The 72,089-nt window shown below is 40.3% G+C and overlaps 1 protein-coding gene across 1 annotated transcript; it reads left to right on the top strand.

Moving 5' to 3' along the window:
• Window positions 1-14,742: 14,742 nt before the first annotated feature.
• Window positions 14,743-35,000, top strand: slc6a11b (solute carrier family 6 member 11b). Its single transcript, XM_034082230.2, has 15 exons — window positions 14,743-15,028; window positions 15,736-15,963; window positions 16,506-16,640; window positions 16,900-17,040; window positions 17,214-17,295; window positions 18,840-18,972; window positions 21,394-21,528; window positions 27,456-27,559; window positions 27,849-27,973; window positions 28,964-29,076; window positions 29,480-29,617; window positions 30,277-30,379; window positions 31,078-31,178; window positions 31,603-31,773; window positions 32,929-35,000. The coding sequence occupies exons 2-15, from the start codon at window positions 15,753-15,755 to the stop codon at window positions 33,070-33,072; spliced, it is 1,836 nt and encodes a 611-aa protein (XP_033938121.1). The 5' UTR covers window positions 14,743-15,028; window positions 15,736-15,752; the 3' UTR covers window positions 33,073-35,000.
• Window positions 35,001-72,089: the final 37,089 nt, after the last annotated feature.

A 72,089-nucleotide genomic window follows, 5' to 3' on the forward strand; every position in this document is an offset into this window, starting at 1 on the left:
ATGGTGTATGTTAGAGAAGTTCTAACCTGATTCACCTAATATTATATGTTATCATTTATCATAGGTCATTTTTGCAAAACTGCAACCAGCAAATATCTTTTAATTGTAACTGAACGATGAATTCAATATCAGGATTATCTACCATTTGTTACACATCTATCACCTTATTGATAAATTAACTAATTAGTTAAGAATCACTAGTTGTGTCACACTTATGACTATAAATAATTAATGAAAAATAAGTAAGACTGTGGATTGAAATTATAACCTCTTGGGCTTCGATGACACATGATTTAAACAGTGTAAATGAAATATTCAGTTTTTAGTGAGAAGATGCACACTTAACACATGTACACAAAGTGATACACCATAGACTAACACACACATGTTGGCTTGCATGCATTTACGCCCAGAGACACAGACCACCCTCCATCCTCTGGTGACAGCAGATGGACAGTTTGTGATTACTATCCCACCTATAAACCTCACAGGTATGATCGCCCCCATTCACCCGCTCATCGTGTCGATACTGAGATGTCAGCCAGCGATAAGTGAAATGACAAATTCAGAGGGAGACGTTGGGGTGTCATACAGTATATCTCAGACATTTGATGATCTGAGGAGGGAGAGTTGGATGGAAGACAGAGAGAGAGTCAGAGAGAGGCCAGCAGCAGTCATTATTTGTATGACATATCCAGTTTGTTTTCAACACCCATGATCCATTGCACTCCAGGATGTACTAATAGCTCTTGCATCCAAAGGCTGTCTGTCAGGTGAGCACGGAGACAGATAGGACTAAGAATAGCTGAATGTACAATTGCACATCAGGTTTAATATTATCAGTCTCCTATGAGAAGTCTGCGGGGTTTGAATGAAATTAAATGATTACCTTGGTGCTCGTCGAGCCAGTTACCACGAGAGAAAAATGAGAGCAATCAGTTCTCACACTTTTGAGGGATAAACAGATGTAACCAACATGTCCACCCCTCAACCGACAAAATTAAAATGTTTACCTTACTGAATGAAAGTTTAGGGATACAGTATGTTATAACAATTCATCCTGTGGTATACTGTAAATGCAGTCAACAGATTTCATGGCAACCCATCCAAAACGTGTTGATACATTTGACTTAAAATCACAATGAGACATTAGAGAAAACATTGGGATCAACAACTTAATGAGATATATCCCCTGAGGACGATGAATGCTCATGACAATTCATTGGATCTTTGAGATATTTCAGTCTGGAACAATGTTGTGGACCCAATGACCACCATCCCAATGGTCTTGGTTCTGCTTAATCAATCCATTCAATCTATCAATTGTCCTGATGTCAGTCTGTCAGAGAAACACTATACCCAAAAAATCTCAAGACAAACCACCACTCACAAACACAACGGCATCAACGGTAGTTTGGCTTTGCCCACATTTGACCCTGAACAGAAGTCAGACAGAAGTGTGGGAGCACCTCTGGGATCTGCAGTGCTTTTACATTTTTAATGTGCAGCGGTATGATTTTTGTTTGCTGTGCTTTCACCGTCTGCCACATCCAGAAGGAATGTTCAATCATTGTGAACTTTCAATTATTGGAGTCAGATACGTAACACTTTGTCAACTGAACAGAACAACAGAGCAATCTGGTTAAGTTAACTGCTTGACTCACTCTTGAGCAAATAACAATCTCCCACCAGCATTTATTAAGGACTTCAGGGTTTGTTCAGTATTGAGTACTCAGTGATGTGACACAATATTGTGATACAATACAATACAATTGTGAAGATGGATGTTGCCCCTCGTTTCTGTTATGTGATTGTGATGTGCTATATGTGACATGTACTGTATATAGTAACGTGTGTTGTTTATTGTTCTCTTTTATCCTCACACCGGTATCTACTTGTCTTTCCTCCTTTTTATTTTATTTTATATATTTTCTTATAAGTAATGTTGTTGATATATTGTTATTTTAAGGGTGTCTATTACCATCTGGCTGGGGACAACAGCTGGAAATTAGCCGGCTAAAGCTGCACCATTTACTGTTTTTGTGACAGTTCATCGATGGGGACTGTCCACAACACTATAAATAAATAAACTAAACTAAACTAAATATGCGGACGATACCGTTATGTACTGTGCAGGTCCCTCCATTAAGGAGGCTGTTGTTAAATTACAGGCTGTTTTTAACATTATTCAGACTCAGCTCTCTGAGCTTAAGCTTCTTTTAAATGTTGATAAAACCAAGGTAATGCTCTTTTCTAAAGCTAAAAAGACTACAGAAACTGCTTTGGATATTGTTACTATGCAAGGACAAGTACTCGGAGTGGTTACCTGTTATAAATACCTAGGTATCTGGCTTGATGATTGTCTTACTTTTAAACTTCAGGTCATTAATCTGCTTAAAAAGCTGAAGGTTAGGCTAGGTTTCTTCTACAGGAACAAGTCCTGTTTCTCATTTGAAGCCAGGAAAAGGCTCGTCGCTGTGACCTTTTTACCTGTGCTGGACTATGGTGATTTGATATATATGAATGCACCTGCCCATTGCCTGGAAAAGTTAGATGCCGCGTATCACAGTGCTCTGAGATTTGTTACTAACTGTAAAGCACTTACTCATCACTGTACCCTGTATGCCAAGGCAGGTCTGCCTTCACTAACTGTACGGAGGCTCAGTCATTGGTACATGTTCATTTATAAAGCCATGTTGGGTAAACTACCTTTTTATATCTGCTCTCTGATCTCTCGACGAATTGAAAGTACGTATTGCCTGAGATCTCATGATGTTGTTTTATTAAATGTGCCAAGTGCTAGGACTGTCTTAGGGAAGAAAGCTTTTAGTTGTACAGCTCCACTAAATTGGAACAGTCTGCAAACATGTTTAAAACTGAGCACTTTGGTTCCCCTGCATCACTTTAAAACTCGGCTGGGTGACATGCTGTTTGATACTCATGGTACCTGTCACTGTAAATAGAGTTTTGTAAACTGTACCCTGTACATTATGTTGTATGTCATCCTTATTGTTGTTCTGTTGTTTTTATGTTACATGTGTAACTAATGTCCTGCAGGTCACCCTTGAAAAAGAGATCTTTTGATCTCAAGGGGCTTTCACCTGGTTAAATAAAGGCTACAAACAAACAACATGTTTTTCAATACATTAACAAAATTGTCATTATTAGAGAAAATTCACAGCAGGAGATGTAGCATCAAAAATAAATGTTATACATTTCTATGTAGTTAATATTAAACCCCTATAAAATATTTCAAACTGGTATTACCTCTAGTACCTTCGCAAAGGAAGTTAGGTGTGTTTATGTTTTTCTGTAATTAAGTAACGGCCCACTATTCATAACAACTGGTGTGCAGATTAGGCCAAGGAACAAATGTTTTGGGTGATTAACACCGTACACAATTGAACAATTTCCAAACTCTGAACACTGGGGACATCTGAGGAGCACACAAATGCAGCATTGCATTTATTTGCGATTCATGTGCATTATGTCCATTTATTTGCATTATTCATTCTCAATTCTCCTTCCCTTCTCCAGCTGCTTTTAATCAGGCGTCAAATTATGATTATGGGCGTTCAATCTTTGAGTCAACCAATTAGATTTTGCCACAATCTTCATCAGCCAATCATAGTGCTGCTGTCACACTTTAAATCTGTTACCATCTCTCCGCTGTCATTTTGGGCACAATCATTGTTGCCCTCTTCCACCCACCCCATTCACCTCCAATAGTTACACTTGTTACAACCTTCCAAAGGCTGGAACAAACAGGGAGGCCACACAGAGTTAAATGAAAATATATGTTTATTTAACAGATTGTTGAAGAACACCTCTGATGTATAATGTGGTAAGAATCAGACTGTCAGTAGTGTGAGCAGTGTGTGGGTGTGTGGGTGTGTGGAAGGGTGTTGTAGCATGTTGGAGGGTGCATCAAACCTAGCACAGGCTGTAGGCTGAGGTTGCTGCAGCATGCCAGGATCTGAATCAGAGCGTGATCCTTGCAGCTGGGCAACCTTTATACCCTCTTGTGGCTCCGCCTCTAGATGGGCAGGCACAAACCAGACGACACTCCCAGTACCTGCCAGAGGACAGCAAGGCAGGGAGCCCAGCCAGGCAGAAGGGGGGAGGGGTCGTCACACCCCCTCCCTTAAAATGGAGGACCCACTAGGATCCTCCAACCTGAGGCACAAAAACACAACCACCAAACACAATAGACACCACCAAAGTTAACCTTGAAATGTTCGTACAACCTGCAAGCACATCTGTAGCCTCTTGCTCAACCCCTCAGCAACTTTGGTACCTAAGAAGCATTTTAAGAGAGGGCAAAACAGAAAAAACAGACACTCCTGCAGGGAGAAAAACACTAGTTAACCTAGGAGGTTATAGCCCTGGACATGGCATCAGCCACTGTATTATCCACACCTTTGACATGCCTAATGTCCAGATGAAAAGGCTGGAGGAAGAGACACCAACGCATAAGGCGTTGATTTGGATTCTGGAGCGAGTGCAGAAAGGTTAGGGGGTTATGATCTGTATAGACCACCAAGGGCCCAACTCCACTCCCAACATACACCTCAAAATGTTTTAACGCCCAGATGAGTGCCAGTGCCTCCTTTTCAATGATCGAATAGTTTAATTGATGAGAGTTACATTTCTTAGAGAAGAAACTTACCGGGCATTCGGAGCCGCTCTCATCAACCTGCGCGAGTACTGCCCCAGCTCCAACCTTACTAGCATCCACATGAAGAGTGAAGGGCTGGTCCGTCTGGGGAGCTGCTAGGACAGGAGCCGAGCACAACACAGTTTTTGCAGCCTCAAAAGCCTGTTGACATCGAGGAGACCATTCAAACTTGACCTTAGGGCTGAGAAGAGAGGTGAGGGGTGCAACCACCGTAGAGAAATTCTGACAGAACCCACGATAGTACCCCACCATGCCCAGAAAACGAGAGAGTTCTTTTCTGGTTGTGGGAACAGGGAACCGGTCAATTGCTAGCACCTTTGCCCTCACTGGCTTAACCTGTCCTTGGCCAACTACTTTACCCAGGTAGGTGACCGTTGCCTTAGCAAACTCACACTTTGCCAAGTTAACGGTCAGACAAGCCCAGGCAAGACGTTCAAACAGCGCATTAATGTGTTGGAGATGTTCCTCCCAAGTGTCACTGTATACCACAACATCATCCAGATACACAGCACAGCCAGCAAGACCTGACACCACCTGGTTCATCAGGCGTTGAAACGTGGCTGGGGCATTTCGTAACCCAAATGGCATTACGGTGTATGAGTACAACCCACTGGACGTGATAAATGAGGCGATCTCCCTAGCTCTTGCCGTTAACGGGACCTGCCAGTAACCCTTTAGCAGCTCAAATTTACTGACAAACTTAGCAGAACCGACCTGATCCACACAGTCCTCCATGCGAGGGAGTGGAAACGAGTCAGGTTTGGTCACTAAATTCACCTTGCGGAGATCAGTACATGGTCTAAATGTACCATCTGGTTTCGTAACCAGCAAACAAGGAGAAGACCAACTAGAAGCACACGGCTCAGCAATGTTATTCTCCAGCATATACTTAACTTCTGCCTCTAAATGCTCTCGTTTGTCCGGAGACATGCGGTTAAAACGCTGTCGTACCGGTTTAGCATCACCCACCTCAATATCGTGTTCTATAAGGTGGGTGCGAGATGGAGTGTCTCCAAACAGGCAGGGGTAGTTTTTAACTAGATCGACCAACTCTGTACGCCGCGGTTCGGTTAAATGGAACTCCCTCCCACCTGACATCCGCAACACTGACTCTCTCCCCATTTTCAAATCACGCCTCAAAACATATCTCTTCACACTCGCATATCCACCCTGATCATTATCCATCACACATCCTCTGTTTTATTTATTTGATATGTTATATACTGCATTGTCTTGTTTATGTTTCTTATGCTGGTGTTAGGTATTGTGTATCTTGTTTTTATGTGTTTGTACGGCGACCTTGAGAGCCTTGAAAGGCGCCTATATAAAATAAATGAATTATTATTATTTATTATTAATAGATATCCAATGCCCAGGTTGAGCTCATCAGAAGTCAAATCCAGGTTTTCATCATTCTCGTCTTCTCCTCATCACCAGTGTGTAGACCCCATGGGGGGTTCCCTATTCTACCTACAGCGCCCTAGAATATATGATATGAACATTGAGTGTAATCACTTAGATTATGCACATTTACCATCATCTTTTGCAGATCTCACTAAATATTATTACCCTAAAAAATAAGTCTGTCCTGAACTATAGTGTTGTGCAGAATCCACTCCTAAACTGCAGTTGTGTCTGTGTTGCTGCTTTGCATGCTGGTACGCTAGCATAGTCTCTAATAGTTTTAATATTCAGCATACTGATATTAGTCTTCTCAGCTCTGTTGGCATGTGTTGGTGTTGCTGGCAGGTCTCACTCACTACTGGGTGGCCTGGTTGGTAACTATTCAACGCTCCGCTCTTGCCAAGCAGAGAAGCTATTGGACTCAGAAAGGTGAGGTCAATGTGTGTGTGAGTGTGTGTTTATCTGTGTCAGTGCGTGGCCACGTGTGTTTGTGACTCAAGCTTAATTATCACAGATCATACTATTATCTGATACTTTCACATCATTGTTGTGAATGTATATACTATCTTTTATTTGACACCAGACTAAAAAGAAACGCTGAATTCAATGGACTGAATGGAGGAAGTTGATTGGCTGCAGCTAGTGTGTTGAACCTGTGTTTGGGATCTGTTGCGCTGGGCTCTTTTGTCTTGCATTTCCCCTAACCTCTTTTCTCTTCACTTTCCCTCGCAGTTTCTTTTTGTTGTTGGTGAAAATTGTGCATCAATGCAGTCTCAGGCTTTCACAGTGAAGTGACCCGTGTTTAAATGTTCGAGGGGCATTTTGTTGAATTGCTCAAACAAATTGCTGTTGATATGAAGATGTGGGGGTGGTGTCTCTATTGGGGTGCAGGTTTATACGCACGGGAAAGCATGAGCATTGCATGGCAATGAATATGGCTGAAGTCATAGCTTTTGTCAGTCCATTTTTTTGTTCTTCCTATGGATGGGCTTGGTTCCAAACATGTCAAACATATCAAAAGCAGATCAGGAAATTACTTCCATTCAAAAATCCTCCTATTGAATAACATTTAGAGCTCAATCCAGAAGACAGGGTTACTCAATGAGCTGACTGAGGGTGTTTGGCCAAGTTCTCTGTCAACCAATCACTTTAACTGAGTGACTTTCAGTTTCTGCACACATACACATACACTTAATACAATTGAACAGACCTTTTAACAGTGCTTACTGCTAATTACGAAAGTGCATAGGGCCCCCACAAATCCTTTAAAAATAAATAAATAAAGTTGTTGGACACAGATGGACGACTTTAACTGAATTAAAAACAAACTAACTAACGTCCACACGGTTCTGTTGCGTGCTTCAACGGAGACGCTTCCCATTCACTTTGAATGGAGTGACGTCAAGCTTTGCCGAACTGAATTGTGGTTCCGCCGTGTCGCTTTGCCTCCGTTGCTCACGCTGAAAGTTGAGAAAAGTTCAACTTTTCAAGCGCCGACGGAAGATCCAGACAATCAAATCATATGCCAGTACAAGCGCTAGCCAATCAAACCGTGTGCTTGTGTGTCCGGGGCAGGAGATTAATGTGATTGGTTGTTGGTTGCGCACTAGACACACCCACCGGCAAGCTTCAACGCGACGGAACCGTGTGGACGTACCATAACGTAACGTCCACGGTTCCGTCGCGTGCTTCAACGGAAACGCTTCCCATTCACTTTGAATGGGGTGACGTCACGCTTTGCCAAACTGCAGTGTGGTTCCGTCATGTCGCTCCGTTGCTCGCTTCGAAAGTTGAGAAAAGTTCAATTTTTCAAGTGTCGACGGAAGCGCCATCCAATCAAATCATATGCCAGTACAAGCGCTAGCCAATCAAACCGTGTGCTTGTGTGTCCGGGGCGGGAGATTAATGTGATTGCTTGTTAGTCGCGCGCCAGACACGCCCACCGGCAAGCTTCAATGCGACGGAACCGTGTGGACATAGTGGCGAAGTCCCTCCCCTTCCGGTGGACTTCCATGGGACCTTATTTCGAAAAAATTATGTATTGAAGTCAATGGAGAGAGAAAGATTATCTTTCGATCCCGTTTGAATTGTGCCACGAATTACACATATGATGTTTGTCAATTTAAAAGATCATTTTGCAAGTAAAAAGTGTCGTAAAACTGTGAAGTAACACATTTATTCGTGTGAAACGCTCAATGAACTATACATCTCTGGTCTCGCAGAACAACACACGTCACCAAGATGGCCGTCACTACTGTCTTGTCAACAAAACGATTGACTACCCTCACTATCACCACAATGAAACACGTCCAGAAGAATGTCATGCAAAGCTGCCTGCCTGCCTTCCTTTGATTCTCTCTGAACGGCCTGGTCTTTTTAATGTTTAATGTCAACCATTTGTGCAGATAGCATGAAGTTGAAAAGATCGGCGATCGCCGATGCTAGTGTTAGCATTTCTCCCCTGGGCTTAAATTATGTATTATAGAATGATCACACCGGTGACAGTACTCTTCAAAGGGTTCACAAAATATGACTACTACTTTTACTGTTTAACATTTTGGGTTACTTACTATTACTTCATATTAAGGCTAATAAAAATGACAAGGCTGTAATGCTAACTAACGTGCTAGCTACTAGCGAGGTAGCTAACTTGATCCAACCACTCCTGGTCCTTTCATCAGACGGGAAGCGAAGGAACGAGCAAGACCCATTGCTGGTATAATAACAACCTGGTACTAAGCACACAGGCATCTTGTTAAAGTTATCCTATCTTAGCCAGCGCCATATAGATAGATGATATCTATATGGCGCTGATCTTAGCTATCTCTTAGTGGAGGAAAACAATTGTGACATCTGGGATTTGTAGTCTTTCTAGTTGCGTATTTTTCATAGTCTTATATTTCAACAGTTTTACGACAAACTGTGACTTTTTTGACATGGAAATAATTGTTTAAGATTGACAAACATCATGTGTAATTCATGGCACAATTCAAACGGGATCGAAAGATAAGTTTTCTCTCTCCATTGACTTCAATACATTATTTTTCCGAAATAAGGTCCCATGGACCGGAAGTAGATGGGCGTGACTTCGCCACTCTATACCGTGGCCGTTTCTCAATCGCGAGGATGCTGGCTTGGTAGTCGCGTACTTCCAAGTCACTTCCTTCAGAAACGAAGCAAGTATACTTCCAAGCCACGGCTTCGGAAAACGAAAAAAAATGGAACAGGCTAACAAGTGTGCCACTCTCTCTAACGGTTTCAACATAGACTGTACCGAAAATAAATACCTCACGATGTCTATCTAATTATGAACTTGCTTTACTTTCACGGAACACATTTTTGGTGATAACAAACAAATGTAACAAAGTAACATATTTACCAACACATGTTCTACGCCACTATATATATATATATATACTATTGTATATGAATGCACCTGCCAATTACCTGAGCAAATTGGATGCTGCGTATCACAGTGCTCTGAGATTTGTAAGCGCTTACACATCACTGTACACTGTATACCAAGGCAGGTTTACCATCACTCTCTGTACGGAGGCTCAGTCATTGGTACACGTTTATTTATAAAGCTTTGTTGGGTAAACTCCCGTATTATATCTGCTCTCTGATAACACAGAGAGTTGCAAGCAGCTATTGTCTGAGATCACATGATGTAGTCTTGTTAGATGTGCCAAGAGCAAGGACTGTCTTAGGTAAGACAGCTTTTATGTGCGCAGCTCCACTTGCTTGGAACAATCTTCAGCAAGAATTGAAACTGAGCAATCTCATTCCTCTGCATGTTTTTAAAGCTAGGCTAAATGAAATGCTTGCTGATACAATGGGCACTTGTAAATGTCTATAACTATGTATCCTGTAAATATAATGTATAATGTCCTTTATTGTTTTATGTTTCATGTGGAACCTATATGCTGCAGGTCTCCCTTGAAAAAGAGATCTATGATCTCAATGGGACCAATCTGGTTAAATAAAGGTTTGAAATGAAATGAAAAACGACATACTTACATTTAAATGTGTGCTGCGTCGGTTCAGCCATTCTCCGCAAGGGTTTTTGAAATTGGTCCGTGCGCAAAGCATTGTGGGGATTTTAAGGACGCGAAGTCTACCTATGTGCAGCCTCGAAATTTCCCCCAAACCAAGGACGCGGCCAAATGTGGAATTCCAAGTATGCCGGAGATTGGAACAGTCCTTCGGCGGCACTCGATGACGTAGCATCCTTGAAATATTGGCTTGGAAGCCAGTATCCTCGAGATTGAGAAACGGCCCGTAAGTCCCCCCCATGACATGGCATCACATGATTTAAGAAACCTCAGTCCTCAAGACACTCCTTTTGCTCAACCAGGAAGTACCTCCCCCAAGAACCACAATAACAAAAAGACTGAGAAACAAATTATGAATATGACAACATCAACTGCCTGTGTAACTCTGCAGTGCTAAACCATGTGATCTTCATCCAGAAATGTAAGGTTAAAAATATATTAGCTGATTCTAAATCAAATAAACTGATTATAATTGTTTTGGTGTTGTTTTTGAAAATGAGCCTGTAAGTAAACACACACTCAACTGCCATCTAAGTAAAATAATGCACATATTACAGTTATAACACCGGACATGCAGATCATCTGTGGATAAAACCAGCATTTAGCGCATACTGTAGGTTGCTCTGAAATGTAGCACTTTCAGTTTAACCACTCTATCAGTTGTATTTAGGGTTTATACTTCAATTGTTTCAGTATTTAAGATGTTATAACATGTTCAGCAGCAACCCCTACAAGTTAAATTATGTATTTTGTATTTTACATAATGTCAAGGTTCCCTTCATAATAGCTTTAATTTTAGCAGAATTCATTATGTCACACATACTGTACTACTGTCACATGAGGATCTTAACATTCCAACTATTAAAAGATATTCTGTGTAAAGCATAGACTGTGTATAAAGGTGTAAAGCCTGTTCTGGTGAGTAATAGGTGTTTCATTAAAATGTTGCTATAGTCTACTAAATATGTCCAAAGACGCAGATTTGTACATTTGATCTGTTAAGTCCGTTACAAATATGTTTTTCAGTTCTTGCTAATGTTGAATATAAGCACTGACAAACTGCTCAGAAGCCAACAATCAAAATCAATGCATAGTGTTGCTAAAGTTGTTGTTACACTTTGTTGCAAAATGAAGGAGAAACAGAACTTTTACGTAAAAAAGAGCAACTGCATTGTTCCATGTACATGCACTTAAGCAAAATAAATGTGTACTGTATTGAGTGATTGGTCAAATGATGTGATAGTAGGACGGAAGATATGCAGACAGGTGGCATTATCCACTCTCCTCCTCACTTTCAATTTCTCGTTATGCTTCTCTTTTTACTGTCTTTCTGCTTATTTGTAAAGTACTTACTTATTTTTCTCTCTCAATCACAGCACCTTGTAAAAGACTGATGACATGATGTATCCTACTAACAAGTTGTGTTTGTTTTTCCTAACTGGACAGCAAAGCAACTCTGTTCATCCCGCATCTACTGTAACAACCAATGGCACACGTTTGTGGTCCCATAGGAGCAAAGGACCAACCCTTTTGAAGCATCTTGCTTGTACTGGAGTCGGCAGGCCAGACGGATAATGGTTAAAGAGAATGACCTGGAGACATCTTGTCAACACACCATCCAGTGTCGGAGTGAAAGGTTTCTCTATTTCTAACAAGACAGTGTCTCTCCCATAGTAGTTTAGAACTCACATTCAATCTCCCTTAATAATTAAGCCCCAAAGCCCCCCTCGGCAGGGGCTTCTTTTTTTTTCACGACACTGTGTCTCAGGGGATCTTAATATTTAAGAACCTATTAATGTGTTATACCAGATTAACGGGAATAATCTCAGCTAATTGACGATACAAACAATTTTTACCAAAACAAAACACAAGTATCATAAGAAGCATCTAAATGACCCCTGAGCGAAAAATGCTAACGCACTTTGACACAGAACTCAAGATAAAAGATACCCTTATTACTTATCGTAGCTGCACATACAAGATATCCGATTAAAGCTGAGGTTCCACAGATTATTTAGGTATATATATCATCACTGAGTGATCCGAACTCGCGACAGGGGAAGCAAACACAGACATCACAACACGTACCTTTACGTAGCTTTTACGGGAGATCGTCTCACCGTAGCTGTCAATCTGATCAAAAGACTTGTTCAATGGCATTAAAACGAGAAAAAACGCGGCTGAATCGGTTAATCCATAGGTTGATAATGTTTCTGTGGAATAATTTAATAATAATATAATTTATAATCCATAATTCTATTTTTATGTAAAAATCGGAGAGTAAACGTTAGCTGCTAGCCACCAGAGTTATCGCAGCTTCCGGTTTCGGCTATGCGTCAGTCTCACACACACACACATTACCAAATAAGGAGTATGTGGGAGTTCCCCTCGATTCCATTGGTTCTGACGGTTAGAAAGAGATGTCAATCAGCAAAATCGAACAAGGGGGGCCAGAGATAGGTCAAATCCACCCAAATGACCCCAGAAGTGTTTTTTTGTTGTTGCTAAATCTCTCTAAAAAGGTTTGCATCAATCTTGATACAGGGTACTTATTATATGTGACCCGCTCTATCGAAATCAGTCGGAAGTCGCAACGGCTCATTTCAGAATAAACGTGGATTTACGTAAAAAACTATTTTTTCAGGGTTCGGGTGTTTTGTTTGATTTTAAACAAACCAAGTCTTGGCTTTCAGAATATGAAACTTTTATTTCCAAAATCACACGATAAATACATTTTTGAAGCTTGTGAAGGGACGAAGACAGGCACCTCTCACTCGCACTCTGCTCTTCCAGCAGCGCCGCCCCCCTCCCTCCGGCTGACATTATGAACGTAAGAGTAAAGTAATCATAGATAACACGGCAGGATCCGTTACAGTTTGTTTTCATCTGATTTAAATTAAACAGAGTCTTGGCTTTCAGAATATTAAACTTGTTTCGGCAAATTCAGATGATAAATATAACTTTGAAGCTTGTAACGGCATAATTACAAGCGGAGAACGGAGTAATTTAACGCCACAGCAGGCACAACAACAGCCGGTGTTTCTCGTGAGGGTTTTCCCCGGGAAACAAACACAATACACACAAACGCAAAAATACACAAACACACACGCGTATACACGCACACTCGCGAGCTTCCCCTCCAAACGAAAATATCTTCCCTCCGTAGTATTTTGATCATTTGCTCCACTAATAACCAATCAGATCGATGGATTCCAGAGAAGAGGAAACTTTAAAGGCCTTTTTCTCAAAATGAGGACTCTGTGACAGTCATTATATAATGTGACATATTTCGCATAATATTTGGAGTACAAAAACAATCTTGATATCATTAGAAAGCTAGGAATCTCCTCTTTCCAACCGTGTATACAACTCAAAATGTGTCTTCGGGTCAATGCGACTGATTTCGATGGAGCAGGTCACATATGTTGTAGTTTAGATTCCTAAAGCTTTTAGTCTACCATCCCATCATTCAAGGGTGGTTTTCACTATAAGTAATTTTGTTGTTGTTGGACGGACACAATAATTTACATTTTTTTACTGTGTTCAATCTGAATTTACTTTAAAATAAAAACATCTATATTGATTCTGACACTTCTACATCCAACTCACAGGTGTAACCTTGCTTTGAGAAAAAACATTATTAATTTAACCCTTTTAGAAGGGAAGATATGGTCATTTGTTGTCTCTCTGATAATGCTGTACAGGGCAACATAAATAGAGGACTTGACTGCCCGAAAAAGCACAGTGAGTGTTTGCCAGCCGCTTTGGGTGGCCGTACTTTTTATGCAGGGCACTTCCTTTAAGCTTCTAATGACGTGTGACCCTTGCGTGAAGAGATCCTTAGAGACTAGGTCAGGCTTTTTGGAGTCAGGGAGTTCCTAGTGCACCGAGCATATCACGCCCGGAGACCAGGCAATCTACTTGTGTAAGCACAAACCGCACAAACCCTATAAACTCATTTTTAAGACATAACTAAAACTTGTTTTTTTGTCAAATTAATAAAATTTGGTGGTTTGACATATCAGATAATTTATGAGGATTCTAATCTGTAACCCTATATTTTCCAATGCTGATGTATCAAGCTCTAATACAGACTTGATATTAAAAATAAAATAAATGCTTTACATTAGGCCTACATGTAATTATTTTTTACATATTGTTATTGAGTAATCATGGAAAACATTTATGATGCTTGGTGCTCTACTTGCTAATTTGCAAGCTAACCAAACTAGCTGCATCTGCAAACACCAGTGTCTCTGGCTGGTTGCATTTAAATCTACAGCTTTAAGGTAGGCTATAGACATGATATGAAGGTATATTTGCAGGCTACATAATTTACCCTTTTTGCTTTTATCATCTCTTGGCGACTAAGCCTGGCCTATGCCACATGTAAACCAGATTGGGCAGGTGTAATCATTCAAGAAACGACTTCATTGTTCAGTGTTATATTTTTTAGAGAAACTCCAAAGTTCCTGTTTAAACTTCCAACAAACACACGTTTAACTGGTGTGGTGCCCGTATCCCCATGTCACCCTGCTCCCTGGGCCGTGGTTACGCTGATGCGAGAGCTAGAGTGGTTACCACCTGGCTGTTATCCAAGTGGAGGCGCTTGAGAGTGGACCGCTTGGAGAGTGGGAGCGCAGTCGCAGGTTATCATCGCCCGGTGCAAATATCTACCTTCACTCTGTCTGGGATCATCCTTTATATAGACGGGAGACTCAACAACACCACTTTTACTCAACGCGGATCCAGATTGTTCTCGTTTTCCTCTTTGTGTTTTTTTCAACCGCCCTGATCAGGCTTAACCACCCTGTGTTTTTGTAAAGCCAATTGTTAGTGCGCTTCATCGCGGGAGCCAAAAGGAGCTTTGCCACTGTTCAATAGGAGACTGGTGAGTGAAGCCACTTAATGCTCATGCCTCTGACTTATATTTGAATGATCAGATATGTTTTAGTTTGTTGTGTTTTTTTTATCGACTACAGTATAACTTTCTTACTCATGAACATACAGGTAGTGCAGTAGATATTGTTAACTGGGTTGATTTATTTTAAGTTGACTGTATGTCCACTAATTATGAAGTTATTGTTATGATGTATAACAATTAAATTACAGTGATATCAAGCAGTAGAGCTAGTCAGTGTTCTTAAAAGTTATTAGTTTAGTTGCAGGATGCTTAATGTTAAGTTTTCTTTGTATCTGCCCACCTACAAGCCTCCTCATTCTGGTTTGACAGCATTAATGTAAACATTTCTGTTTTCTGCTCTTCTTTATTTTATTCATGATGTTGTTACCCTTTAGTTAAATGAATAGGTAATGGGGTAGCACACTTCAAACCAAGCTGCTCGTTAAAAAAAAGAAAAATATATGGCTTATTAAAGAACCATGGTACATAATACAGTAAGTGAAATACATCTGACTTCTTTCAGTTTGTTTGAAACTTCACATATATAAGTGTGGACTGTTCAATGGGCATGGTTTTGCATTAATGGAAATGCCCCATTCAGATATTCCATGAAAAAAAAGTCACTCGGATCCAGGTTTTGGTTATGAGGTCACCTTTTATAATTCTTCTGTCCTTTTGTTTTCTCTCTCTCTCAGCGGGCTGCTGGAGCGTCATGACAGCTGAGAAGAGCGGGCCCGTTATAAACGGTAAACCAGAAGATGGCAGAGACCCGGAAGGGTCCAGCTCAAGTATAGAGAAGGGGCCGTACAATGAGAGGGGCCAGTGGAACAACAAGATCGAGTTTTTCCTGTCTGTGGCTGGAGAGATCATCGGGCTGGGCAACGTCTGGAGGTTTCCTTACCTCTGCTACAAGAATGGAGGAGGTAATGAAGTTTGCTTTGTCGGTTCTAAAAGGATCAACATACACTAAGTAATACAGGTGCTAGGAGAGGTTGTTGTATTATACCATTAGTAGATCTCACTTGAAGGAGGACATCAGACAGAGAGGAATGGAATGGCACATTTATGAAACAAAAACCAGCAATATCACCTCTGATTAAATACATAGGTAGGACAGAATTTGGTCAGTAAAATGCAAAAGACACATTACTGAGTGAAAGAGGGCAAAGGTGTTTTAAAATATGAGGGTCTTTATTATTTCATCCATTATGCAATAATAACAGAGGTAGGTTTGCTCATTAGGCACCTTTAGAAAGCACAGTATGCATCCATTCTTCATCCGAAAAAGGTCATTTTACATTAGAGTGGTATCATAGGCAGTGCTTTCATCTGAATTTTGAGAATCATTGCTTTCATAATCGATAAATGTTTCTTTTTTGGGGTTGAAGATTGTTTTGAACTATTATAATGTCATACACCTTATTCACAGTATCCATTCTCTGCATTTGCCTTTGTGTTCATAAAGGTGCGTTCTTCGTCCCATATGTCATCTTCTTTGTGTGCTGCGGTATACCCGTGTTTTTCCTGGAAACTGCCATGGGTCAGTTCACCACTGAGGGAGGCATCACCTGCTGGAGGAAAATCTGCCCGCTGTTTGAGGGTGAGAAAATATATCTGTTATCGGTGTGTGCTCATGATTTAAATAATTGATCAAATTACAATACAAAGACAAAGTATTTGGGGCTTAATAACTCAATTATTGCTCATTCACTATAAACACTGCTTTAAAAAATATATTTCCTCATGATGATCATCTGTACCTGTACAAACTCCTGCAGGTTGTTCTACTGTCAGTCACTGCAGCTGTGAATCCTTGCACGTTAGAGTTATTGAAATTCTGTATGTCTTTGCGTTTTCAGGTATTGGCTATGCAACGCAGGTGATTCAAGCTTATCTAAACGTGTACTATGTAGTGATCCTTGCCTGGGCCATCTTCTACCTCTTCAACTGCTTCACCACCGAGCTGCCGTGGGCGGCCTGCGGTCACTACTGGAACACAGGTAGGAGGAGGGAACATCAGATATAAGACAACATTATCCATAACGTTGTGCATCTTTTTTATTTCAAGAGTAAAACAGATAATACGTCCTAGGATTTAATTTGCAATGCCATGTCTGCATCATTACCTGCTATTCACTCTCAAATATAATAACACGCCATTTTATATCAACAGAGAACTGTGCCGACAGCTATGGAGAAAATGCCACCAACATTACAAACTCCAACTCAACCTCTCCAGTCATTGAGTTCTGGGAGTGAGTACAACTTTTGATTACATGTTCATTAGTTTTCATCTGGGTGCAAAGTGCCAATGCAAAGCATGCTGATGGCTTTCATCTCTGAAGGTTTGCAGTATCAATCACAGTTTGTATAAAAACAACACAAGGAGATGCTTTGTCAGTTCAGGCACGTGTCAAGTCCTCTTTTAATGTCATTATCTACTCAAATGTTGATATCTGAGTTAAACCCCCCAACTTTCTCCTAATAATTAGTCAGCCCTTTTTTATATATTTGTGTGTCAACAGGCTCTGGTAGGCCAGCTGTCTCCAAGCTAGTGCCATGTTTGTGGCAGCGGATCAGGCCTTGTCAGTGTGTAATGCTGATCACACTTCCTGTCTCGCTGCCAGTGGCTGTGTTTACATTTCCTTTTAAAAGAAAATGTATAATTTATATATTGCTGTCAAGTAGCTAAATTAAAATTGTAATCCGTGTTTTCGTGTCAAAATCCAAATGATTTACATGATTTGTGTATTGGTAATGAAAACATTAGATTCAAGCCAGCAACATGAACCTTACTCCCGAGAGAAGACACAGCCAAAAGACAACCACCATGGTGTTGGCACGAATAGCTGGCTCTTTGCCAAGAAGGACTGTTATATGTTGTACTGTACAGTAATTACAGCATAAACAAACTCTCATATCAGAGCAGGATGTTACACTCGTCTTATATTAATATGTAGGAGCTTGAAAATAATTTTAAAAAACAGATCAATTAGATCCCTGAAAAATAGTTTGATAGATTGATAAACACATGTTTGTAGGATTTATTTCTGTTTCCCTGCTGTCGCGATTTGTCAGACTGAACTGACCAAGACTTCCAAATCGAGGAAACATTTTAATTTTTTTGACCTGGCCTGTGGCCGGCCACCAAGAACATGTCACGATGATCAATGGCCGGTCAGGAGCTCCGGGGGTGAACTCGGTGGCAAAGATTTGGCAGCACCATGTAGTTCTGTAGCTGTTCTCATCCTCTATCAATGCTGTTGCCTAGCTTTGCTTCAAAAGACAGGAAACTCTCTGATGAATCACCCCCGCCGACAAGCTTTGATGTCATAATCGCTGATAATGTGCCCTGTAATGTGCACCTGCACGGCACACCTGTAGCTGTATCACAGGGAAGAACTTTTCTGAATCGACCGATACTATGAGTCATACACTATAAGCTATTGGACTCTTTTGTCTTGAAATCAACAATTACTAAATACAAATATTTGTTTCCAATTTTGTTTTTTAATCATCATCGGATCATATTTTTCTAAATCCTATCAAATTGTGGTTGCTTCCTCAATCGCCAGGCTAAATGACATTACCCTTTGCATAGAGCTAATTCAAGTTAACGTTTATTCTTTATCATCCTTCCTCTGTGTTGTCTAACACAGTTTGCACTTAACACATTAAGAATGATATTAGAAAGTCTGCAGAGGCTCTACGTGTTATGTTCACAAAGGCTTCTTCTTGTCACACGTGCGTATGAACTAAATCAAATGGTAAGTAATCTGTGTTTTCTGTGCCAAATCAGACGCAGAGTTCTGAAAATATCAGATGGTATTGAGCACATGGGGGGAATGCGCTGGGAGCTGGCCATGTGTCTGGCGCTGGCCTGGTTCATCTGCTACTTCTGCATCTGGAAGGGACCCAAGTCAACTGGCAAGGTGAGACAATGCGTAATACACGTTTACCATGTGTGTGTTAGTGTATGTGCGGTTTGAACCCCGCAAATTGACAAAGTAGTAGCGAAGTATTACATGGTGTTATTTTGTTAACACTGCATCCAACTCATGATGGAGGGATTACTATGTGTCTGCATGCTACTATGCAGTTACTGACCATTTTCATTCAGCAGTTTTAATGTTCGTCTTGCACACTAAAACTTCCACAATCTAAAGCTCTTTCCCTCAAAACAACACTCTCACAAAGCCAAATGCATTCCCTCTGCAAATAGAGGACAACAGGGGTGTCAGCATCACCCTCTTCTACCTTTCCTCCCATCCCTCTATCCATGTTATTGTCCTCATTGAGTCCCTGCTAGCAGCCTTGAGGTGGACGTGGGGACTCTGCACCTTGCTTTGGCTGTTCTTCTCCCCTTTAGAAACTCCAATGAGTCAATGAGCCAGAATGAGTAAAGAGATAGTTTGGAGTAAAAACAGAGAGGGAATAAATAGAGTAAAGTAAAAAAGAGGAGAGGTGTGTGAGGAAAATGGCTTCACATTGTACATGACGGGGGGGAAAACATTGAGGTGGCAATGCCTATATCTCCCTGAAGTGTCTTTGTCTGGCTGTAAAGTAAGAGGGGAGAAGGCTTCTTCGGCTGGGCTTTAGCAGCCGGTCCAAGATTGATTCCTGTATTCACTGGAGGAGAGGAGAGCGTTCATGAGGAGCATGCAGAGTACACCCTCAGCCTCTGCCTCTTCTGCCTCTCTCTCTCACTCACTACAGCTCGCCCGTTGTAAGGGGGAGGTGCTTTCTTCTCAACAGACCCTACAGCCCATTCAGTTCCGACTCTGCTAAGCTGTTTGCTTTTGTTGGTTGTGTTTGCCAGCCATTCCCACATTTAAGCCGTCCTGTTAGATCTACGGCGAGGCAGGGGCAAGTTTGACCAGTACATTTGTGGTGGCTTTAATGTTTACCCATGGTGAGCTGGATGGAGCATGTGGAGCATCAAAAGTTCATGGAGCGATTGAATATTGTCCTTTTCATCTACAGAGAGATCGAGAGAGAGAAGGCGTGAAGGTTTAGGATGTGTGGTCGTTTTATTTGACAAATTAAAGGAGGGATTTGCCCGGCAGGAGACAACTTTTCCCACACTCTCCCCTGTAGGCTACTATAGGATTACCAGAGCTCGGAGAGCACAGTCTCACTAAGTCTTCAGTCTTTACTGATCAAAACTACTGTAGGATTTTTTGTATATTTTATTTGGGGTTTTAAGATGAAGAATGTTTAGTATAATCAAAGCAGAATGTCGCCGTGTTATGATATATTGAGGGTAAAATTAAATGTAACTTCTCTGCAGTTCGAGTAAGGAATAACCTGCATGAAATGCTTCAAAACCTGCAACAATATGTGTGTTTCCCACTTAAAAAACGAGTTTCCATTCACAAAACTTCTGTTTGCAGTTGTACTGTGATGTGACCAGGGATGTACTGTACGTGTAATTGAAGTGAGCGTGGAAGTGAGCGTTGAGGCCCGTATTTGTGAATGGTCCACTTTATCTTTGCCTGTAGTATATGCACACCCATTTCACTGTTGTGAGTGAAGTGTGTGTGTGTGTGTGTGTGTCTGAAAGAGTGTGTTTGTGTGTGTACACTCGTGCACTTCTGTGCGTGCTTCAAAGAAGAGCACATTTTCCCACACTGCCAGCATCACTCCTCTGGGCTTCTCCTGTTTAAGAGACGGGGCCAGAGGAGCCTTCTTTTCTTTTCAGTCTCCTGGCTTGGCTCTGTTCTGTCCTGTTCTGCCCTCAATTGGACTTTGACTGGATTCCAGCGAGCCAGGGGATGTATGTTGCCCGCCTCTGCCTTCCAAGAGACCAGGGTCTTTGTTCAAGGGGTTTCTAAAAGTCTTGAGATGTCGGGCACAATTCTGCAAAACCTGAATAGTTAAATAAAAAAGAAGTGTTGGTTTGATGGTTAGCAAGTTCTAGCTACTGTACTGGACTGAATTAACTGTATTAGAGTTGACTCTAGTGCTGTGCATGACACCGTAATAGATGTACTGTATACTTACAAAACATGAGATGCAAAAACGAATACTAATGTACTCCTTGTTCTAAGTTCTTCTCACATATCTCTCCACTCATGTTTCTTATCCAGTCTAGATGTGTACATTCCTTCAATGCCCTCTCACCCTACTGTCTGAGAGGTTATCATTGAGCTGTCCTGTAGTTCTGGCACTTGTTGTCTTTATTGAATGGATGGATGAGGAGGTGGACATGTTGGTTATAGAAAAACATTTTTCAGCTGTGACCATCATACGCAGGTATTTTTTGCTCTGCACAACTTCTGGCAGTGACTCAGTGTCGGCTGTGATCTGTCCATTGATACATATTTCAAATCTGTGCATGTTTACACCTGCAGGTTGTGTATGTGACAGCTACCTTTCCTTACGCCATGCTGTTGGTCCTGCTGGTCAGAGGAGTGACGCTGCCAGGAGCGTGGACGGGGATCAAGTTCTACCTCTACCCGGACATGTCCCGTCTCTCTGACCCTCAGGTAGGCCTGGACCCTCTGTATCTCTCTCAATGTACTGGTAAACGGCTCAAACGTATCTGCTTCCTTCCTTCTATTAAAAAAAAGAGACCCGTTGGCTAGCTGTATAAATAAAAAAAGATATATATATACTGGTGTATAACACTTTTTAGCTGCAGGTGGCGCATGTGTCAAAGTTGAATAGTAAGAAAATACTGCTCTTGTCTGTAGATGTAAGACATCATATTTACAGATAAGACTCTGCAGAGTGGCTGCTTTTACTTTCCCTTCTGCTGCTCTTTCTGAACTACACAAAAAAAAACATCCGGTTGTTGATGTTTTTTAATGCTGCACATCAAGTAAGCACCTAACCTTATATAAGACACGCTAAATACTGTACATAATACACACATCTTTGAAACATGACCTATACATCTACTCCCTTCTATGTTGTTATTGTTTCCTCTGTTTATAATTTAAAGCAGCAATAATGTTAATTTGATTGGTTGACTGAGTCCAATTGCACTTTGTTTAAGCTATGACTGTTTTATCTTTGAAAGAACAAACTGTTACATATATGAATGTTTTAAACTTTTGCCGTAATTTACCCAGTGGCAGTTATACAACTCTGGCTTAGTAATATGGAGCCAAGATTATTATAGCAGAGCTGACACTTCATGTCTGTGATGAGATGATCAAAGGTCAAGAAAATGGTGAGCCTTCAGAGGATGGAGAAGAGCAAAAGTTCAGAATTTGAGGCTAATGGAGGTGATGCATTGATGTATTACACACACACACACACACACACACACACACACACACACACACACACACACACACACACACACACACACACACACACACACACACACACACACACACACACACACACACACACACACACACACACACACACACACACACACACACACACACACACACTGATCTGACTCCTTGACCTTGCCTGGAAAAAGCAGACAGCTTGGGTCGCTAGGCAACAGAGCTCAAGGAAATGTCAGTGGAGGGGGTGTCATGACAACATGAATGAAGAAAGATGAAGAGTTTGAGTGAAAAATAGAGAACAGATCAGAACACAGGAATACTAGATCCATGGTCCGTGTTCGATTGAGATTGTTTATTGTAGTAGATATATGGATAAATAGATACATTTGCATATTTTTTACTGGGGAAATCAAATATTAACACTGAACTATTGAAAAAAAACAATATGGAACAATTTTAAGTTCTTCTCATTGGAAAACTTTCTGACATGACTTTGGTATTGACCATTCATTTAAACGGAGATTGTCCTACACGGTACGTCCACACAGCAGCTTTTCAAAAATCTTGGAGCTGGGCGTGTCTGACAGAATCTCCCGCCCCCGACATACAAAGCAAAAAACCCCGGGGATTTTATGCGAGCAATATATATATATATATATATAAACTCCCCAAACAGGCGAAAACCTACCAGTTTCACCCACTGTCTCTGCCACCTCCCTCCATGCCTGGTTCCTCCGGTTTGTATTCCGTTAATAGTTCTGGTCGTAAAGAACCGGGTGATTTGCTTCCGTGATTTCTCGTTTGGAATATGAGAAAATGAACTGCGGTCTGGTTCTCCCTGCTTACACGCGGTTTGATTGGCTAGCGCTTCTACTGTCAGATTTGCATAAACGTGTTTGATTGGCTGACGCTTCCAGCTCAGCTTCAAAAGTTGAACATTGCTCAACTTTGGAATCCTGGAGATCCTGGAAAGCCTGGAAATCTTCGCTTCGCTCCCCCACAATGCAGTTCGGCGAAAAGCGAGGCAAAGTGACGTCATCCCCATTCAAAGTCAATGGGCAGAGAAGCGTTGGAAGCGTTGGAAGATTCTTCTAAAGCTGCTGTGTGGACGTACCGTAAAGCTGCTGTGTGGACGTACCGTAAAGCTGCTGTGTGGACGTACCGTAAAGCTGCTGTGTGGACGTACCGTAAAGCTGCTGTGTGGACGTACCGTAAAGCTGCTGTGTGGACGTACCGTAACTTGGCAAACCTGCAAGCTTGTTAACGATGTATGCATGGGACCCCAACACGACCAACATTGGGCATTTTACACTTTTTACAGTTTTACTATTTTTTAAAACTTAAAGACAAAATTGTCACAAAAGGATTATCTTATTTAGATGCATTTGTTGGCATGCCTGTGCAGCTAAGTAGCTTTCTTCCAGCTATCTATCATTCGGTTTCTTCTTGCTGCTCCTTTTCGGTCAATGGTATGTTTACAGAGATATGTTTTGTTAACAATTATTATAGATTAAGTTGTGCATACCATGAACGGAACAAATACAAATGAAACGAAAAACAAAAAATGAAAGGTTCAAGAATGGAGCACATCACTAAGTTTACCAATGAGATAGCTTTAGCCTCACACTTACTAGGTAAATATCATGTATAAAGCCTTCAGTGCAAACTAAAGCGATCAGCTAGAAACATAAAGTCGGCTTGAGACAGCAGTTTACCAACTAGCTAGCTATGTTAGCTCAGCTGATACACAGCTGATAAACTCTCCTGCTGACATTTCAGCAGGCAAAAGTAATGGTTGCAAGCTACAGAATGAGAACAAAATCAGTTTTGATCTGCCACTTATCATTGTAAGATGCAATGGATGTGATGACAAGGAACATTACAGCCCTGGAAACAATTGAGTCAGTGTGTAATTTTCCTGTCAAGTAAGACCATTCTTTCTTTTTCATTTGGACAAAGCAGCTCCTTGTGGTAGGAAACTGTGTTCACAACATTTTGGCTTGACTTGGACTAAATGATACATTATTAAAAGAAACTCTTGATAAACTGCCAGTTCACATTTTTGTCATTGCATTTTAATTCAGAAAAGTAAGCCTCAGTGACTATGGCAGAATGTAATTATTTCCCCAGACGTTGTCCAGTGAGATAACTGTTGCATCTGTAAAAGTAGTAAAACTAGAAAAAGAGAAGCAGGGATAGAGATAGATGGTGAACAAGTGAGACAAAACAGAAACAAAAGACTCAAGCAGGCACAGAGAGACTGAAGGATGGTGATAAAGAAGTGCTGCTGTTTGGCAGAAGAAGACATTACTTCTGACACCAATGTTAAATTAGCTTCCTCAGGGACAATCAAGGCTCTGTTCTGTTCTCCAGGATGTGAGGAGTGTGTGTGGCTGCGTGTCACCGGCTCTTCTACACCCCTAAACTCCATCATGCCTCCCCTACTCTTTTCTTTATATTACCTTTCTCCCCCTCTTGCTCACACGCCAGCATGCACTTTGCATCACTTCCCTCCTATCCTTCCTTGTTTTCTTTCCATGCCCTGTACATGAAAATATATTGCTTTTAGTGTCTTATCCCCAGCCTCTCACTAGTCAAACAAACCTTGTGATTCCCTGCTTATTCCCAGAATCAAAATGGTCTTCCCTTCGTATTCAAAAATAGCAAGGCCAAGGATATTGTTGTGTTGGTACCCTCCTTCCTCAAAAAACACCAACAACCAGACATCAGCAAGACAGTTATATAATACGCCTTCTTTGTAGACTTGATAAAGACTCACATGTTCAGCTTAATACCTGCCCAGCACCAAGTGAAAGCGTTTTACCAACATTTTTTGGAAAAAACATTAGACAAGAATGTTGCTACTTGACAGCAGCAATATGCACATTTGTAAAATTACAATTAAGACAGCCAGGTTCCTTTATTCTCTGTCATATTTGATCCTGTCTCTAATCGTATAATGTGTAGCTAGCTGTGTGTTTAGCATTTTGTCACATCACATTATCTACTCCTACTGTATGCAGAAAGATGCGTATGCAGAGTTTTCAAGTTCATCTGCTAAAGGAGGACAGTGTTTCTGTCTTTACTTTGAAACTAAGTTTGACACATATTACGAGCATTATGTACTTTTTGAAGTAAAGAAGAACAAGAAAACATTTGACTGTTTAGCTGAACCTAAAGAACATCCCTTGTTTACTCAATTTCGAAGGCCTGCCACATCCGTACATTGCGATATAACTTGATGAATATTCCGTACATTTAAAATTTCATTTATGAGGAAAATCTGGCTGATTCATTTCAGCCAAATATGCTGTTGCTCTTCATTTATAAATATCTAACTTTTGAATACAGAGAGTGGGACTTGAAGAGCACCGAGAGCAGTACATTTACAATACAAGACCGCTATCTTATGGCCAATGTCATCGAGCTTTCACACAGTAGAAACGTTTCCTGGAGCCACAGTCTCAACATTACCAAACACAAGCTGGCCAAATTAGGCACAACATCAACAAGTGATTCTCTCTGAGCTTGGGCCTTTAACGTTTCCCTGCGCTGTGCGGCCATCAGCCGAGGGTGAACTAAAGGGAACATTAATGAACATTAGGAGAGAAAGGCCTGTTCTTCCACAGGAACAGTCCTGTGTTTGTGAGGTCACAGAAGTTACCGTGGTTACTCCCAGGAGGGAACGAAGACCGTGCGTTTGTTAATTGTTTCTCGGTAGGGAAATGAGATTAGTTACTGAATGGTGATGTGAGAGAGTTTTCAAAGAGCCATGCTGCATTAGGTTTGAATTGGCTAGCACACCAGGCTATCCAGCGGGTTTAAGGGTCCTGTGCTAAACTACAAACTAGTTTTATAATGCACATTTTACTGCTCCACTGCCTCAGTGAAGAACCTTACATGTGTAAATCCACATGCTGCCCATGAATCAAAATACTGTGAATCATGTCCACATTATAATAATTGGCTAAATAGAAGGTAATTAAGCTCTTCAATTATACTTCAACGCACTTATAAAAAGTGATATTGAATTGCTTGTATTAATACAGGGAACTATCCAGAAGCTTTCAATACAGTACATGCTGGAACAAGCCAGGACTCTTAAGAGGATTAAACAGATTGAGAGATTAAGAATAGCGACCTTTAATGATCGCTGCTGCATAGAAATATACTCACAGACATTTCATCTTTGCAGCTAATTATTGACCAACAAGTCTTCATACAGTAAACGTCAAAATAGGTTGTTTGTCAGTGTCATAGTCACATGTTGTTTTGTGAGTTACATCATGTAGCAAGCTCCTTCCCCATTCAGTACCTGGAGAGGACACTGATTCTTTAAATAACCCCACACATTTTACTGTCAGGAAAACATGAACATCCGAATGTGTTAGCCAGCCCAAAAATACTTAATAAAGTATGTTTAACTTCCAACAGTTTGTAGTTGAGATTTTACAATTCAACAGTTAGTCTTTTTCTGTAGGTTTTAATAGATTCAAGTATTTGACAAATTATCACCATGCTTACATGTATTTGAATTACTCAAATAGTCTATGCTACACAAATTAGCATAGGTTAAGTGAGTAATTAAGTTCCACAAAAATATTCTGAATACAGTACGTAGGTTTGTTTATCATAACATAACCTGTTAAACTTCTAGATACAAAGCAACACAGTTGCAAATGTTGAATTTCAACCTACAAGCTACAAATACCAATCCAAAATGTACAAACAATGACAACCAATGACAATGCTAATATGTTAAAGTTATGTGCACATTGATACATTTTTAAGACTCTTCACCATTTACATTTTGCGTGTTAGCACCAGTTTACCGTTTTTAAATGTTATTTGTCAATTTGTAAAAGTTTATGCCACAAGAAACTGTTTAATTGAACATACTCTCACAATACTCTGTTAAGTATTTTGAAGGTACAAAAGTGAATGTTTAATTTAAATTATACTATGCTCATCTCTCACCAAAACAGAATAGGGAAATATGGATTTGTGGGGCAATGGCAAAAAATCAGATGCCTTTAACAGTTTCTAGAACTTTGATTTGCATATTACTTAAATATATCTTTAAAGAATAACGTTGGCTGTTGGAAAAACAGGCTTCCTGATGGCTGTTTTCACTCGTTTACTGTATATCCATGCCACTTTCCCTTCAGGTATGGGTAGATGCTGGAACCCAAATCTTCTTCTCCTATGCCATCTGCTTGGGTTGTCTCACTGCTCTGGGAAGTTACAATTCCTACAACAATAACTGCTACAAGTAAGATACAATATGAATACTACACTCTTATATTGATGAATGATAATAACAGAAAGTAAAAAATGTTGTCTTTCGTATCTTTGAATAGATTTTTACTTGCCAACATAAAGCCCAGCTGGTAGAAGGTGATTGATACGGTGGATGGTCACATAATTGAATGTTTTCGTTCATCACGCAACATGTGTGTATCTGAGGAGAAATGCCTGTGTCGTCTGTAGTGTACGGTCTGGTAACGGCTCCTACAGTACAGTGAGTGTGACCTTCTCTTTCTGTCTGTCTTGCTCCTCAGGGACTGCCTCATGCTGTGTTGTTTAAACAGCGGCACCAGTTTCGTAGCAGGTTTTGCTATCTTCTCTGTGCTGGGCTTTATGGCCTACGAACAAGGTGTTCCCATCGAAGCTGTGGCAGAGTCTGGTGAGAGAATAACCATCATGTTTCTTAAAATGCAGAACTGCAATGAAGCCGTATACTACATCTGAGGATCACTGTTGAGTAGAGAAGGCCTGTCAGAGTCTTTGTGCTGAAATGGATAAATGTTTTCATTCATATAACTCCACACTATTCACCTAGGCTCTTAGACCACCACATTATGAGGTATTCAAGTCAGTATGAATGATTTAGTGAATGTGATAGAGCGAGAGATTTGAAATGTGTGTCTCAGGGCAGGGTGAGGACATAGTTTGGTGTTTTAATAATGATTTTTCTTCAAGATTCTTTCTCCAAATGTAGGTTTTGAATTAAGCACTGCATGTCACCTGTTATTTTGAACCAATCAATCTTAGTTTACAACTCTATCCGATATCATTCATGTCCTCGAAGACAGGATTCTCTCTGCTTTTATTGCTTCCCTGTACTTCCAGTATGTGTTTTTTTTTTTTTAAAGTAAAACTGATTGATACATATCAAAAGCTTATTAACCAACACTTTGCCCAGTGAAATTGTACAGGCTGCTGCATTGTTTCCTGTTGATACATTCATTTATAGTGATAATGATACAAAAAACACTACTATAAATTATAATATAAAGCAAAAATCAAGCCCAAATAATTAAAGACATCCCCCATTAAGCACAAAAGGAAGAACTTAAACGTCTGGAGAAAGAAGGAAGAAACATTAGAAAAGTCCATAGAAAAGCAGATGTATATATTAAACACATATACATATATAATAGTAACAATAACATGATTTCAAACTGTAGGCACTGTCAAATAGATGGCTATATCTCCTACAATCCTCAGAGTTCACATACTGAAAGAAATGTGGGAGAAGCCTAAAAGAAAAGGAAATGTTTGTTCCATGCTATGGTCATTTATCTTTGGCCTCATCCTGTCTTGAATTGTTTGAAAAACTCTCTCTTGCTTTGAGGAGACTCCTGTATGTGAGTTCTTTTTTGGGGGGATGCAGGTCCTGGTCTTGCATTCATTGCATACCCCAAGGCTGTTACTATGATGCCTCTGTCTCCGCTTTGGGCCGGCCTCTTCTTCCTGATGCTCATCTTCCTCGGTCTGGACAGTCAGGTGAGAATTATGGAGAAAGTTCGCTCACATAATAAATGTAAAGGTTTATAAAGATGTGCAAGTAAAGATACATAAAGGAATAGGGGGGAGATCAAATGAATCAGTTGTTACTATGATTATGTATTGACATTGACCTACACTTTGAAATATTTTCAGTTGGTTTGAATTCAGTGAACCCTAAATAATGCTTTGAGTCATATAGTCTTTGGAACATCAATGCTTACAATACTGATGAAAGACTTTTTGTGTGTATATATATGATATGAACTAATAACTATGATTTTGAATGTTTAGCCACTGCAGAATAACTGTTGTATTAAATGTGTGATAGTTTTGTCAAGTCATCTATCTTATAACTAATCCATGCTGTTTCCATTGAGACAATAATGTTTTTTTTTTGCAGTTCGTGTGTGTGGAGAGTTTAGTGACAGCTGTGGTGGACATGTACCCAGATACCTTCAGGAGAGGCTATCGCAGAGAGTATCTGATCCTGGGCATGTCCGTAGTCTCCTTCCTCGTAGGACTTATCATGTGTATGGAAGTAAGGCTCTGTAAAAACATATGAACATCTACCTACAGTAATATAAATATAAAATGGACTGTCAAAGTTCTTTTTATCAGGTTTCAGATTTCTTTATATGTGGTCATCATCACCATCACCATCACCATCACCATCATCATCATCATCATCATCATCATCATCATCATCATCATCATCATCATCATCATCATCATCATCATCATCATCATCATCATCATCAATTCTCACTAGTATCATTGTCCATATTTTACTGTGTATTTTCTGTTTTGCTTTTATTTTAAATTTTTTATTTTTTGTCAGCTTTAATTCACGGGAATTTCATTGGTTGGGTCGGTAGAGTGGATGATACAATCTGAGCACCACCATTGATACTGTATTAAGATGTTTGTTCCAGTTTCAGGTTGAGATGACAGATATTCCAAACAATTATTCCTTTTAATATCCAAGAATGGTTTCACAATGATAGCCAATGTGGCCAATGAAACAAAAACAACGATAATGCTGTTATGAGGTCTCTATCTCAAATATGCTGAATGGGATAAGAGCAAATAAATGTGTGTATATACTGTGTAACAGATGTATTTTCTATGTGAGCTCACAGAGTCTGATGCTCATACGGTGGCTGTGACGGATAACTGACAGCTGTCTTGTCTTATCAGGGCGGAATGTACGTCTTCCAGCTGTTTGACTCCTACGCTGCCAGCGGGATGTGTTTGCTGTTTGTGGCCATATTTGAGTCCATATGTATCGGCTGGGTGTATGGTAAGATCACATGAACATAACTAACAAATCTTTTTTTTAATAAATTCCTTAACCTTTATTCCTACAGTCAACAACAGCCTTGTTTTTGTCAGCCGAAGCAACTGTCACACATTCGACCACAGAAAAAACTGTTTTACCCACTAACACTGTATCATGCTTTTACCCTCTTTGCTGCTATGATATTTCTTCTCTGCCCTCTGCTGGAGAATGAACTCAAACACATGCATCAGTCACAGAGTGTTATATAACGCTTACAAATCTTAAAACTGAGATATTTTAAATTATATTGTGATATAAAAGCAATGTCAAAGGTTGCCATTCTGCGTTTTTATCAAGAAAATATACAATAGTACTGTAGTGCCTTTTTCTATTTAATAGCCTCTCCTGCGACGGAATTTTTATTTCTATCATATTATGATATATAACATACAATATAATTATTGTCTAATTTCCTCAGACAAATTTAAACAAACCCATTCATATCAATTAAGTAAATAGTAGTTTACATGTAGCAATGCAACATGTTTGTTTGTCTGTTTCTCTTTCCTCAAATAAACGTACGAACCACGTTGAATCCACATCTGGCCAGTAGTTCTGATTAGATGACCACGTTTCTTCCACACTGTCTAAAGACATCAATCACGTCATTATCTGTGATGACATGCAGAATCTCTGAGTGACACTTGTTTGCATTTCAGGTAGTGACAGATTCTACCTCAATATTGAGGACATGATTGGCTTCAAACCCGTCTTCTTCATCAAATGGTGTTGGATGATCCTGACCCCAGGCATCTGCGCTGTGAGTCTGACCGCACACACAAAATCAAGCATTAACAGTAGCATCGACAACACATCATGGAGACAAACTCAGTAGTGAAAAGAACAGATACTTTTTTGTGTGTGTTCAAATTAAGTTTAATCCTTTAGTTGTGTAGTTGTGTTTCCTTTGGGAGCGCGTGCCTGTTAGGATCTTCGCTCACAAAATTGCTGCTTGTAGTGTCTCAATAAACTCTCATTGCTATAGGGAGTTTGGTTGTAAAGTTAATTACCCAGCAGCAAACGTAAACCACAGTCATTGAGCAAATGCATGTTCGCCTCAAACACAATTTCTATGACTTACTGTATGACCTTTTTCTCCTTTTTATATCAAACTAAACCTCATACTTTTTCAATGACACTGTATACAACAAGTACACATTGAATGTATTTTTTGTCTTGTGCAGGGCATTTTCCTGTTCTTCCTGATTAAGTACAAACCGCTGAAGTACAACAACGTGTACACCTATCCTGACTGGGGCTATGGTATCGGCTGGTTCATGGCCATGTCCTCGATGGTCTGCATCCCTCTGGGAATGATCTGGAAGATCGCGACGACTCCTGGCACCTTTGCTGAGGTATTTATGAAAACTCACCGAAAATTCCAACATTTTCTTTCTGTAAACTAAAGCAGTAATACTCATGCCTTGTTGCATGAAGATATTTATAATGTCATAGTTAAATAAACTGTAAAACCTTTGCATTAGTTTGATTTCCAAATTCATGTTTACATTCTTCACTCTCTCATATTGCCTTTTTTCATGAAGAACATTGACAATAGTCATGTTTGCCCACGATAAGTAGCAATAATTGCAGTTTAGTCAAATAGAAAAACTTGGTTTAGTGTTTTTAACTAATCTACGAGATGATTTCCCAAAACAAAACACAGTGTGGATTACACAGGTTTGCACGCGTGACTGACATCATCAATGAGTGTGCCTTTTATGGAAAAGTTAAATAATGCAAAGCCAAGTCTGTTAAAGTGCTTGTGCAAAACAGTATATAATATATAATATAATTGTTATACAACTTTCATTACAGTCAGATCTTAAAATCAGAACAGCGTTAGTGAGTGTTTTACAAAAGAGATGCAACCTTTAACGCCTTTAGCATAATAAAGGAAATAACTCAAAGTAAGGTCTTTCTCCCCTTTGACTTTCTCTGAGGAATTATGGCACCGTTTGGTCAAATCTCCCATCGTCGCCTGAGGAAGGATTCAAAAACAGATAGCAGGTTTATGACGAGAGATTATCAGTATCGGCCTCTGGCTTTTGGCAGAGCTGAGGCATGATGAAAAGTACACAAATGATATCAGGGACTTGTTGATCAGGTCTTAATGAAATCCACATGGTGTACAGAGTGTAGGCCCATATAGTGCACAGTAGAAATCTACAGAGAAAACTGATAAATTGATTTGGAAACAATACCTATATTATTTCTTGACAGCTTCATATATTTTTAAATAGTGAAATGGTGTGGGTTATTCTGTTAGTTAGCAAGTTATATGGCAAGATTCATTCATTTAATGCCTGGAAGATACATACTTTGTTATTTAATTTAAATATAGGTCGGTCCATTCATATGTTTTATTTTTTATTTTGGATGGTTATTGTTACTTTTCTTAGTTTTAAGTATGACTCGATGCACAAGCTGTATCTGCCCTTGGCCACTATACGATATAGAATTGTTATGGGAGATTAAAAGATATTTATCTTTCTCCATGCTCTCTGCAGAGGATGAAGAAGTTGACGACTCCCAGCCCCGACCTGAAGATGAGAGGGAAGCTCAACGCCCTCAGCCCTTACGCTGCCAACGATGCAAAACTCAAGGTTGATGCGAAAGTATCCACCATCTCAGAGAAAGAGACGCATTTCTAACCGACCGCATGACCAACCCACCAAGCTGCCTGCCGTCTTCACAATAAGACCAACACATGGAAAGTACAGCAAACAACAACAATATCTACCAATTCACAAAACAGGAAATGTAACAAATGATTTGGAGTGTTATTTTGTTTTGTAAAAAAAACAAAGGAAAAAAGGAAAGCTATTACATGATTTGTAGTCTGTTTCTGTTTTGCACAAACTTTGTTAACACATTTGTTTTTGTTGTTTCAGTTAACACTGTGTGACTCAATCTGCTGTTTCTTTCTTTTCTAACCATTAATATTTTAAAACCAGTTTGGCCAACGTGCTGTGTTGTGAAAGACTTACACTGTACATGTACTGGCAAGGTGCTGTGCCTCTCTATTAGGTACGAGGTACCCACATGTGATTCTCTAGATGTAGCAGCTTGGGGACCTTTCAGCATAGTGTGTGTTAAGAGGATACTGCACTTTAGGAGGACACGTACCCTGAAGACCCCTGACAGTCATTTTGAGTTTTTAAACTGTTGTTTATCTGAACAGCCATGACCCTGAAGGTCTTTTAGGGCTTTAGTAATTCTAATTTACATGCATTCAATACTGTTGCTATGCAACATAGCCACACATTCTGCTTACTGGCTGTAATTGAATAATATTATTAAGATATTGATCATCACATTAGGATGTATTATGTCCTTGAGGGCTTTGCTGATTTCTATGGCACTGCTCTTTATGAAAAAACCTTTCTGCTCTGTAGGGTTTATATTGAAGGGCAAATAACAAGTCAAACCTGTAAAACCATTTGCATTTTTCTTGTTTTGAGGTACAAATCTTCTCATGGCTAGAAATGGTGAGTGACTTGCAGGCTGACTTCTCTCCTCTAGCTGCCCTCTTATAAGTCGTGGGTATCTGTCATTTCACAGCAATTACGCTGAGCCTAACACAGAGTGGCAGACGCTCTTCCACCCCTGCATTTTTATTTCCTGTTCCGCCTGTAAAAGAGAAGATGAATGCAGATGAGCATTTCAAAACCCATCTGTCTCCTTATCTCCCCCTCTTTTTATTCTTTCCCCGCTGTCCTTCTTTCTCATCTTCATCCTCTGCTTGTCCGCCCTTTTCAATGTTTTGCCGCTTCTGTCTTTAGCTTCTCTTCTTTCGCGTCTCAGCAAAGACCCGGCCCTTGTATGAAACTGTGAAGCTGCTGAATGCTTTGTATTTCTTCTTTGACTTCAGCGATAGTCTTTCAATTGATTAGTCTCTTTGTGACCTTTTTTTAAACCCCACTGAAAAAAATAGATATCTTTTAGTTTTGCTGTCAGAGCCACTGCGGGGGTGAACACACAGTCTGTTCCTGTCATCCATTTAATTGCGGTAAGAGTCAATGAGCTGGTCTCATTGTTCAGATCAATCTCAGTCCATTGCAGTCTCATCCAATGACTTGTCCTACCTCCCCCTCTTTGCTTTGTCTGACTCTCTCATCTCCCCTTCTCTCTTCCCTGTGTCCTTTGTTTCCTGATGAAAATGCAATCAGAAGAAAGCATCTGAGGGGATGAAACTCAAATGTGTCTCTTTACAGTTTTTCAGGAGGAGGCAAAGAAAGCAGGGAAAGAAATAAGGAATTGATGAGCTGAGTAAGTGTGTGATCGAGTGAGTAAAGAGAGAATAGAGGAAGTGTTAGGAGACTGAAGCCCCTCCTGTCTAAGCTGTGACATCCTCTTAAACATGTGATTGGTCCCACTCATTTGGTTGCATTATGACATCTTCACCTCCTCACTGATGTTTGTGCAAGTTACTAGTTGTGTGCTTTGGATTTATAGCCTGCTGTTTAACACTGATCATGTTGATGCATATTTTTACATCTCATTCTAAAAATCTGTGGTCTATTTCTTGACATGAATGATGTTTTAAAAGAATTGCTGTATTAAAAAGAATATGATCTTTGTTTTGACTTTTGATATGTCGCTCAAATGATCATGTCATAGAATTGAAAGGTGAAATGAAAAGTGTTATTGTTCTGAACTATTCTACACACATTTTGGTATTCACAGGACATGTGAACTGCTTACCTATTTTTAAGAATAAACATACAGGAAAAGGGATTGGGAAGACTTTGGTCTTTTTATTTAGCCTAATCTTTCATTTCAGCATCGCAGTTACCCTTAAAGGGAAAAAGATCACGCTTAGATACTGACATTTCTTTCTTAAAGTCCTTTGAAAGAGTTTCAATGCCTACGTATTATGAGACTTTATAGAAATAACAGTTTAAGATAAGATGGCAGAAGTCCAACAGAGCAACGGGATAATTGACAGACACAAACATTACATAATAGGATGGGGGAAGAAATGTTGTATGCACATTAAACATAATTTGGAATACATTAAATGAGTTTAAATCTGTTGGATTTGTCAATTTCCTATATAAATTTGTTTTGTAAATGTTGTACATGTAGGTTGAATGTATTTGATCACTGCAAAGGCTACATGAGAAACTATTAAAACCCCTACACATCTATAATGAGCCCACATAGGTGTTTTCACACAGCCTGGTTGGATCTCTTCTCAGGACTGTGTGGGTGTTCAACACTGGGCTTCAACATATTTCTCACCTTAACTTTGCACCTGTGAAAGCAGGAGCATTTTATTTGTTATTATTACAGAGGGTTTTGTGAGATCACATAATTCCCTGCATAGCTCCACTCTACTTCACCTGAGTGGAGGAGTAATCAGCCACAGACACAGTAAGGTAAAGCACAGGTTTGAACAATAAAATAAAGGAAGCCTGAATTCAGTTTAGCTGCTTTGAGTTCTGTGTCTAGTGGTGCTAGCTCTGTCAAGGTTGAGGAAAAATAGGACCCAAATGCCAACACACTCTCACTCCCTAAGCGTCCAATAGCGACGTTTGGTCAGTGTCCGTGGCGTCCAATTGTGACGCTCCTAGGCTCCTTCAGCGTCATAAAGAGACGCAAATAGCTTTCAACTGATTGCAATGTATTCCCATCTGCGTCGGGATTTGACGCTCATGGACGCACGGCATTCGTTTATGTCGGCTGCCCTTAAAGGTAATGTGAGCGTCCATTCCCAGGAGTAAAGGATGGCAGAAGACACTACACTACCCAGAATCCCCAGCTATCGTTTGGACTACACCATGTGCTCTTGACAAATCCCGTGATAGTCCTCAAGCTCTGTGATTGGAGAGTGTGCTCCGAGGGTTAAGCCGATTCTCGAACAGCACTTGAAATGGGATGGAACCACGGCAGACTGTCCAAAACTGGATTTGAACGGGTCCACCGCGTCCCCCCTCCCCCACCCCGTCCCCAGAACTACACATGCTGGCTATTCTGTTTCGCAACATGTTCTCTATGGCACGTCTCTACTGGGAGTTGTAGTTTTAAAAGACGTTTTCGTATTTCCCATAATAAGAAGTTGCCAGTATTAAACTGTGTACATCCCTGGAGGTTTAGGGGAAAGGAAACACTCACATTTAAAACATATAATTAATAAATGGGTGAAAATTGCTTGTGCCCATTATGGGCAGTATTACTATATATACACACATGCCAGCTAAGGTCAGAAGAGCTTTATTTAACAGCTGGTCTTATGTGTGTGACCCCTGTGATAACATTACATTACATTAATTGATAAGCCTGAAACATGCACTTGTCAAGGTTCAGAGGCACATTGTGCAAATATGGCAGTAGCCATCGATCAGCTTAAGATAAGATATACTTTATTGATCCCAAGTTGGAAAATGTGCGTTACATCAGCATGTGTAACAGTTAAATATGCAGTTGTGTTTATTTGAAAATCATTTAGTATAATCACATAAATCCTGTGTTTTATATTCAACAATTCTGTGTTCTTTATTTATTGATTGTTCAATACCTGACAAGGCCGGAGATGAAATATCTACATACATCTATAAGAGTATAATACATTATGTATAATATCAGTTAAAATAAGTGCTTCAACATAGTTAACATTGCTGGAGGTATGCACAAATATTGATAGATGTCTTGTAATGCACTATTGAGGAACCTGCAACCCAAGTTTTTCATTCAGTGCAGAACTACACCACAGTTGTGTAGGCCTATATGACATGTCAATAAACCTTAGAAAATCTTGAAATCTTGAAAGGGATGTGCAAAATAGTCATTACATACAGTCTTTAATTAACAATTAGTAGAGAATAACGAGTAATGAATACTTTATAGGGATCGTATTAATATCTAATAATAAAAATATTGAAATTCAATAACATGCTTTAACCACCAGGTGTCCCTTTATATCAACTGTGCACCTTTATGGTGTAAATACAGCCTATCTACCAATTGGATCAAATATAAAAGTCAGCCGAATTAGTGTTGATACTGCAAGGAGACGCGGATTTTGTTAAACTAATATGTTTAGGCTGTGGACCAACACTATACATTGACGGGGAAGGGGGTAGCAATAAAGATAACACCATTAAACAGTTACACAACATAACAGAAATAATATCGATAGCAGCGTTCCTAGCAACCACCTTGGTAACAATGAAAACGTCGCGATTTCCTGAAGTAATCTTCGTAATAACTAGCAAACTAAAGATCATGTACATCCACTGCACACATAATCTGAAATAACAACTCATATTTCTCGCATCAAATGACATCAAAACGCATTTTAATGGCCAAACTAACTTTAAAATAGGCATTTTACACCTAGAATAAAATGAAGTTCGGCCATGTTTTCTTTTTCTGCAGGGAGACATTTGAAGATCACGTGACATAGACGCCAGCCATCGGAATGAATGGTGAAAAAAACAGGGTTTGTCAAACAGAGCACATGGTGTAGGCCAAACGATAGCTGGGGATTCTGGGTAGTGTAGTGTCTTCTGCCATCCTTTACTCAGAAAACATATTTGTTTCTCCGAATCGAAGGGGAAAAATACAAAAGCATTGTACACAATTTAAACCAATCAATGTTGTGTAATTAACAAGGATAATCTGGTGTTTTTTAGTCGATGAGTAGTGCAGATATCACTGTAAAATCAATCGACAGTAAGAGGAGTACTTACTTCCGGGTGTAAAATTCTCCGTTATCCAATGGGAATGGATGCTCACATTGCCTTTAAGGGCAGCCGGCATAAACGAATGCCGTGCTTCCATGAGCGTCAAATCCCGACGCAGATGGGAATACATTGCAATCAGTTGAAAGCTATTTGCGTCCCTTTATGACGCTGAAGGAGCCTAGGAGCGTCACAATTGGACGCCACGGACACTGACCAAACGTCGCTATTGGACGCTTAGGGAGTGAGAGTGTGTTGCAAATGCAGATTGAGGAGGGAAGCGGGTTTCAAAATGAAACAAAAGGCGAGCTTTATTTACAAAAGCTGAAAAAACATGAATCCATTAACAGGTACTGTAGCACGAGGTAGCATCCAAACAAAAGGTGACGGTGACCAACATGAAGGGAGACATGAAAGACAAACAATGAACCAACACTGAACACCGGAAGAGACAAGACTAAATACAGGGAGGGGTAATCACGAGACGAGAAACAGCCGGGCAGGGAAGGAGAAACACAAGGGCAACAGGTGAACACAATCAGACACACCAGGGAAACTAACGACAGGAAGGAAGACAAGACACAGGGAGAACAGAATTGCAAAATAAAACCATGACAAGATAGACCAAACTAAAACTGTGACATACAACTAAGATTGTGACAGGGCTCACTGGCTCACTGTCACAGTTTCACACTGTCATTGTTTACCAGGGAAATGTAAATAAAACCATAGCCACTGTTAATGTTGTGTAAAGAGTGGTCCAACACGCATAGATGTGTTGAGAATGTTTAGTTAGGAATATGTCTGCTTCCTTAAAAGTGATCCATATGGATTCTGGTTTCTCAGATGTCTAGGTACCCTTGTTACATGTCTTACCCTCCTTTCTCTTTCTTTCTTACTCCTGTATTTCAGCATCTCTATTGTCACCACTATGTTTGTCCTCTATCAGGATTACTGTTTGAACTACAGCCTACAGGAGTATAAGGCATACCATAACTATAATCAAATAGAAACAAATAAGGAAACTTCTTGTTTTATCCTTTTGGATGTCTTTGAGGGTCCCTTAGTGTTTGTAGGCCTCTGGGTGAGTTTCAGTGTGCGTGTGTTGAGCCAACACACTCTCACTCCATAATCGTCCAGGAGCGACGTTTGGTCAGTGTCCGTGGCCAACACACTCTCACTCCCTAAGCGTCCAGGAGTGACGTTTGGTCAGTGTCCGTGGCGTCCAATTGTGACGCTCCTCGGCTCCTTCAGCGTCATAAAGGGACGCAAATAGCTTTAAACTGATTGCAATGTATTCCCATCTGCGTCGGGATTTGACGCTCATGGAAGCACGGCATTCGTTTGTGTCGGCTGCCCTTAAAGGCAATGTGAGCGTCCATTCTCATTGGATAACGGAGAATTGTACACCTGGAAGTAAGTATTCCCCTTACTGTCGATTGATTTTACAGTGATATCTGCACTACTCATCGACTAAAAAACACCAGATTATCCTTGTTAATTACACAACAATGATTGGTTTAAATTGTGTGCAATGCTTTTGTATTTTTCCCCTTCGATTCGGAGAAACAAATATTTTTTCTGAGTAAAGGATGGCAGAAGACACTACACTACCCAGAATCCCCAGCTATCGTTTAGGACTACACCATGTGCTCTGTTTGACAAACCCCGTGATAGTCCTCAAGCTCTGTGATTGGAGAGTGTGCTCCGAGGGTTAAGCCGATTCTCGAACAGCACTTGAAATGGGATGGAACCACGGCAGACTGTCCAAAACTGGATTTGAACGGGTCCACCGCGTCCCCCCTCCCCCACCCCGTCCCCAGAACTACACATGCTGGCTATTGTGTTTTGCAACATGTTCTCTATGGCACGTCTCTACTGGGAGTTGTAGTTTTAAAAGACGTTTTCGTATTTCCCATAATAAGAAGTTGCCAGTATTAAACTGTGTACATCCCTGGAGGTTTAGGGGATAGGAAACACTCACATTTAAAACATATAATTAATAAATGGGTGAAAATTGCTTGTGCCCATAATGGGTAGCATTACCCACATGCCAGCTAAGGTCAGAAGAGCTTTATTTAACAGCTGGTCTTATGTTTGTGACCTCTCCTGTTGTTAATTGATAAGCCTGAAACATGCACTTGTCAAGGTTCAGAGGCACATTTTGCAAATATGGCAGTAGCCATCGATCATCTTAAGATAAGATATACTTTATTGATCCCAAGTTGGAAACATTTGCGTTACATCAGCATGTGTAACAGTTGTAAATATGCAGTGGTGTTTATTTGTAAATCATTTAGTATAATCACACAAATTCTGTGTTTTATATTTAATAAATCTGTGTTCTTTATTTATTGATTGTTCAATACCTGACAAGGCCGGAGATGAAAAATGTAGGTCGCAGGTTCCTCAACAGTGCATTACAAGACATCTATCAATATGTGTGTACCTCCACCATTAAATTGTCGTATTATGCACATTTCTTATACTATCTACATACATCTTATATAAGAGTATAATACATATGTATAATATCAGTTAAAATAAGTGCTTCAACATAGTTAACATTGCTGGAGGTATACACAAAGTTTTGAATTCATTGCATAACTACACCGTTTGTGTATGATATGTCAATAAACCTTAGAAAATCTTGAAATCTTGAAAGGGATGTGCAAAATAGTCATTATATACAGTCTTTAATTAACTATTAGTAGAGAATAACAAGTAATGAATATACTTTATAGGGATCCTATTAATATCTAATAATAAAAATAATGAAAATTCAATAACATGCTTTAACCACTAGGTGTCCCTTTATATCAGCTGTGCACCTTTATGGTGTAAATACAGCCCATCTACCAATTGGATCAAATATAAAAGTCAGCCGAATTAGTGTTGATACTGCAAGGAGACGTATTGTGTGAAAAGAAATGTAAGATGTTGTTTAATGGCTGATATATTTATGATCCACGTCACGTTTTCAGTGTTGGCGGCAGTTCCTCATGTTTGTCTAGAAGTCTTCTCATCAGGGCTCTATAAATAGAGAACTACGGCAGATATGTAATATTTAATGCAGCCGAACCGTGTATTACAATGCCGTTATGTGATGACTTTCAAAGAGAAAAGCAAGCACACTCGGAATAAAGTGTTTTCGGTCTGTTTCCGGTATTTGTTTATGACGATGTGATGTGAGATGTGAGACTGGAATTGCACAGGGGAAAATAACGTATCCACAATTTTAGATGCGGATTTTGTTAAACTAATACGTTTGCGCTGTGGACCAACACTATACATTGATGGGGAAGGGGGTAGCAATAAAGATTACAACATAACAGAAATAATATCGATAGCAGCGTCCCTAGCAACCACCTTGGTAACAATGAAAACGTTGTATCGACACAATTTCCTGAAGTAATCTTCGTAATAACTAGCAAACTAAAGATCATGTGCATCAACTGCACACATAATCTGAAATAACAACTCATATTTCTCGCATCAAATGACATCAAAACGCATTTTAATGGCCAAACTAACTTTAAAATAGGCATTTTACACCGAGAATAAAACGAAGTTCGGCCTTGTTTTCTTTTTCTGCAGGGAGAAATGTGAAGATCACGTGACATAGACGCCTACCATTGGAATGAATGGTGAAAGAAAACGTAGGGATCTTACAATTTCAGAGGCGTTTACGTTGTGGACCAACGTAGTTATTACACATTTTTTTATGAGACTGGGTTGGTACAGCAGTACGGCAGAAAGATAAGCACATTATGGACTCCATTTACTTTTATGTTAAATGGCATACAGTAAATCAATGGTTTTAGCTTTTAAAGTTGTGGATAATGTGTTTACAGTAAAGGCTACCAACACAAACAGCAGACATACTGCGATAGAGCAACATTCGTCTTCATTTGGAGGGTATGGTCATGTGAGGCTTTTAGTTTGTCTCCACAATTAGGAAGATAAAATAAAAAATGAATACAAAGGGGGGGAAACAACTGTTATTACAGTGCAGGAGAGGAAGGATGCCTCAAGGACTTAATCAGAGTCCTCCGATATTTTTACAAATAAATGTTTTCCCTCAATGACGATAACAAAAACAGTAGAGACCAAAGCAATTCAGCCAATGACAAAAGGAAAGGAATCAAGACAGAGAAAGTTAGAGATCAGGGAGGCACTCAGGATGTGAGACGAGCAAACTAAACATGCCATGGTGTCGAAAACAGTAACACTTACTGTATAAGGTACAGACAAAGAAGACTCACATTGACAGACATTTACAGAAGCGATGGAGGGATAGACTGATGCAGATGCCATAAGACAGATGAGGAAATATGAGACAGTAGCTAAAAGAGCAGTCAATAAGAGAGAAACGAGGGAAGCAGCCTTCTTCTCTGCGATTATGAGCAGATTCGTTGACTCACACTCAGAGTTCTGGGGCAGTGCTTCGGGACAAAGCCAAGATAGAAACACAACGCACCATGGCATAAAGTCAGGCTTGCCTAAAGATTAAAGCAACCTAGATTTATTTGCTGATCTTTAGATAGGATACGAGAAAGGACAATACATGTGAAAATATATATGACACAGTTAGTACTACGCCATACCCTGTTATCTGTTCATTTATTTTGAGTAGATTTATTTTAAAAGAAAAAATAACCACTCAGGAATTGTCAGTCATATTTATACAGTTTGTTTGACCATTTGTAAGTCTGCATTATCTTGTGCATACACTGTTGTGACAATATATTATATAACATGAGGAAGACATAGCCACATTTTAAATGATATCAACTGTCTATATCGCCTTTTCAATATCCCATCCAAAAGGTAACTGTGATGAAATAGTTCAAGGCGTGCTAATACAGAGGCAAATTCTAATAAGGGGTCAATGAATGAATGAGACCACTACAACACTATTGTGAGCCATCTCTTTGTGTAAAAGCTCAATGAAAAACAGTACATCAATGTTATTAAGACTAACCTTGAGCACTATAAAGTAGGAGTAGGTACAAAATCAAATACACTGCATAGGACTTTTACTAAACGTTGGCTCGGAGCCTAATATCAGCCAGAAGTCGTGTTATGGTTCTGTGCTTTAAAAAGTATACTTCCACGCTAAATATAAACAGGTTTTCTTCCCTTTTGATCCCCTGCTGGTGTGACATGAGGCTGGAGTTATTCTTTTAATTTCAGCAGGGGGCAGCAAATTCAAAACTACCATGACGGAACAAGCTTTAACATCAGGTGGAAATGAAAAGTGCATCTCTTGTGCAGCTGTGTGTGCTACTCCCTCTGCATTGTGGCTGCATAGGTTTGTGTGTGTGTGAGCCTAATGTGTGTATCTCTGTGTCATTATCGCTAAATTAATGGTTTGCATGTTTGGTGCCTGCCATGGCATCATGTAATATCAGGTAAATGTCATCATTCATGCACGCTTGATACAGACAGCTTACTCCCCCCTCAGGAGGAAATGAAATACACAGAGCTCAATGTCATTGTTGGCATGTCTTTTCACATGCATTTCTTGACATGAGGCATTGTGTGCATGCAACTCCTTTATTGAGAGCTTGAATCATGTTTATCATGACCTCATAGCATTTCACAGGCACACAACCTTGTCAAAAAGATATAGAGAAGTGAATGATGAATAGTGGGGAATATATGGTTGAACAAAAACGAAAGGAAAGAAAAGGATGGGGAAAAGTGTGTAACGAAAGGAGACAACACAGAGAAAATGGTTTCTATAACTGGTGAAAGAGACAGAGAACAGTGAGGCCGGACAGGAAATACGGAGGTCAGGAAACATCTTCATTTAGCTTTACATGAACTAGCTAGAGACAGCTCGAAACAACATATGAGATTACATGGTCCTATTTTTCAAAAAATTGAAATATGTAGTAGGCTAGTATACATTATCTGTGTATGAGTACACTTGGTTTGAAATCAATGGTTCACATGACAAGGAAGCTACTGTATATTGAAAGCAAATGAGACATTTAAACTCAATAAATAAGCTATGTTATCATGTAAACATGTGTGAGTCCTACTTGTCCAGTGTAGTATCACAATGTTGCATTTATTTGATGTCACTGGGTCTCAAAATAATGAAGCTATGAAAAATAATTGAGACTTTTCATTAAAAAAAGCTAAATGTTAATGAAAATATTCATATTTTTAAAGGGAAGCACAAAAATCCAATAAAAAGAAGTGTGTCCTTCTTGTCCAGTGTAGACACACAATGCTTTATTGGCCACATAAAAAGAAATACATTCCTTGCTTTATGACAAAATGTCTGCAAAATTAACTGCACATGCAGACTGTAACCATTGAACAAATCTCATGCATGATAACCTGTATGAATTCAGATAATTAGCCCTTTCTGTTTACTTGTCCTGTGCAGCCTCTATTAGTCCTCTAAATTCATTAATTTGTACTGACATTATTCAAAGTCAATGAAAAGCTACACTGCATGATGAACCCTGACCTACACATCAACATTTTATAATAATTATACATTTGATTTATATAGCACACTTTAAAGACAAACATCATCTCAAGGTGCTTCACAAAGCTATAAGGAAAAATATGTAAAAAGATATCTAAAGGAGAATATTGGATAAAATATGGCAATATAAAAAATAAAAATAAAAGGTTAAGAGCATAAAAGGTTTAAAAATAAATAAAATAAAGTAAAGGACAGTCAGTAAAATGTGGTGTGGAACAGGTGGGTCCTGAGGTATTTCCTAAAAACTGAGAGTGATGCCGAGGTCCGTATGTTCTCTGGAAGCTGATTCCACAGACGTGGACCCAGGGAGGAGAAAGCTGTCACTGTCTGCTTTCTCACTCACCTATTTTCTGCATTAACATTCCTTAGTCACCTGGTAGTCACACCCTGTCTCTCTCTCTCACTCTGTTACACCCATCAGCTCCATTAGTATTTAGGCCCACTTCACTTTCACCTCAGTGCCAGATCGTACTTTGCAGCATGCCAGTCTTTCCCGCATTACCCTCAGATTGCTCACCCGGTTTCGACCCTGCCTGTCCCTGACCAGCCAACCCAGTCTCATAAAAAAACGTGTAATAACTACGTTGGTCCACAACGTAGGACGTAGTATTTCTACAAAAACGCCTCTGAAATTGTAAGATCCCTACGTTTTCTTTTCACCATTCATTCCAATGTCATGTGATCTTCAAATTTCTCCCTGTAAAATGTCTATTTTAAAGTTAGTTTGGCCATTAAAATGCGTTTTGATGTCATTTGATGCGAGAAATATGAGTTTTTATTTCAGATTATGTGTGCAGTTGATGCACATGATCTTTAGTTTGCTAGTTATTATGAAGATTACTTCAGGAAATTGTGTCGATACAACGTTTTCATTGTTACCAAGGTGGTTGCTAGGGACGCTGTTATCGATATTATTTCTGTTATGTTGTGTAACAGTTTAATGGTGTAATCTTTATTGCTACCCCCTTCCCCGTCAAAGTATAGTGTTGGTCCACAGCGCAAAAGTATTAGTTTAACAAAATCCGCATCTAAAATTGTGGATACGTTATTTTCCCCTGTGCAATTCCAGTCTCACATCTCACATCACATCGTCATAAACAAATACCGGAAACAGACCGAAAACACTTTATTCCGAGTGTGCTTGCTTTTCTCTTTGAAAGTCATCACATAACGGCATTGTAATACACGGTTCGGCTGCATTAAATATTACATATCTGCCGTAGTTCTCTATTTATAGAGCCCTGATGAGAAGACTTCTAGACAAACATGAGGAACTGCCGCCAACACTGAAAACGTGACGTGGATCATAAATATATCAGCCATTAAACAACATCTTACATTTCTTTTCACACAATACGTCTCCTTGCAGTATCAACACTAATTCGGCTGACTTTTATATTTGATCCAATTGGTAGATGGGCTGTATTTACACCATAAAGGTGCACAGCTGATATAAAGGGACACCTAGTGGTTAAAGCATGTTATTGAATTTTCATTATTTTTATTATTAGATATTAATAGGATCCCTATAAAGTATATTCATTACTCGTTATTCTCTACTAATAGTTAATTAAAGACTGTATATAATGACTATTTTGCACATCCCTTTCAAGATTTCAAGATTTTCTAAGGTTTATTGACATATCATACACAAACGGTGTAGTTATGCAATGAATGAAAAACTTATTGTATACCTCCAGCAATGTTAACTATGTTGAAGCACTTATTTTAACTGATATTATACATATGTATTATGGTCTTATATAAGATGTATGTAGATAGTATAAGAAATGTGCAGAATACGACAATTTAATGGTGGAGGTACACACATATTGATAGATGTCTTGTAATGCACTGTTGAGGAACCTGCTACCAAAGTTTTTCATCTCCGGCCTTGTCAGGTATTGAACAATCAATAAATAAAGAACACAGATTTATTAAATATAAAACACAGAATTTGTGTGATTATACTAAATGATTTACAAATAAACACCACTGCATATTTACAACTGTTACACGTGCTGATGTAACGCAAATGTTTCCAACTTGGGATCAATAAAGTATATCTTATCTTAAGATGATCGATGGCTACTGCCATATTTGCAAAATGTGCCTCTGAACCTTGACAAGTGCATGTTTCAGGCTTATCAATTGACAACAGGAGGGTTCTCAAACATAAGACCAGCTGTTAAAATAAAGCTCTTCTGACCTTAGCTGCCCATTATGGGCACAAGCAATTTTCACCCATTTATTAATTATATATTTTACATTTGAGTGTTTCCTATCCCCTACACCTCGAGGGATGTACACAGTTTAATACTGGCCACTTCTTATTATGGGAAATACGAAAACGTCTTTTAAAACTACAACTCCCAGTAGAGACGTGCCATAGAACATGTTGCGAACATGGTTGCGAAACACAATAGCCAGCATGTGTAGTTCTGGGGACGGGGTGGGGGAGGGGGGGACGGGGTGGACCCGTTCAAATCCAGTTTTGGACAGTCTGCCGTGGTTCCATCCCATTTCAAGTGCTGTTCGACGCTCGGCACACTCTCCAATCACAGAGCTTGAGGACTATCACGGGGTTTGTCAAGCGAAGCGGAGAGAATACTTACTTCCGGGTGTAATATTCTGTAAAGCAAATGAGCTGGTCCGACCCTCGGTCCTGACGGACTCCAACTTGTGTTTATTAATCAAACAAATAAATAAACACAAGGATAATTATGTGTTATTGTTGAGTAAATGGATAATTGCACAGGGGAAAATAACGTATGCCACAATTTTAGATGCGGATTTTGGTAAACTAATACGTTTGCGCTGTGGACCAACACTATACATTGACGGGGAAGGGGGTAGCAATAAAGATAACACCATTAAACAGTTACACAACATAACAGAAATAATATCGATAGCAGCATCTAGCAACCACCTTGGTGACAATGAAAACGTTGTATAGACACAATTTCCTGAAGTAATCTTCGTGATAACTAGCAAACTAAAGATCATGTGCATCTACTGCACACATACAGTAATCTGAAATAACAACTCATATTTCTCGCATCAAATGATATCAAAACGCATTTTAATGGCCAAACTAACTTTAAAATAGGCATTTTACACCGAGAATAAAACGAAGTTCGGCCATGTTTTTTTTTTCTGCAGGGAGAAATTTGAAGAAACGTGACATTGGAATGAATGGTGAAAAAAAACGTAGGGATCTTACAATTTCAGAGGCGTTTTTGTAGAAATACTACGTCCTACGTTGTGGACCAACGTAGTTATTACACATTTTTTCGTGAGACTGGGTTGGACCAGCCTGCCTCGCCTGCTCCCTGACCCGTTCTGTACCTGCGACTCCCGTCCTGCTTTCTCCTGGAACCCTCGCCTGTCCCCGACCAGCCCTTTGCCTACTATCTGCCGTTTTGTCTCCTACCAGCCTATTGCCTTCAATAAAGCTGGTTACCGACTATCCCTGGTTTCCCGTGTTTTGCATTTTGGTCCTCAGCTCGTTTGTGACAAAAGCACGGTTTCCCATGCTGACCAGTTTTGTCCGTGGAACAGCCAGAGATTGGAGCTGTCTGACCTGAGTGTGCGTGAGGTATGGGAATGTTTTCTGGTTAGCAGTTCCTGTAGGTAGGTGGGGCCAGTGTGGTTGATGGCGTTGAAGACCATTATGAGGACTTTGTAGTTAATCCGGTGTGTTACAGGGAGCCAGTGGAGTGAGTGAAGGATGGGGGTAATGTGCTCTGATTTGCGTGTCTTTGTGAGTATCGGGGGGCACAGTTTTGTACATATTGTAGTCTCGGAGTGGTTTTTGCTGGAATGCCTGCAAGCAGAGAATTGCAGTAGTCAATGCGGGAGGTGATGAAGGCATGGACCAGTTTTTCTGCATCCGGTTTGGTGAGGGGGTGTCGCATTTTGGAGATGTTTCTCAGGTGGTAGTATGAGGCTTGGCAGACCGTCTTTATGTGTGCTTGGAATGAAAGGGATGAGTCCAGTTTCACACCAAGGCTCGTTACAAGTGGGGAGAGGGGAATGGAGTGGCCATTTATGCTGATATGAGGGATATCAGTTGTTTGTGTTTGATGTGGTGTTCCAATCAGAATGGACTCTGATTTACTGCTATTCAGTTGGAGGGAGTTGTTGCTCATCCAGTGGTGTATGTGTTCCAGGCATCTTGAGACATTTGAAAGTGCCAGATGTTTATCCGGGGCAGTTTGGAAATAAATCTGTGTGTCATCAGCATATGTGTGGAAGCTGATGTTATGGCTCCTCAGTATTTGTCCCAGGGGCAACATGTAAATTAAAAAGAGCAGTGGCCCAAGGACTGACCCTTGGGGTACACCAGAGGTGACACAGTGTATGTCGGAGGTGCTTTTTCCAAGACGGACATATCCCTGTCTTCCTGTGAGGTACGAGTGGAAAAAGTCCAGAGCCTTGCCAGCGATTCCCACCTCCTGGAGTCGCCGACACATGATGCGATGGTCAACGGCAAGATGAGTAGGCTTGGGGAACCAGAGTCAGCCGCCATCAGCAGGTCATTTAGAACCCTGACCAGAGCTGTTTCAGTGCTGTGAGCTGGTCTGAAACCAGACTGGAAGGTTTCATAGAGCTCATGAGTATGGAGATGTTCATGAAGCTGAAGGGCAACAACTTTTTCTAGAACTTTTGCTAGAAAAGGAAGGTTTGAGATGGGGCGTTAGTTTGTGAGTACCTCAGGATCCAGATTGTGCTTCTTCAGGACAGGTCTGATGGCTGCCAGCTTGAGGGAGGGGGGGACCTCACCACTCAACAAGGATTTGTTAATTATGATGGTGGCATTTGGAATAATGGATGGAGAGCAGGTTTTCAGTAGGGAGGTGGGGATAGGATCAAGGCTAGATGAGGTCATAGCTGAGATGATTTTTGAAAGCTCAGCTTGCGTGACCTCCGTTAAGCAGTTTAGGGTTGGTGCATTTGATGGAGCAAGTACAGGACGTTGTGGAGAGACGGGTTGGTTTGAGGAGGCTTTGGCGATGTTAAGCCTGATGTTTTCAATTTTTGTTTTCAAAACTTCCATAAAGCGGTTGCAGTCATCAGTTGTAGGAGTGGTTGATGAGGGATCACTAGGCTTGAGCAACCGATTTTCTCCGTATAATGATGTGTGTATGTGGGAGAGTGTGAAGCTGACAATTGAGCGACCCGACCAAGCAAGGAGGCAGAGGCAGAACGTCCAAAATACAACCCTGTGTGGGCTTTTATTAAGTCAGGAACACATGACACACAGCCTCAATCCTGCTGTTTCTCCCTGACCACAGCCTGCAGCCACAAGGATCTCACACACACTCTCCCCCAAACAGCAAAACCCCAGAGCCTAAATGCCCAACTCAATCAACCCAACAGGACACAGGTGAGGGGGGAGGAGACACCACAGAGCACCAGGTGCACACAATCAATGGCAACAGACATGGGGAAAGGGGAACACATTTCAAAATAAAATACAATAAACACTACATCAATAAATAATATAAACTGTATAAACATGTGCACATATACATATTACTTCCCTGGCCGGTACTTAACCGCAAAGTTGGATGGCTGCAAGGCAAGGGATCACCGTGCGATGCACATGGTTGCATTTCTCTTTGGCCTTGGCCATTTTGCTTTCTTCCATGGGTTCCATGGGTGGAGTGGCTCTGACCTTCTCCAGCCTTAGCGGCCTCTGCACCGGATCCTCATCGTACCCCTTCCTGACACGCTCATCAACCAGGAGCTTCTCTGTCTCAGCTGTACTGTCTGCTTCAGCGTCTGAAATGGTTACCTTTGGGACGTCTATCCCCACGGCAACAACCTGCTTCCCCTTGTGCAGCAGGGTTTTCTCAGAGGGGGCCGTGAAGTCGACAGGAAGCTTCCCTTTCTTCCTTTTCGGGATCTGATTCTTCCTCTCCCGGCGCTCCTGCTGTTTCTGCAGCATGACGCGCTCTCTCTCCTGACTGATTTTCTCAGCCATTTTCACCCGCTCCTCCTCTGCCAGTTTCTTCCTAGAGAGCCGGGACTGCGGCCTCTCTAGCTGAGCGGGATCTGCCCGGGACCGCTGCAGTTGCATCAGAAAGGCTATCTGCTGCTTCATCTGGATGAGCTCCCTCTCGTGCTCCTCCTTCTCCTCCGTGCTGCGCTGCAGGTGACACTGCAGGCTGATGTTCAACTTCTCCAGCTTCTTAGCGGCCGCTCGCTCAAATTCCCTCTTCATCTGGCGGTTATTCTCCTCCAGGATTTTTACCAGCTCCTCCCGCTTATATGTTTCTTCCTCCTGTTGTTTTCTACGGTCCTACTCCCGAAGCTCCATGCGGTACTCTTTAATCTGCTGCATCACTTTTTCCCCTCTTTGGGTCCGGTCCCCATACCGGACATTGATGCGGTCGAGCTCCTCAGCCAATCTGCCGTCTTGCCTCCGGAGTCTCCGTTCCTCTTCTATCTCAGATACCTGTTGCTGTATCCATAAAAACTGCTGCTCTCCGGCTGCCTGAGACTGCATGAGTAACATCATCTCTGTTAGTTCCTCAAACTTGTGGTTATTCTCCTCCAGCATTTTCACCTCCTCACTTGGTCAATCCCACTTCTGACACCAATTGTGAAGCTGACAATTGAGCGGCCCGACCAAGCAAGGAGGCAGAGGCAGAACATCCAAAATACAACCCGGTGTGGGCATTTATTAAGTCAGGAACACATGACTAGTGATGTTACGTATTGCGCCGAGGCTTCGGAGCGTGTGTCGAGTAATCCCCGAAGCTTTTTGTGAAGCATGTATCGAGGCTTGTATCGTTTTGGGACGTCATCGATGACAAACGAAGCCTCGCTGCCTGTCGACACCACGTGACTGCTTCAGGAAGCGATTCAGATCGGTTGAACCGTTGAACCCATACAGTCTATGGTTGAACCACAACGCTCATAATACCCATGGATGTATAATAAGAACCATATTACCCCTCCTGTACCCGGGCCCGGTGACACAATGGAATTAAGAGAGCTCAGACCCTCACTTATATAGAGGTCGGAACATGTCATAAGTATAAATGGATGCAAGCATAAATAAATGTAGGAATAAAAACATCAATAAATACAGGAATAGATATCTTGCAGTGTTTTCAGGGACATTCAGTGTGTGTGCTGTGGCTCAGCTGGAAAGCAGTTGACTCATGACTGCAGGGTCCCTGGTTCAACGACAGAACAATACGTATTTTTTTGTTGTTTATAAAAGCTACAGCTAAATGAGATAATGTAGTTAATAAATGTATTCTTTGATATGGTTTAGCCTTTCTCAGGCTACAACAAGTTTATGAATATTATTAAGGAATACAAATCCCTCTTTGCAATGTGTACCAGCCTCCTTATGCTTTTCAATCACAATCATTAAACTGGAATAAATACAATATTGTTAACATGAAAATATGATGTAATGTTCGTTGTTTAGAGTTATTCTAAGGCTTTACTCATTGGGAACTCGGTATGAGATGGAGCACTCTGTTGAGATGTCTAATCTGCCTGTTTTACACACTTTGACCAGCAGGGGGTTTGTGTTCAAATGAAGCCCATGATGAAGCCTCATGAGATGAACCCTTTTGCGAACCAATTGGCTCGAAAGCTTCAAAGCTTCATAAGGCTTCATCTCGCCATCACTACACATGACACACAGCCTCAATCCTGCTGTTTCTCCCTGACCACAGCCTGCAGCCACAAGGATCTCACACACACTCTCCCCCAAACAGCAAAACCCCAGAGCCTAAATGCCCAACTCAATCAACCCAACAGGACACAGGTGAGGGGGGAGGAGACACCACAGAGCACCAGGTGCACACAATCAATGGCAACAGACATGGGGAAAGGGGAACACATTTCAAAATAAAATACAATAAACACTACATCAATAAATAATATAAACTGTATAAACATGTGCACATATGCAAGGCCCAAAGCCATCAGGGACAAAGTTACCTTCGTCAGAGAGAGAGAGAGAGAGAGAGAGAATCGCAGGGCTAAGGAAGTCAAATGGGACCCGACTCGGCACCTTCTTTGAGTTCTCAGTTCTTGGGTCAATAGAGAAGACGCCTGGGGACACTTCATCTCTGCATCTGCATCTTTCTTTCCTCCATTGCCCTCCCTCTCCTCTTCAGTGGGCAGCAAATGAAGTGTAGCCTGAAAAACTCAGCGTTACCACCATCTATCATCATCATTACCAGCATCTGTAATGAAAACAGGAAGTGATTATTAACTAACCAATAGAGCGGTTCAGAGAGTGTTTTTGCTTTACCTCATTTTGTGATTTTGTTTCCTCCCTTAAATTCAAGCCTTGAGCTTTGGTGCTCATATACCAAATGTGCACCATGTTTATTGTCATTTTTTAAATGAATGTTCTTTGATATACACATACATGTCAATTATTAGTTATTTAAGTCATTGTTTAACTGATTTTTTTTATTTCTATGTTTTCCTTTTACAGAATTATGAATGTTTTCATATTTGATTATTAGGTACCTTGAGTGGAACATAGCTATGAAAAAAGAAATCCCTATAAGCGTTGAAAGCATAGACTGTATATATAAAGGTTGAAAGGGATACGATTTTTTGTTTTGAACCATTAAAGCCTTATCTCTTTCTCATCTATCATTATACAGTTCTGCAAGACCAATTCTTGTGCAAGCCTCGGGTACCTCATGTTTTCATTATCCTTATCTATTCACCAAGGTGTTAGCTGCTTTGTCGGCGTCCTCACAATTTCATAGTTGATGCAAATTACTGTTAGAAAAGCAAGGACTTGATTTTCTACTTGTGTGCAGCTAGCATAGATTAATAACTGTGAAATGGCTGAGAGACTGCTGTGAAAGGTCAATCTTCACTCTGTGTGAATGTAGGAGGGAGAGAATTGAGGTGGGTCAGAGGAAGCGTGACTGGGGATCTGAGCATCTTTTAGAAAAAGCTATGTGTTTTTCATGCCTGGTTGAAATCTACTAACCTTAATATATTTTTTTCTGACATTGTTCATTAACACACAGTCACATTAGTCTTGTTTTGTCTTTAGTACCATAGATAATTGAGTATCATGTATTTCTATTTTATGCTTCTGTTTGAATCAGGCAGACAAGTGAAGAGAAAACGTCAAAAAGAAAATGTATAAACAATAAATAATGTGTGTCATGAAGAAAATATATTACAAATGATGAGCACAGGCATGGCACATGTGTGACCTACCTGTGTGTTGCAGTTATGATTTGTTTTTGTATTGCAGGGTGATTATACACACTTACATGCACACACACAAGCAAATTACAGTGTGTTAATGTGCACAGATGCATGTGTGTTTGCTTAGTACACTCAATGAGTGGTCCATGCCCATTGGGTAGGCCCTGTGTTGCACGGTTCTGCAGTAATAGGTTTTGGCAGCTGTGTAATTTCTGTTGATTTAACCCTGACCTTGGAAAACTCTTCTTCTGCAGTGCAGGTGTCATTTGGAAGGCACACACACGCACGCACGCACGCACGCACGCACGCACGCACGCACGCGCACGCACGCACGCACGCACGCACGCACGCACGCACACACACACACACACACACACACACACACACACACACACACACACACACACACACACACACACACACACACACACACGCATATTCCATATATACAGTAGTACAGACAAGAGCCAAACAATCAAACGGGGAAAATAAGCATATTCAAAGTACACAGCAACACGCCACACATATACTCACCAATCTGCACATGCATACCCACCAGCTCAGATTCATATATCAGACCCTACCACCGCCATCTACCCACGTTCACACTCATGCACACATTTGGTGTTAATAGGTCACTGGCCAATGACAACGTTTCCAATTTCACTGTCAAGTAATGCTAACTGGTTGAATGGGTCACTGGTTAGGTGGGACACCAGCTCTGTGGCATTTTAGTAAAGGCTCAATGTAGTGGGAGGTTTTTATTATACCAGCAAAAGTGTTTCCACTGTTAAAAAAAACAATTTTCTAAGGGGAACTTTAAATAATTTATTTGACACCTAAAGAAATATTGACAATAAATAAATGGCTGAAATAACCTAAATGTTTCCAGATGATCGTCTCTAGCGTATACAATTTCAGACATAATTTCCTTCTCAAAGCTTTTACTGCAAAGGGTCCAACGGAGGAGGTGGTCTCAAGCCTCGAGCTCTGCAACCAGACTCTTCTTATATTGTTTGGTAAGAAAAATTTAGGCAAAGTATGTGATACATTTATGTTTTAGCTTGACACATTTTTTTTAAGGGGGCTAAAACAATAAAAATGGAATGTATATCGTGGAAATGAGCTTTGCTGAGACATTTTACCTCCATAAAAACAGTGTCACAAACATTAGACAATCACTGTGCATGATGTAGGTATTTCATGGTCTTGTGGCACCTCCATTATCCCATCTTTCACTGCTTAAAAGCATCTGTGTGTGTGAGTTTCAGTGAGACCTGATCAATGGCAACAGTTGAAGAAGGAAGAGGAGTAAACACATCTTTGTACACATATTTGTTCAGATAATAGTAGTTGTATAAGAGCTATTGCACTTTCAGTTCTTATAAGGCATCGGATTCAATATATTTGATATATATATTTTTTATATTCTATAGAAAGTAGCAACGCAACGAAACCAAAAAACGTTAAGATTCAAGTGTGCAGATGAAACTACTTTTGGGCTGATTTGTATTGTATACTAATGGAAATTTGATATGTAGATATATACTGTATTTACAACCCTAACATTCATCATTAAGTTCATAAATATGTCGATTTCCCCTCTGGCCACCTTTACTGTTCTACAGTTTTTTTTCTGTCACCACTCATGTTCGATATTTGCATTAGAAGCTGTTACTGTCCATTGGATTTCAAGTCTTTAGCGCCAAGCGTTAATGGTGCTTTCCGGCAACATCGGACACATCTAGCTTTTACATTCGATTTTTAACGTCCTTTCACACCAGAACGCCTTGGAGGGCATTTAACCCAGGGTGTGTTCATCATGACTTTCAGCTTTTCCTTATTTGGGGTTTGTTTCAGTATGCGATGTATGTGTTATCAGAGGGATGATGTTGTATTCAGTTGCTTGTGTTTGTTCGATTAGCTTTGTTTTCTAAAGTTGCAGTTCATAGAAAATGTTTCAAATTTCATTTGCTAAATGTTAAGCAAGGTTTTAAGAGGGTTTTCAATACATATTGACAGTATCAGATAGCAAGATTACAATACACACACACACACACACACACACACACACACACACACACACAACACACACAACACACACACACACACACAAACAAACACACACACAACAAACACACAAACACACACACACACAACACACACACACACGCACACACACAACACACACACACACACACAACACACACCACACAACACACACACACAACACACACACACACACCACACACACCACGCACACACACACACACACACACGCACACACACACACCCACACGCACACACACACACACACACAACACAACACACACACACACCACACACACACACCACACACACACACACCACACACGCACACACACACACACACACACACACACACACACACACACACACATCACACACACACACACAGATCAGCTGAAGGATTGATTGTGTTGTAGAGGTGGTGATGGGTAAAGAGAAAAGACAAGGTAGAATTAGACAGAGTGAGGAGAGAGAGAGGTAGAGAGAGGGAGAGATGATGCTATCTGTCCAAAAACACCTCTGGCTATACTAAAATGAATCTCCTCATCATGCCTGTGATCTCTAGCCCCTGTTGTAAAGCATGGGGTAATTGAGGTTAACAGTGTAATTTGACCTTTGAAGCAACTGATGGGACGTTTCCTGCTAAACTGTGGAAATATAAGAAAAAGCAACATTTTAAATATTCTTATCTACAGCTCCAGAAGGATTGTAATGTGAAGCAGGGTATTAAATCCATGCCACAGAGTGCAAACATCACATGGAGGGTAGATTAAATGTTTTTAACTAGTGGACCATATGCTGAGAATGTGCCCTCTCTCTCTCTTTTCCATCATATAAAAGAAGCATTTTGTGTTTAAATGAGTTCCTCATTGCAAGTAAGTATGCATATCATCCAATGCGTCAAATTATTTCTCTCTCTCTCTCTCAAGAGGACATTATAAAATACTCTGTACATTCACCTTTCATATTCTCTGGAGAACGGATACAAAGCCCTGGAGCACAAAGCTAAAAGCACCACGATGCTCTGTAGACACACCATACACTCACAAGGACTGGCAACGAAATTACAAAAAAAACACAGAAACACCCAGCCATGAATGTGTTGCACAAATACACATAAGCACACAGCCAGAAACACATACAGGCACCTTTCGGACCTTGCTCCTGCCACTCTTCCACCACTCCACAGCCACCGCTTAGAAAGGTCAGTATGTAAAGCCAGCGGCGGAAAATAAATGAAGTCGTTGGGATGACATCTGTCTTGAGGTGTGGGTGTGTGCTGTGGTATGGTGTGTGTGTGTGTTCAGGTGTTTTTATTTAGTTTTTGTCTGAAGTCAAGATAAACCATGTGTCAACCAAAAATAATAATGTCAAACTTTCCAACAAAAATGTCCATTTCAATGTAACAGAAAGTATTCCTGATTTACTTGAGAAATAGTAAATTGAATACAAATGAATGCCTTTTCTAACCACTAAACAATAGGTGGCGATAATCCACCAGTTGGGTGGCATTAAAAAAAGTGCTGAATGTATTAACCAATCAAACTTTAAACCGTTAAATAATGTTGAAAACATGATGGTAATATGACTTTTGTTTCGTTTTAGAAATTAAATTGAGCATGTACATCTCTACACAATTCTTGTGTTTTTGAAAAAAAAATGTTGTTGTTTTGTTTTCTTAGGTTTGTTATGCATTTATGCTAATAGCACTGGTGGATGTGAACACACTCATTGGAATGTACACAAGCATATGAGCCTGACAGCAAGATTACAGGTTTACTTGATATCAGATAGTATCACCTTTTGATTGATTGTTCAAGCTGGTGAAATGCTGCTTAACTGAAGACTGAAGATTGATGAGGTCTATTATCGATATCATTTTTTACAACCAGTCTCTCTTTTATTGTCATTCTTCTCTCACGTTTTTCTGTCCCCTTTCTTCCCCTCTATTTACCTTTCAGTCACTCTCTCTTGCTCCCTTTTATTCTATCTCTGTGTTTTCTTAATCTCTGTTTTTTTCTTTTTTTCACATCTTACTCTCCCTCTCTGACTGAAGGATCAAATCAAGTTATATCAAGGAGAATAGGTCTCTCAAGCATTTATCAATCTGATAAGAAACTGCTCTAATTTCAGAATAAGGTTAACTATCCAAGTCTGATTTAACGTTATTTCAGGGGAAGAATTCTAACAAAATGTACTTTTTACTTTGCTTAATATATATTTCAAATACATCAATGATCGGAAATACTTTCAGTGACCACCATGTTTGGATTTGCTTAGCAACACTCCTGGTAAATTAACTTACATACTTATTTTGTCAAGCAAAATAAAGAACTGTTCAAGTACATGCACATTTTAAACCCTATGTAAAGGGTATTTATCTGGTCTTTTGAAGGATGAAACTCTAAAAAGAATCCAGCTAGTTGGAGATAGAAGCTTTCTGTCCACCCAGTGTTTGTGCATAATCCAACTATTATCTGAACAAAATGAAGACAAGATGGTGCAAATGGTTTGCATGAGAGGGAAAGAGAGGGGATTGATAGCCTGAAGATAGAGTGCCTCCCACAGTTGTGCTCAGCAGCCATAACACCCTCATCCATACAGTACAACTAGAAAGTATGCATCAGCATATTTATATGTAAAACACTCTAAAGACCACTTGCACTGTAGAGAGCTGAGCTTGTCAAGAACATTTTCAGGGACTGTGAAACACTTCTGATATTATGTTTTTTTAACCAGCAGAAGGGATAGAGCAGGGGGAAATCACTCATTCCCCATTACAAGAGAAAGATAATTTTGGTAACTGACTGCTTCAAAAAGATAGGGTGTGTGTCAAAAAGATGTCAAGCCGAAGTTAAAAATCATTCCAGACCAGCTTATTCTCGTCTTAACTTTTTTCAGTGGATTCAAATTTGAATTCAGAAATATTTTTGACCTCCATGAAAACGCAGTTTAACCTCAGTTACGCAATTTGAAGACCAAACGTGCCTCCAGTCTCGGTGCAGTGAACTAGAGTGTGAGGAAATGTCTGTCTGCCAGGTCAGAGGAAGCAAACCTGAACGGCTTCAAAGCTAGAGGAACTTCTCCTCCTCCAGAGTTTCCTTTCACACTTAATCCATTTCTCTTTCTTGCTTTGCATCTCCTCGTCTTCATCTCTCTCTCGATATCCTTCCCCCCATTCACTCCTTCCTCCTTTTTTATCTTTCTGTGACCAGCTCCCTGAGCTTCACTTTGTTTCTCTCCTTTTTCTCTCATCAGATGGTGAATCACATGATAACGTTTTTTCTATATTAATAGAGTCCTGTCTGTCATATCATAACTCACCTACCCTTATCAAATCAGAATAATGAAGGTTAAAAGTCATGGGTAACAATGCCTTTAACAACATGCTTTCATAAAAAAATGGCATTAAATGCATAGTTCACTTCCTCATTTTCTCACTGCCTTTCACATACGTCCCTTGGGATGGAGAATAATCTATGGTGGTATAGCACATTACCCACATTTCCTATGCCTAATGGGGTGTCAACATGGATAGGCTATTACCGAATAATGATGTGCTTTGTGATAACGAGTGGATTATTTGGTTTACTATGCCATGAGCGGCTGCACGGAAATAACACGAGGGGAAAAGAGAGGAGGCTATAGTTCGGTCCTAATTCGATGCCTGAGGCCATCTTATCTGTTTTGTTCATGTATGTATGAAGTGCCTCTCCTATCCTGTGAGTGCAATATGGTGAAAAGCTATTTTAGACCCTGTGGATGCAGTGGTAGCTTCACATCCTTTCAAATGTCCTCAGCACACAGTAAATAGTGGACCGGATATTTGTTCTGCTTAAATTTGCTCCACACTATCAGCAAGACACTTCCTTTATTTTTGGGGGGGATGTTATGTAATGTTAGTTTAGTCTTTCAGGGTTCTTAGTCGATTTTAAGTAGGGCAAATATAAAAACAAAAAATAACAACATATCTTGGGGTCAACAGTATATAGAACTAGAGAATGCAATTCCTGAAGAAATTGCTAGTGGGAATGCTTTATGCTGAAAAGCTGATGCTAAACTGCTATGCTGAAATGTAATGTGTAAGAAGAAAGTGAATAATTTAGATTGAAATGATACATGAACACTGGGGGCTTGAATGTGTGATGAGAGAAGAAAAGAAAGTGAAAAGGCTTGGAATAGCAGCAGAATATTTGAACCGTAAACTTTTGAACTAACTTGATGGCGAATGATCTGTCGCCATGACATCCCTTAATACGCTTAGATGCGTTGATGGCTGCATCGTTACCAAACCTGTGAAGTTTTGGGCCACTTTTTGAACATTTTCATAGGAGCTATAGCGACATCGTCTTTTATGGCGAGGGATGCGTTTCCATGGAAACAGCATATGGTGAGATCTCAGATTTGGCGTAGAGCTGTTGAGGCATGGACCGGTGATATACAAGTGAAGATTGGGGGTGGATTGGACCGTGTCGATTGGACTTACAGCGACATCATGTTTCATGGCGAGTGGTCTGTCGCCATGGCAACGGCATTTGATGACACCCCATAATACGCTAGATGCGTTGATGGCTGCATCGTTACCAAACCTGTGAAGTTTTGGGCTGTTTGGAGTATTTTCACTGAAGTTATGAGAAAACCGTGTTTCAAGGCGAGTATTGTGTTGCCATGGCAACAGCATTTGAAGAAATCTCAAAACTGTCCTGTAGATGTCTTCACGGCTGGACTGTTGGCACACATGTGAAGTTTGAGCACTTTTTGAACATTTTCATAGTAATTATATATTACATTATGAGGTTACATTACTCTCTCTCTTCTCTTGATCGCCCTCTCTCTCTTCTCTCTCTCTTCTCTTGATCTTCGGCATATGATGATGACACCCCATAATTGACATAGAGCTGTTGAGGGCAGGACCATTAACCTTTATCTGAAGTCTGCTGCTCTGAGCATGTCAGTTGGAGTTATGACATCATCGTGTTCCATTACACAGGTGCTTATATTTGAACTAACGAGGTGTCCAGAGATCAAAGGTTTCCATTGTTCTGATTGAGAGATAAACCTCTTACATGTGAACGTTTTGTGGAAGAACCGTAACAGATATCTGTGAAATTTTCAAAACTAATAATTTTTGTACTTTCGGGTTAATAATGTGACCTTTTTGGCAGCCTGAAATTACAATGGGCTTAAAAGGAGACATGTTGAACGTTTTTGTCACTTCATGCCCTCAAGAGGCATTTTGTTTAATTATTTTTGCTTAATTATTTGTCATTTTCCAAGCTACGAGATGTTTTCCTAGGTTTGGCATGAAAAATGATGTCTCAGGAATGTAGGGTTTGGGAATTATGGCAGTTTTAAGAGAAAATATGAAGGCAAATTTCAAGATTTCCTACCCTCTAGCTGTGACATCACGCACTCTAGTTAATGTTAAAATCTGAAGAAAACCTCTAAAACAAGGTCAAAACAATATTTAATATCTCTAAAAGTAAGAATCAAATTTAAAAGTTGTGTTACACGAATAATGTCAGAAAGATGTGTAACATTTTAAAGTTGGAATGAGGTTTCTGAGTGAAAGTATGAATGAACAGTTAGCAGTTGAAGTCGCATGAAGATTTGTTGAAGTCTGAAGAATTTCTCCATTGACTTACATGTTAAAAATGTGATGTATTATGGGATGTATCTCTGGAATTATGAAAGTTATGACTGAGAAAAGTAATAGCCATCGATTCCCGACCGAGCTGAACGTTTTGATGTTTGAACGGAGTTTCTGCGATGTTCAATGCAGGAGGAGAAGATGTGCAAAATTCCGGAGGAATAATACACTTTTTGTCCATATAACATATAGTTGGAATGCTGTATCAGCATTCCAACTAAATTAAGTATATATTACCATGTCTCTCTGACACATAGACGTATAGATTAACAATGCAAAAGTATATCCAAAATACCCTAAAAACTGAAGTTGCCATCTAAGCTTTAGAGATTTAGAGTCTGCACATTAGCGATCGGGGGCTGGAGCTGTAATATAGAGGTCCTTCCCATACACATCCTCCTTGAAACATGTTTCCACAATTTAATCCATAATAGTATAATTCTTATGTGAATCGATGTTCCCCTAACCCAGCCCTAATGGTGATTAGGGGTGATATGTGCAAGTGTGATAGTACCATAAAACCAAGGTTTGTTGTACATAAATGTTTGCAGGCCACACTTTTCCTATTACATGGCCTGGCCGAAAATGGCAGAATGATGGCTATCTCTAATCTCAGGAAATATTTCATTTACGTTAATATGCTACAACGACATCACACACTGCGTCAGAGTTGGAGACAGCCATTGTATTAATCGCTCTCCTCTAGGCTATAACATATTTTGTAGCATCTGCAGAGAAGCAATGGTCCACAAGAATGAAAAGATGCAGATGCTGCTGAACATATTTATCTGATACTGTATATCCAGACATAGCTCGTAATATCCTGAACGGACAAATGGGTACTCGACTGTGACGGCTTGCCCTTTAACCAAATTGAGGTGAGGCTGTGTAAAGAGAGGCGGCTTTATCAAGGCATTGTTTCATCAATCAAAGGTCTGAGCGAACAGACTGTAATATCTCAACAAATGTTTATGGATTGCCATTAAATATTAATTTACAGGATTTCATGAACCTTCACCCCAAGGATGAAGCCTGCTGAACACGTGACTTTTCCATTTGGGGTCATACTGGGTACAATGTCTAGAAAACGCATTGATGCCAAACATGGTGCACATACATTCATGTCCCCTTCAGGATTAATTAAAATGAATATCATTGTCTCATAAATCTAAACTATAATCTGTGTTTGGTTCAAATCCAAAGACTCACAAACGTTATTGCAAACAAACTAAGCTAGCTTTGAGCATGGATGAACACTGTCTTGTTATAGCACAGTTGCTTATCTTTTACACGTATCTATAAATTAGAATTCCATTTGTGTCTTTGTGATTTGTTTTTCTTTTTACACAGAATCAATGTTATGTCCATCCATCCATCTTCTCCCGCTTATCAGTGGTCGGGTCACGGGGGTAGCAGTTCCAGCAGAGAGCCCCACACTTTCTTTTCCCTGGCGACATCAACCAGCTCTGACTGGGGGATCCCAAGGTGCTCCCAGGCCAGCGAAGAGATATAATCCCTCCACCTGGTCCTAGGTCTACCCCTTGGTCTCTTCCCAGCTGGACGTGCCTGGAACACCTCCCTAGGGAGGCGCCCAGGTGGCATCCTAACTAGGTGCCCGAACCACCTCAACTGGCTTCTTTCGACGCGAAGGAGGAGCGGCTCAACTCCGAGTCCCTCCCTGATGACCGAACTTCTCACCTTATCTCTAAGGGAGACACCAGCCACCCGGCGGAGGAAACCCATCTCGGCCGCTTGTATCCGTGATCTCGTTCTTTCGGTCATGACCCATCCTTCATGAACATAGGTGAGGGTAGGAATGAAAATGGCCCGGTAGACAGAGAGCTTTGCCTTCTGGCTCAGCTCCCGTTTCGTCACAACGGTGCGGTAAACGACTGCAGTACCGCTCCCGCTGCTCCGATTCTCCGGCCCATCTCACGCTCCATTGTTCCCTCACTCGAGAACAAGACCCGGAGATACTTGAACTCCTTCACTTGGGGTAAGGACTCATTCCCTACTTGGAGTGGACAGTCCATCGGTTTCCTGCTGAGAACCATGGCCTCAGATTTGGAGGTGCTGATCCTCATCCCAGCCGCTTCACACTCGGTTGCGAACCGATCCAGTGAGTGCTGAAGGTCGCAGACCGATGAAGCCATTAGAACCACATCATCTGCAAAAAGCAGTGGTGCAATCCTTAGTCCACCGAACTGCAGACCCCCTCCCCCACGACTACGCCTCGAAATCCGATCCATGTATATTACAAACAGGATTGGTGACAAAGCGCAGCCCTGGCGGAGGCCAACCCTCACCGGAAATGGGTCAGACTTACTGCCGAGGACCCGGACACAGCTCTCGCTTTGGGAGTACAGAGATTGGATGGCCCTGAGTAGAGACCCCCTCACCCCATACTCCCGCAGCACCTCCCACAGTAACTCCCTGGGAACTCGGTCATACGCCTTCTCCAAGTCTACAAAACACATGTAGACCGGATAAGCGTACTCCCAGGCCCCCTCCAGGATCCTTTCGAGAGTAAAAAGCTGATCCGTCGTTCCACGACCAGGACGGAATCCGCATTGTTCCTCCTCAATCTGAGGTTCGACAATCGGCCTGACCCTCCTTTCGAGTACCTTGGAGTAAACTTTCCCGGGGAGGCTGAGTAGTGTGATGCCTCTGTAATTGGCACACACCCTCTGATCCCCCTTTTTAAAAAGGGGAACCACCACCCCGGTCTGCCACTCCTTCGGTACCGTTTCCGACTTCCACGCAACGTTGATGAGACGTGTCAACCATGACAGTCCCTCAACACCCAGAGCCTTCAGCATTTGCGGGCGGATCTCATCCACCCCCGGGGCTTTGCCACTGTGGAGTTGTTTGACGACCTCAGTGACCTCCCCCCGGGAGATTGGTGTTGATCCCCCGTCATACTCCAGCTCTGCCTCTAACATAGAGGGCGGAGTTGTCGGGTTCAGGAGTTCCTCAAAGTGTTCCTTCCAACGTCCCAACACTCCATCAGTTGAGGTCAACAACGTCCCATCCTTACTGTACACAGCTTGGATGGTCCCCTGCTTCCCCCTCCTGAGGTGTCGGACAGTTTTCCAGAACAACTTTGGTGCCGCCCGAAAGTCCTTCTCCATGTCTTCTCCGAACTTCTCCCACACCCGCTGCTTTGCCTCGGCCACGGATGAGGCTGCTGCCCTTCGGGCCTGTCGGTACCTTGCAACTGCCTCGGGAGTCCCCTGGCATAACAAATCCCTGAAGGCCTCCTTCTTCAGTCGGACGGCTTCCCTGACCACCGGTGTCCACCAGGAGGTTCGAGGGTTTTGCCTCGGCCCTCTTTGTATTTTTCTGCAAGATCTCTGTTTTGTATTTTTGTGTAAGAATCTGTCTGTTTTTTCTGAGTCACTATAATGAGACTATTACAGTAAAACCACATATGCAAAGAGATTCCTAATCTTCAAGCTTCTGAACACTGATCAAATGCAACCCAATACAAGCCATTGAAATAAAACATCTATTTTAGATTATAAACACCAATCCTCTGTATGCAACTACAGTAGCAGTCATGCGATAAGGCGACCTCTGTTTCTTAGCTAAAATATATCTGAGAATGTAGATGTCAATCCTTCAATATTCATTTTGAATCACAGCATACATCACATGACAAACTGACTCGTGAAAAAATAGATTTTCGATCATTCTATAATTACTTATTCAGGGTGAAAGAGAGCAGAACGATCCTAAATGTCCAGCAGCAGCAGCAGTCAATCACTTAGTCGAAATTAGCATTGGAAAATTGATATTCTGTCAAAATGGGCAACATTTAAATAGATTGTGGCCTTTTATAGCAAGCATAGATTCCACACTACAGGCTATAAGGTTATAGAAATGACATTACACTATAGCTCCAATTAGCACTGTAGTAACAAGGCTGCATTCTAGCTTTTGAACCATAAAAGAAGAAAAGGAAACATATTTGTCTTAATCAACAGAGCAATACAGATACTACACCTGATATGGAGGAACTGAGTTATTTGTCAGTAGAGAATGAAGGAAAAGAGTCAGTTGGTAGTGGCACAGGAGGACACCCTAGGTGGGGCCTTACTGTTAAGTGAAAGAGAGAAAAATGTCGAAGGGGATCTATTGGGAACTTAAATATCTCCTTGCAAAATCAGCCTGAAGATGGGAGAGACACAGAAAGCATAGCTGATGAGCCAATGCTTTTAGTTTGTATTTATTCCGTTACCAACGATTCAACACAATTTGTAATGTTAAAGTCTTCATATGACATCAAACTTTAGTTCTGTCCCTGTGTACAGAAATAGTCCAGTGCAGTTATCTCGGCCAATTGTCCTCTTCCCACCCTTTCTAAATGGCACTGTGACGAGAGCTGTTACTCCAGGACTAATGATTCAGCATCACGCAGTCATCTTTGTTCACTTCAGGTCTCCATGTTACCCCCCCCCCCATCTCTTTGACTGTTGTTCCTCTGATCTCCGTTTTCCCTCCCCATTCCTTAACCCCTTTACTCTCCTGCCATCTCTTCCTGCTCTTTTATTGCCTCTTCTGCTTGTTCCTTTCTTGTATTTCCTTTGCTCTCTCTATCCTCTTCCTCTCCCTATGCTATGAGTAAAGCATGCCAGCCAGAGCCTAGTAGTCAGAACTGTCAGTACTGTTCATGGTAACCTTTCAGTGATGAAGACATGCAATAGTTAAGCCAGCAGCAGCAGCAGCAGCAGCAGCGCCTGGCTGTTGTTAATTCTCCACTGGCAGATTCGCCTCCAACCATCGCTCCCATTCTGTTCCCCCCTGTTTATCTTAGTTCTGGATATAAGCCATTTGTATTATTTTCTCTTTACTTTCTTTATCAAATTAGAACAAAACAGACTTATGCTGCAAAGCCATCCATTTTACTATCGAGGGTCTGAGCAGGAGTCATGCAGTGTCATGCATGTGGAGCATTTAATGAGCTATAGTTAACAGGAATAAGAACCATGATAATTATTGTCCTGAATCACACCTGCCTCTTACAGTGTGACCCGACATACAGTATCTTATAGTTGTGTTAAAACAAGAAATGTGTAACACAGTATTATTTTAAAGTGGAACCAGCCAATAAGATGGGATTGATTATGCTTTAGTAGTATGGACATTTCAATCAGTTTCTAAGCAAACAAAAACAATTACAATATAATGAATGTATTTCATTTAAAAATATACTTTAGTTTATTTGACATTTAATTTTACATTAAGCATGGACTCGAAAATTATTTGTTCTATTTCTGCTGATCTCTCCATCCTGAGCCACCTATTTCCTTCTCACACTTTTTTCTTTTTCTTTTGTTCTCCTTTCCCTTTCTTTACTGAAGACAGAATTCAGTCTTCGTGCTCTCCACAAATACAAAAATGAATATTCCAAGAACATTCCATGGTGTTTTCTGAGACAGTAACAGACGGAAAGCTAATGTGTGTTTTTGGCCACAGCTGACTTTGTTAAATGGAGCGGACTATTTAAATGACTACAAACGGTCCCTTGATCCGAGCTTAGCAAAAATCTTCTATCCCAGTGGAGAACTGCTATATGGAAATCTTAAAATCGTAGAAGAATACTTCTAAGTAGTAGAATATTCTTTAATAATGATCAAACATAAGTCCAACAAATGTATTTGTCAGTGCTCACATGTGGAAAGCGAGTGAATCAGCTTGTATACTTACAACTTCTGGTTAGTTTGTGTTCGTCTGTCTGAAACCTCAGCAGAGAAGAAGCATTCTTTACATAGACGTTACATTTCAGTGGATTTATTTGAGGGGCACTAAATACTTACACACATTTTACGATACGGTGTTAGACCCTTATTAAATAACAGCTCTGGATTAATCCCCAAAAGAATAGCAAATGTTATATTGAGGTCCCAGAGTACTCCTGTCCGAATTGCTATTGATTTAAAATGGGCTTAAACAGGTTAACTTGCTTAGTCTTACATTAATTAGAGGGCTCAGTTTTGAAATATGTCACAACACATTACTCTTGTCTCTGCCCCTTATGAGCCTGTAGGTTCTCCAGGCAAGGTTAGCCCGGCGCCCATGTGTGTGTCCCGCTCCAGCAGGTGTTTCAGCCACAAACACCCGCTGGTAGCTTTTTCACTTGTCATTGTTGATCTACATCACTAAGTTAGCCAAACAGACAACCTCTCAGAGAGTCATGTCAGCACACATCTGCTCCTCGTGTTAAATGAGAATTAGAAGAACTGACTCCTTGTCTTTTTGCCAAGACAGCCAAAAGATACAGTGGCAGAGGGGAAGGGATTTCACCGGTGTTTACAAAGATCTTGTGATTGTCTTTTGGGACTGTTCACACGGGCTTCATGCGGCACCAAGCAGCAGTTTTATGTGTTTTATTTAATGTATTTTCATGTTTTCTCTATCGATGTTCATCCATCTTTGCTTATATATAATATATTCTTCTATCTATGTCTTTATATGCACCACATATACCAAAGGAAATTCCTCTTATGTGTAACCCTACTTGCTAATAAAAACGATTCTGATTCTATATATATTTCACAGTGAGAAAATATGTACACTTTAATATAAAATGTGCCACAGGCAAAAGAAAAGTGCCAATGGCATAGTTTATGAGAGTCAGTGTAATATAAAATAATCTCAAAGTAATCAAAATATAATTAAGTAGACGGATAATAAAACTGGAGTTCTTTTTGTTAACATTTTCATTTCATTTAAATGTCCAATTTAAATGAATAAATCCAAGAAAATATGTAAGAAAGAATATGTCTTGTGGCTCCCTCGGGCTCTGAGAGTATTACATGGATTTTTAATGCATTCGTATTTAAAAAACTTAAATCTGAAATAGGTCAGACGATGTTCAAACAAATGAGCTTCACACCAATTATCTTTTATCTGTGTGTGATCTCTCTATGCCACTAGGCTATTATACATGATCATCTTTGATCACAGACCCAGAGTTGTTAAATCACTGATAAGATTAAAATCTACTCAAAATCCAACTGCTAGCTTTTGATTTTGCATGTATTTTCCTCTCCCTGTTCCTTCATATTGAGTCAACTTCCACATGCAACATGTAAATAGAAAAAGAAAATCCATTACAAAACACTGCATGTGCCTTTATTGTAGCCCAATCTCAACGAAAGTACAGTAGACCAAATTTAAAATTCAAGTACACAGCTACAACTACTTCAAAATGATTTTATTTAATGGTTATGGATTGAAAAATGTCCACGCTTCATTTTCTTTATGTAGACTTTGACATTGGTTTCAGTATGAGCATAATCTAATTAAATTCATTCCCAAATCACGTATTATTTAATGAAAATATGTTCCTTGTGTGTACTCATATGTTGCTTGACAAAATACTAGCCTACTCCATAACACAGCAAGCCACAGCCATTGACCTTTGAAAACATACAATGAACACTGAACATGTTGTAACGATCGATACAGTGTTTAACACCACCCATTTTGGTCACTGATGTATTCATACTGAGAGCACAGTGGGCACAAAGGCATGTTTTTACGCAACCATAAACGTTTTTCCCCTCTTAAGTTAGTGTCTTTCTTTCTTAGGGGGATTGATCTGCTGATGGATGTTGGAGATTGTATGTTTCTGTCTTAATATACATCGTCAAATGGTCATCAGTCATGTATCTGTCTACTCTAATTGTTACATATGCTGACAGAGACAAGCTGTGACACTAAGGACAGTGATTGTCTTCTGCAAAGCTGTGTAGACCACTACAATTCACTGTCCTAAATACAAGCCTGTACTCTGTGTCCTCTCATGCTCCCCTAAGACAACATATTCTTCGTCTAAAGAGAAACATAAAACCCCAATATCACTTCACAAAAGAAACCTTCATCTCACTCACATTAGAACAATTGCAACATCTTGTACGTTACCTGGACGCCTTCACTCAGCACTTCAATGTTGAATTATCAAAATATGTTGTTACCATATCAATGGGTTTCTCTGACTATATTATGAAGGTTTATGCATGTAAGTGTGATATACTAACTCACAGCAGTGGATTTAATGGTATTTTTCAGTTTTGTTCCATGGAGTTAAACGATTACATTACAAATCTGCACATTAATATGAATAGACCCTGACATAACAGCTCTGGAAAGTCTAGCAACTAAGTCAAACACTAGACATACTGCATGCCTGAAATCAAGTGCACGAAGGGTTCCAAGTTATTATTTAACATCTATAACAGTTTTATTTTCTAATACAGTGAAGCCTTTTCTGCCCAAAGCCATAAACCTGCTACCTCTATCAGACCTGAATGTACCTGTCAGCAAGTCAGACACTCAGCACTGCCGAGTGCCGACAAGCACTTTATTGATCAGCAAAGCACTCATCACAGAGTGTCTGAAAAACTAGTTCATCAGTGCAGAAGTAAGGACACGGGAAAAGTACAGCCCAAATAAAGAAACAGGCAGAGGAGACAGGTTGCAGACACTCTCATCTCAATTTACATGAATGATTTTGTTATTTCATAGCCCTTGCCCCTGTCTTAGGTCTTTTAAGATATTAAGCATTTGCAATTTCATGCTGCTCAACTTTTCAAACTAACTCAGCTGTTCTTTTGTTATTCATTTGAAGGTGATTTCTACGTGTTTAATACTGTAATCTAAGTATTTTTGTATTATCGTGGCATAATGGTAAACCATAGTAATCCTGTGGTAGAGCTGTCCACTTCACTATGGTGCTGAAAGCTTTTCACAAGCAGTATCCTGATGTCTGTACTGTCATTTCAAAATCTCTACTCTGATGTGTTTCAATGACTAATTTATTTAATTTGTGTACAAATTGATATATTTTAAAACATTTTCAAGTATAGGGATTTTTTAGGATTCATTAAACAAATCAATGTAAGCAGTCTTTTGCAATGTAAGAAATGCAGAACAAGGGTTTTACAAGGTAACTTGTTTTTAATTCTCCAAATGTTCTACTTCTCCATGTTAAACATTTTAAATATTCAAGTTGTTTATGCACATTTCATAGGAATTTCACATTCCCACATTGTCTATTATTAGAATGAATATATGATGATAATGACTCAAGGGAAACTCTTGTAATTCGAACACTTTTACATTTCTTTGTCTAAAGAACATGAATGAACATGAATTAAATGAGTTGAAGTTTACAAAGTGGTGAAAACTCAAGACCAAGAACTTTTAAATCCCTCAGTGATATATGCTATACATACAGGGCTTTGCTCAGTCTTAATTTACTATTATTTCCCTGAGTGGGTGTCCATTATGAGGCCAATGACTGGTGGATTGGCACCAATCATCCATGTGGCAATCCATTCATTCGTTGCCATAGAAACGGCCCGGGTGAATAGGGGATAAGTAGGGGCGCATGGAGAGATTGCTGACACCTGCTCTCCTCCATTTCCTATCACCACACACACATACCGTACAATTCTTCACAAATATATGAAAATTATGTAACTCTGCACACACACACACACACACACACACACACACACACACACACACACACACACACACACACACACACACGCACGCACGCACGCACGCACGCACACACACACACACACACACACACACACACACACACACACACACACACACAATGTATATTAACATGTTAATAGGGCTGCACTCCTTGTAAGAAACGTGAGACAAGTCTTAAGGAAGATTTTCGTTCACTTTGATTATTTTCTTTACACTTCATAACACCCATCTGGAATTTCAATTATGATAAAGAGTACAGCAATTTCAGAATTAGATGGTAATTAGATTGCTTTTGGATAACTAGATTATGGAAGCAGTAAACAACCAAATAGATATTGTGTTACATACTGTTGTTTTTTGTTTCTTTGAAGGTATATAATCTACATCTGCTTCACGTTTGGTGTCCATGAAAGCTATACTGATTGGTCCTCTCTGTTGTGCTATTACTAAAGACATCTTTGAACACACCAATGTACATCTTAAGATCAGTGGCAAGTGGTGTGACATGTTCTTCTTTTTCAAACATAGCCCTTTTAAAAAAAAAAAACATTTGTATTTAACCTTTAATAAAACAGGAAAGTCTCACTTAGATGTTTTGCAAGAGAGTCTTGGACTGTACAAAAAACCTATGGAGGCTGGATTTTTGGTAAACGTTAATCAAATGTCAATGACGTTTTCTTTCCTCTTGAACAAGACCCATTGTTTTGGATTGTTTGACAACAGAAGGTGTAGTTTAAGGGCAGTAGAGGATGCACAGTGTCGTCACGGTACTCTTCTGATGCATGTCCGACACACAGCTCAGGTTGTGTTCACACCATTGCCTGTCTGTTAAATAAACAATAATTCAATACACCAACCTCCATGGATTTAAAGGTTTCTCAAGCAGGCATAGCACGGTTAAGCAAAAACCCACTGGAGGTGGATCAGGTGGTGATGTGATCCACCAGGGGAGCCAGAAACTATAAACAGCTGATTGCATTCTCCGAGAAGCTGCATTTGCATAACAACATATCACAGAAAATGTTTAAACTCAAAGTGACCTTA

Source organism: Pseudochaenichthys georgianus, chromosome 5, assembly GCF_902827115.2.
Source record: "Pseudochaenichthys georgianus chromosome 5, fPseGeo1.2, whole genome shotgun sequence".
Lineage (NCBI taxonomy): Eukaryota > Metazoa > Chordata > Actinopteri > Perciformes > Channichthyidae > Pseudochaenichthys > Pseudochaenichthys georgianus.

What these genes read in the sequence shown, in the direction of transcription:
- slc6a11b (XM_034082230.2), top strand. Translation starts at nt 15,753, where the DNA reads ATGACAGCTGAGAAGAGCGGGCCCGTTATAAACGGTAAACCAGAAGAT. An exon ending in CTGCTACAAGAATGGAGGAG is followed by an intron (nt 15,964 to 16,505) that starts GTAATGAAGTTT and finishes GTGTTCATAAAG; the next exon opens with GTGCGTTCTTCGTCCCATAT. An exon ending in TCCTCGGTCTGGACAGTCAG is followed by an intron (nt 29,077 to 29,479) that starts GTGAGAATTATG and finishes TTTTTTTTGCAG; the next exon opens with TTCGTGTGTGTGGAGAGTTT.